A 72,089-nucleotide genomic window follows, 5' to 3' on the forward strand; every position below is an offset into this window, starting at 1 on the left:
ACAGATCATGAAGTAACTATAAACCTTAAAATGTACTCCTCAAGGGGACTGCATGAATCTCTTTGCATATTGGTAATATGGAGACCCCTGATTACTGTGCACTCTCAAGAGCATTTGCTAGAGCCTTCTGGCCAACGCAGCAGCACAGCAAAAGCCTGGCTCAAGGGTAGTTATAACCCATCAGGTTCTTGTAAAAGCCTGGCAAGCACATCTTCCCCTTCAACTTCATAGTCAGCATTATCACTGAATTTGAAATTAAAAAGCTATGTCTCCCAGAAAGTCAGTAAAGATCTTCAATTTTCTTACTCTTGTGCTTCAGCCTGTCTTACTTTAGGCCACCTGTTAAAACTTATGTCATTACCTGTCTTCATCTCATGCATGGATAATAAAAGTCTCTTGCTCAGCAAGAGACTGCACCTGCAGAAGATAAGAGGCCAGTAAGCAGGAGGCTTTGTTTTTCAATTCTGATTTACCACCTATAGTGTAAATATGTTGGAAGAAATATGCATATAGTGTGTTTAGGAAGAATCTAAATACACAATTATACAATGTCAATGGAGAAATCCTTTTGGAAACAGATGCTCTGAAACTTAGTGCTTTTAAAATAGCCACTACCACCAATCTAAACTCGTAATTTTCTAGATGCTGTGGGGTAGGTTTTGTTTTGGTAAGAACTAAAGAAAGAGATGATCATAACTCTCTTAAGTGTTCTTTTATCAAGTTCCCCATACAAAATAGGTGGACATGACCCATCACAGATTTTTCAAATGTAAGCTTCAGATAGCTGTTCCCCATGACTCTCTTTCATGCATCTCTCATTTGCATAGGTAGAACAATTTGAAGAGATTTTTTTTTTCCAAATGCCAGTACCAGCAAGGGAGAAACCATTATTATCCATTTTTCCACTATGATACACGATCATCAACTTACTGAAGAAGTTGAATTTTTAATATTTTCTGACTTTTTCAGTGAAAACTAATTTCCTGGAACAAGGAAAAGGCATTTCCCCAACTTTTTTTCTCTTACCAAGGTCTGACAATAAAGCACAAATGTGTTCAGGCTGCTAAAAGAAGTCTCAGTAAATCTTCTAAACAGGAAACATTAGCAAAACAAACCCAGAAATTTTCACTAGCAGCCCTAAGTGCTAAGATGATCACATATGGCAGCTGTTGATTGCTGTAATATCATGTTCATGTAGATGGCTGATCTGTAGTGCATAAATTTTTTTCCATTTTGGGGATAAAAAAGAAAATAAAAACTTTAGTGACCTCCAGAGGAGCTCTGTTTATTTTCACACAAGGTTAGTTTTTCTATCTAAATTTCTAAGAGGTTGAAAAATAGATTTCACTGCAGGAGATGGCTGCACCCTTAATCACACACTCTAAATACTTGGTTCGCAATGAGTCAAACTTTCTCACAAGTCAGTTCTTTTTTCCTGGCTATTTTTGCTGCTGTTTTCTGCACTCTCACTGATCTGACAATATCTTCACGGTATGGTGATACCCAGGGCTCTATATGTTATTCCAAACAACACAAGCAAATGTTAACTCTTAACAGGATGATTCTTATACTTCAGCTGTAAGTTAGTTTTGCATTTAACTTACCTTTCAAATTCATTTATACAATTATGCACCATTATTCATGCTTTATTTCCTCTGTCTTTCTAGGTTGTTTCCTAGTGCTTATACCATTGCTATATATTTGTCTTTGATTTCTGCTGAGCTTTGCTTGCCTTAAAAAGAATAATTAATAGGACCCTACATTTACTATTGCTATTAAATCTTAAAAGGTCTTGAATTGGAATCACTCTAATTTTTTGACCTATGTCAAGTAGATCTTTAAATTCTGATATTCCAACAAATCTTTTTTTTTAAAATAGATTTTAAGAAGTACTTACAGAAATTAATGACCTGAGGTATATACTCTTGTCCCCTTTCTTCCATATAATCTCTGTCAAGAAAACTGTCACTATGGAACCGGTATGATTTTTGTTCAGCAAATATTGAGTCTGAGAAGAAATGTTTCACCGTTTGTTGCTGGATTAGTGTTGATACCCTTTCTTGGGAGAGGAGTTTTGGCATAAACCACTTTTATACTAGCCACTCTAGTAAATTTCTTCTGGGAGTGGTTTCACAGGATTCAAGCAAAGATTGCAGAGGTGACCAGCTTTCTCTAAAGACCAGTGAGCTGCCATGTTAGTAACACCCCTGTTTTCAGGAGGAAGGTTGCAAAGATGTGTGAGGCAGAGATTAAGTCAAGGTAATATGTCTGTGTAAATGACTGCCCTGACACATCTTCCTGCCATTTCAAAATTTGTAGTATTTCTGTACACATTTGTCGCTGCTGTCAACACATCTTGCTTTGTTTGCCATTCCTGACAAAGCAAACACCATTTTTATTCACTGAGATCTATGTCTATTCTCTCTTTGGCATCTCCATCTATTTGAAGCAAAAAGACCTAAGGAGGGAGCCAATGGATTGAACTCAGTCAGGCATTTTCTTTTGGGTGACCACAGCAGGTTTGACTGAGTAAGTGCAAAAGCAATGAGAAAATGTTCCTCTGCTCACAGTCCCATTTATCCTAGAGCTACATGAAGGTTTATACAGCCTTTTCTGAGCTGAGTCTTGCCCAGCAAAGATGATTTTAGTTACAAGTACCACTCTATGTTATCATTATTCCAAGTTGTGCAACATTCTTGTATCTTTTAAGTTTGTCATAGCACTTCACTTGGAATTCTATGTGAAGAGATTTCTGGTGGAATTTTCCATTGGTCATGCATATGCCCACTGTAGTAATTTCCAACATCATGTGCATAAAGCCTTTGCATGGATTTTATTTTGCAAATAATGTCGTACCATGATGGCTTCACACTTGCTCCTTAAGTTCACAAATGGCGTGCCCTTTTCTTGCTTTCCCATCTGTGCAAATTTTGATCAGTAAGGACAATATCACAGTAAAAATATCTTTGAAACACTGGAAGAGTTGTTGTTGGTTGTTTTTGTTGTTTTGTTTTTGGTTTTGTTTTTGTTTGTTTGTTTTTGTTTGGTTTTGGGTTTTTTGTTGTTGTTGGGTTTTTTTGTTTGTTTTGTTTGTTTGTTTGTTTGGGTTTTGTTTTGTTTTCGTTGGGCAGCAAGGATATCTAATGGAGGCACATGTTTATGTATTATTGTATATAAACCAAATTACACTAAGAAAATACCCAAGCTTCATGCCTTTAATTCCTCTGTTGAAAAAAAAATATGGATTCACAGAGTTCCTTTATTTCTAAAATAAAGACATTCTGATGTTATATATTTAAGAAGCTTTAATTAGGGCTTGTTGGAAGAGCTAAACCTTCCCAAACTATTTTTTTTCAAAATTTATCTTGTAACATTGATATTTTTTAGTAAAGACAGACACTTAAAAGTAATAATTTCTTAGATGGTGTACTACTGGCATTCAGTGAGTACTAATACCAGTTAATCTTAAAGATCAGATTCTGTCTTAAGATATTATTATTCAAGTGTTTTCAGGACTTCCATTCCTAGTGCTGAGTGTTAGTAATTTCTAACAAAAACTTTTGCTTTATTTATTAGACTTCTTAATGCCAAACTTGTGAAGCAGCAGCAAAGCAATAGTTGATGTTAAACCAAAGAACAGTAAATCTGTTGGCATGGATCAGGAACCACTGCTTGTTTTATGATATATCCTCGTGATATCTTTCTTTCGCACAGTCAAAATAATTTTATCGTCTGGATTCTTCTATTGTCTTTTCTAGAATTTATAATGCTTAATGGAACTCATGTCTTAGCCTCCTAGCAGTGACTCACCTGTGGAATACGGAGTGCTCTTAAACACATATGAGTATCTGGGGAGGTTGTAATACCCAGCTATAGCTGAGTAGCCAAAACCACCTCATGATACTCTGCCAGCTAAGTTAAGGACCTGTTTAAATCTTATTCTTTCCTATTTTTATGGGTTTCTCTAGCCATTTTTTTTTAATTTCCTTATCTCTGTGGATAGTTATTTCTGGATTCTTTTGTCTAACTGACCCTTGCTGGTGTTATATTTTTCCTGGAGTGACTTTCTTCTGTAATCCTTTCATGTACAGGTTTTACCACTGCAAATGTTTCTTGCTTCCAGCACTTGTAATCCTGTATATTTTTGAACTGGACTTAAACAGCTTAGTTATTTTTTAATTACTGGGTGGAATACACCGAGAAAAGAACACAGATGCAGAAGAGCCATCTTTTTTTGCCAAAACATGTCATTGTGTGGTCTAACCAACCACAGATTTACAATTAATAGTAAAATACACAGCAATTTCTCTTGACCATCCCTAGCAGGATAGCAGTAGGGAGTTATTTAAATTAAATCAGAATAATTATTTTTAAATAGGCTTCATTAGATATATAAATATAAATCACACCGCCACAGATTTTTTTAAAGTGGATGTCCCAGGGGCTTCAGAAAGACTGGATGATGAAAAAGGAAAAAGGAAAAGGGCTTGGAATGAGTCCCAAGAGAGCACTTTTGAGTCATTTCAGTTTTACATTATCACATTATATTAAACATATTGAAAAAACCATAAAGACCCATGAACTGGTGATAACAGTGAGGTAACATGATCTCGCATTATTTCTCAATTTTTTAGTAGTTGACATTGACTTTGCAACTTTCAATGATTTTACAACATTTTATGTTGTAAAATTTTATACAATAAGGCATACTGACTATAAGTTATAGAATCTTAGATAATAGATATTTATCTACAGATTAGATTGTGCTAATTACAGAAGACAGAAGAATTACTTACTTCCATTAAGAATTCAAATGAAGTCAATATTTAATAAAATGTTGTTTTTCATGAGACACTTGTTTTTTGAAGGAATTGTAGTTTTTGCTACTGTCATCCTTATTTTTTTATTTACTTATATTCTTATAAAATTTTCTATAGTATGTTTTGGAAGAATGTGATAGCACAGCATGTACAGAGTTTGCTCTCATAAGTTAGAGGACTGAAACCTAATGTACAGATTTTGGCTGGCTTGAATGAAAATATAAAGATTGTGGTTATAAGGAGAGATAAATAAAAAAATATAAAGAAACTTTAATATAGTAAGAGGTTAAATTATATTACTCACAAAAGCAAAAAATAAAACTCTTCCACTAAGTTCCACATTTTTGTATCTTATATCTCAGAGACTTAGATTGTATTAACCAAAAATCATCATTCTGTCCTTACAAAAAGATCATCTAAACAAGATGAACATGAACTTGATAGCAATAAAATATCATTTTTTCAGAATTAAAAATTAAATAAATGACATAAACATATCTGCCTTACAATGATCTTTTTCAAGGTCCAAGAAATAATATTTTTGTATTTTTTGTATGCAAGGCTGATTTTTTATATTAGGAATTTAGAAAGAATAGCTCAGAGTAGTTTCTTGGGATGTAATATTTAAGAACTTCATTATTGTACTATAAATTTATACTAAGAACATATAATGGTATCATAGGCAGGAACGAACAGGAAATATACATGAAGCTTCCATGAAGCTTCCAGATCAGAAGATGTGGTGTCTCCACATAGCTACAGCTGTAAAAATAAATCAAGCCAGTCTGCATGAAACTTCATCAATCTGCCCAGAAAACAGACCAAAAAAGTTGTGATATACATGCAATATACATCATGATTTATAAAAGAGGAGAAACAGGATTTCCTTCTTTTATTCCGAAATTGACATTCTGGTAACAGAATAGTTCATCAGCATGTTTTCCTGAAGTATTGCTGAAGCAAAAATGTAAAAACTTCAAAAAAATATAACCACTTAAAAAAATTCTTACTGAGCAACATGGAGCAAGAAAAGTTAATGATACAGGCACTGAGCTAGAAAGTAAGGAAAAATGGAAAATATTTTAGTCTCTAAATTAAATCTAACTCCAAAAATTGTCCACATTTCAAACTGCTCCTGTATCCCTCCTAAATCCGAGAGCCTGGGCTATCTTTCCAAAGATCTCATGCCATGGAAGTAGAATAAAATTACAGAGATCAGTACACAAAAAGCATCTGGCACTTAACAGTCAGGATTTTTTTAAGTAATCTGTTATTCTTTCTATATTAATTTATTTTTCAAAGACGTTCCATAAAAATATTGACATAGCATTTAATATTCTGCATTTTGTTTATATTCATTTCAAGGATATCTAAAAGAAATAAGTATTTAAACTTATGTTAATATGAACTTGGTAAAGCAATTCTGACACAGTACCTCCATTGCTTTTTCATTATAAGAAACAAGCAGAAAATATGTTTTATTCAACTGAAACAATTTTCTCTCACATGCCAACTAGTGATGTTATGTTACTCTCATATAATAAAACTTTTTGCGCTTTGTCTCTGGAGCTTATTTCATCACTCCACTATTAAGGAGACTCAATTACAGCATTTCCTGGTTATAATTATTTGCTTTTGCAACAATAATTTTTTTAAATATAATTTTGCTCTGAATTTTATCTTATCCTTTTTAATGTGTTTGGCAACAAGAAATATTTGGTCATGATACCTTTCTGTATAGAGATATAAGCAGCAACATTTAGCATGATATAGATATAATTGGAAATGTTTGGAAAGAAAAAAGATCAACCAAGTACTTCAGTGATACAACGTATGGGTCTGTGGAAGCAAAGAAATATCCATTCTATTGAAAGCAGCAGTATTAATCTCTATTGTCTGTGATGTGTTTTACAATGGTATTTGTGAAATTTGTGAATGCAGAGTATATTATGCAGCCCTCTCATTTCCTACTTAGATGAGAACAAAGATGATCACAAATTGTACATAGCCTGATTCTATCTCTTCGAAGATGTAATATTGGTGAACACAAGTGCCAGTGTTCACAAACATCCCTGACATGAGCAAGCCTGGACTACTGATGAACTTCTCAATTTTGGAGCCATGTACTTCTGCAGAGGTAGCAAAAAGACAGCCAAAAAATTTCTGAATTTCAGGAATAAGCAAAAGAATCTTCAGAAAAATCATTCTAAATACTCATATGGCCTAGCTTCCTCACAGTATGACTTTGTACTCAAAACAACACACATCGGGAAGAGAAAGATAGAGGAAAAAAATAAACTTGTTATGTTGTTGTTGGAGTTGCTCATTATTCCAATAATTTCCCCTCTATTTTCCATCTTCGCTTATCTTCCCACAAGATTTCTACCCACCTGTGAGTGTAATAAGGATCTCACCAAGCCTTGATGCCTTGAACACCAGAGACAGAATTGTTCTTACAGGGGTGCTTTGATCTTGGGACACACAGGCGTTTTTCCTCTCTTTGTTAAGGTGATTGTACTGCTCTCAGCATCATTTAGTTTTCTCAAAGAAGAACTGAGAGGTAAAGAACAAGCAGAAAGCCAACCTCTGCATGGAAACAGTTAATCAGTTATCAACATCACTGTATGGGATTTAGACCTATTTTTATTTGGAGCATTTTTACTACTGGAGACTACTGAGGAAATAATTTAGGGTGAATCTTCTCATAAAAATATGAAAAAAAATCAGACGCAAAAAGACATGCTCACTGTGTGCAAAGGTGAGAAAGCAAAGAGTAACAATCAGACCAAGGAGAAAATGTTTTTGCTTTGGTTATTTATCTTTTTTCCCTTAAACAGGAAATTTAAAAATAATCTGCCATATAATTCAGCTGTTATGTAAACTATCCATGTGTAAACTATGATTTTCCAGCTCTTGAATAGGGTAGGCTTAGATAGACAAACTGCAGAAATGTTCTCACAGTAGTTCCACCTCAAAATCTGTTCTAGACAGTGTCCCTTAAAATTTCTATTCTTGCCAGAATAGCAGCTCAAATAATGGGTTGAGATCAAAGTCTCCTGTGCTTTCCTAAAATATAAACAAACAAAACTCTCCTGATCTGATTTCTGATCTTAAAAGCCCATGAGTATCTCTACTCCCCATTCATTAGCAGCTGGTTTATACTCAGAATCAATTGTCAATTAGGAAATGTCCTCTTCACTTTAAGATGTACAGGCCCTTAAAAAATTTTCAAAAATCCCTTACTACATTAGAGGTAATCTAGACTTTTTGGCAAAAGAATATGACAAAAATATACCCAAAAGATAGCAAATGTATCCTAAAAAATCAGTTTTCTTAAAAATGCTGCTTACCTCAAGGCTGCCCCAACTTTTTCCTTCATCAGTCTCACAGTTCCTTATTAATTTATTCAACATTATTCCCAAGAAGCTACTAACATCTACTAGGAACTCCTAAGATTGTTTTCTGAAGAATGAAGAAGGTAACTTGGGCATCCTTTAGTTTGAACAAGGTTTGTCCAACAGTATTCTTCATTCTGAAGGCCCATGTTCATCTTCCATTTAAATGTCCTAAGCTGATCTAAAGGTCTATTTTGAGCTTTATGTTAATACACTCAACAATCAGAATTGTAAGTTTCCCAGGAAGCAGGAAAGGGAGCTTGCATCTAGCAACACTTCTTGTAACTATATATTTTTCAAATGAAATACATAGTTATGTGCAAAAATTCAGGCTTAATAAGATTTGCATATGCACATAGTTACATTTTAAAAGGAAATGGGACAAGTATTTTTGTCTTTCAGTTTTCCCTACTTTTATATTCTTTTATTTGCCTTTTAATTGATCTCTGGATCCCTGAAACCCTAAGAAGGAGCTGAAACCAAAGAATGTCCAACCTATTTTCCTCATGTATGATATACATTTATACATATTGTGTATGCCATGTGTGTTATATTCATTTCTATCTACCCATTTGTATACACTCATATACCTATACCTATACCTGTATATATGATGTATATACGTCCAATCCTAAACCTCACAGCTGTCTTTCACATGGCCACATCTTGGGGGCATGGAAGGGGCTGAAAACCTCATTCATTGTGCAGCTGCTCTGCATCTATACTAACTGGAGAATGTAAACCAAAATTGTTCTTGAACACATAGAGTAAAACTGCTCTGCCCTTTCAGGAATAAGGTTATTGTATAAAAATATGAGATTTATGGGGATTTCGTTTGTGTAGTTTCATTCCACAAGTGAATGTGTGGAGGGAAGGTATTAAGCAGCAAGTTTAAGCTGGATGGTTTGGGTGGGGTGAAGGGTAAGTAAAGGGGGTAATTTCTGTCTGCCCATGTAGCAGGGTACAGCAAGCCTCTATTAGTATCTCATTAGCCATGACTAATCAGCACCCAGAAATGAGTGTTGGCTTTTGCTCGTTTTGTTGTGGGTTTGTTTTTTGGTTTTTTTTCTATTTCCATTGGCTGAAATCTCATAGATGAGTGTAACTGTATGATCTTTACCACAGACAAAAGTCTGTCAGCCCCCAGTGTTTTAATCAAAACAGTAGGGACCTTTAGCAATGAGTCCCATTTAGCTACATTTTCTACCCTAACTGCTGAGTATCTCCTGGGGGAAAGAGCAGCTTTGCTGCCTCCCAGAACTGCCTATCACAGAGGAAGTGCTCAAGCATAACAATCCTTGTGATTTAGAGATGTAAAGAGTAAAGTTGCATCTGATAATTTCTCTGGGCTTTTCTTTTTCCTTTGACAAAGAGACTTTTTGTGCTCTTCTAAACTCTTCAATATTTATTTTCTTTTGAGACAGTGGACAGCAGGGATACTGAAAGTGTCAGAGCTCTTCAGTCTAGGAAAAGGAAACCAAGGCAAGATGTGATAGGTGTTCAACTATGTTGAAGTATAAAGATGAAAAGAATAAACTGTTCTTCTTGTGCCTCATAGATAAGACACACAGCAACGAAAATACTTTATGGCCAGGCAGGTTTAGGTTAGGCACCACGAGAACACTCAGTACTACTAAGGCACGGGAACATATCTTTGGAGGGTTCTTATTACTGGTGTGCAAACACCTGCAAGGAATAACACAGATATAATTTCCTCTGCTTTCATATAGAGGTGTGAACACTCAGAGCCTCCCCAGTCCTGTTTTCATAAATCTATGGCAATGAATGCTGTGTAGTCATAGGAAAAATGCCCTCAAATTCATACACAGCATATTACATTCTATAGTTGATGCTTTATGTTCTATATTTTGGATTTATGTTTTATATTCTGTTCTATAGTTTTGATTTTATTGTGAAAAAAATTATCTATTCCCTATACTAACTTAAAATGTACACTTGTTTGGGTAAGTCACTCAGTACCTTAGCATAATAGTCTTATATTTAGCTCCCTGCTTACATACAAGAGTAATTTAAATTCTGACCTATTGGGCTTATCCAAGTAGGAATACTTTAACAAACCTGGTAAACAAATTTGAAGTTCATAGTTTTGGTGCAGTAGTCCTTGCTGCTTTAATTAAGTCATTCTGCAGTAATTTGTGATATGTTTTATTCTTTGCCATGGCCAAGGATGGTTTTTTTTTTAATGTTTTCCTTGAAGAGTGGTCAGTAGCACATACTTAAAGATCAGAGGGTATCAGGCAAATAGATTCAATTTGCCTGGCATACCTTCCAACCTAGAAAAATTGTTAAGTGTTAATTTTTTAGGGCAGGGTTCTCTGTGTAGACTGTTAGTCGAGATGGCCCTGTCCCTTAGCAGTGTGCTGAATCTTTCAGAAACCATTTATAGCATTCTCACACCTCATCTTAGCCATCTGAATCCTACTTTATTCTATTTTGTTTCTCATGTTATAGGAATTATGGTACTTCTGCCTGCTCTTTACCGTCTCTAGTTTTCTTATGGCTATTTTGAAACTGGATGACTGGAGCTGTGTAAAGTACTCAAGACACGGTTTCAGAATGCATTTGCTTGGTGTTGTGTTTATGTCTTTGGTTTCACTTTCTTTCCTAAAATTTAGATTTGTCTTTTTTTAACTGCCACTGAATGCTTAGACTGAAGTTCTAGAGATTGATATGTATGTCCCTTTCCAGAGTGGCAATACCTGTTTTAGAGCCTAGAAGAATTAAGGTATAAATTAAATGAAATTTTTATTTATTCGCATTACTTTACATTTATTGACACTGATACTTTACATTAATATTGTAAGAGTCTTTTGTATTTCTTCAACCACTGCTCTGAGTAATTATGTAGCATGTGAAGAGTGAGTACAGAAATCCAAATGTCGCAGTCCTTGTCTAGTGGACTGGGCACTACATTAATTCAAGCACCTGTTTGTGAGCCTTGATTCATATTACAGTCATCTAAGAACCAGCTCCACCCTATGAGCAGGAGAAAAATGATTTAGACCTACCTCTTTATCCATTCCCATGTTCAATGGCATGGCTTGAACAGAGACTTTAATATAGGTACATAACAAGGGTTCATTTTTTAGAGATAAACATTTAACGGATTTATTCTTGTTGCTTAAGTATTATTACCCTTGCAACGGAGCAATAAGATGATCACCTATTATGAAGCTATTAACTCTTAAATAACTGTATTAATTTCATTAAAATAATGGAAGACTGCATGGCATATTCATTCCATGTGTCTTTGCAATTACTTTGACTACAGTACAAACTGTTATTCTCAGATTTATACCAGACTATTACTGTTCTATTTATATTATGGGTATGTAAGTATTTTAATTACAGAGCAGAAATAACAAAAAGATCATAGTTGAAGTGGCAGAGATAAGGTTTCACTTTATTTGCATTTTACCATTTCCTGACATCTGACCTTGTCTTGGCTACTTTGATATTCCTTCAGCAAAAGTAGTTGTGTTTGTTTCTGTGACCATGGATTTATGAATACATATAACATATTTTAAGTGGTATTTTTATAGATGAGCAGACACAAATTTCACCATTGGTTTTCTGTGTAACTCTTTTTAGAGTCCAAGAGAACATAGACATTAACACATAACTATCAGTAAAGCAGAAAATGGAAAAAGTCTGTATATGTTGATGTGAAAATACTTACTCCTGGGTAATACAGGGGAATTTGCATCACACTTAATGGGGGATTGGGGGAGTAGTTTAAACAGGTTGTAGGAAAGTGAACTAGTAAAAAGTGGAGTGTGATACATCTGTTCTGAAGGTGGCAGTTAAGACAGCAATTTCAAAGGAAAAGAAAAAAAAAAAGAGGAAAAAATAGTTTCACCAGCGGTTCCAAAATTTCCAGCATCCAGAGACGAGGTCTGTTTGCCATGTTAGGACAGTGCATACACATTGTTTAGCATGAAAGAACCTTAAAGTAGTCACAACCTAACTGGCACCCAGTAGTGCCCTGGGGCATTCTAAAAACAAAAGACAAGGGGCAAATAACTTCATGAAGATTCAGCTTTATTCACACTTTTACACTAAATCTTTCTCAGGAAGTGTCGAGGCATATCCCTTAAGCAATCGAGCTATTAACTAATAGCACCTTGGATTAAAGAAACATTATTGGGTCCCCCTCTGTTTTGCTCGTTTGCTTCTAAGTTGCACAAGTGAGTATGTTAAGTCTAGTTTCTGTCTGAGGGAGTTAGGGGATACAGGTTGTTTGGGAAGCATCAATATGCACTAGTACCAAGTTTATCAGATGAGATTGGAAGACAAGGAAGGCATGGGCTTTTATTTTCTAGTATTTTCATTTTCATTTTGTGCAGTTATCAAACAACCAAAGTACAGACTTCTCAATTTCACAACTTTGAATCTTTCAAAGGTGTATTTTTTCTCTTTTCCCTGGAAAGCAAACTGAATTCCGCAAACATCTGTCAAATGTTCATGTTGAATTGTTCACTATTATACTCAAGAATGTTTGTGTCGTGAATGCAAGCTTAAGATACTGCTCAGCCTTTTTGAGGGCTTTAGTTTTTTAGTATTTGATTAGTCTGTAAACATAGTAAAAGGCATTTTAACAATCTTTCTGACAATATTTTCTTTGAAATTTGTTTCTCAGTTTGGATAAATATCATTTGACCTTGAGCATTATATTGATTCCTTAATCGAGTATATACAGGAGATATTAAAAAAACTAGTGTTCATCCACACAATATCTGCAGCCAAAATAATCTTACTTTATAATTGTGTTAAGATTTAAACCTATGAGTACAGATTTTTTTATCATTGTGTAAATACACATGACTAACTTTTCCATATACTAATTTGGATTTGAAAAATACTCTCTTGTTCCAAGATTATTCTGAAAGCTAAATCCCATGTATTTACATAGTACCCATTACACAACTCTTTTTTAGCTCTTGCAAAGTGCTTATTCTGAGTCTCTTCACCTTTAAAGCACTTTACATATTTTTCTTAGCTGACAACAATTTTAATGTCTAGATAATATTTTGAGAGGTAGAAAAGGTAAAAATACAAAATTATACTTCTTGTCTTTATTTGTTAAGTCTTAGGTGAGTGAAGAAACATTTTGAATTGGTGAAAGTTTTGCTCCTGCTACCACTTTTTGCAGCTATTAGCCTTATTGAACCTACACAAGAGGAAACTCAAATTACTGAATCATTCAGACAGAGCTTACACAGATGGACAATTCTAGCATGTTGTAAGAGTCTGTCTTCAGGAAATTGCTTTGTCCCATGTGTTGTGGAGTCTCAAAGCCACAGCAGAGTGGCTGGGTGTGGAACAGATAATGATTATCATAGAATAGGAAAGAAAATTATGAAGAGTTACATGGCATTCGAAAACGAGTTTTCTCTAATCTTTCTTAACCTTTGCTCTTTCTGTAAGTAGTGTCCTCAGAGGAGTATTCCTCAATTTGGGAGCAAAAAAAGGATACTGCAGTGTAATGGTTCTCATTTTTCAGTAAAATCTGGATTATTACGATTCATTTGGAGTTTGATCCCGTTATATTTTATCTCAACATTATATGACATCATTAAAGACATCTTATATTGTTTTTGCCCATGGTTAGAAATTATGTCTGCTTAATCAATTCCATTATGCATTCAACCATCCATGACACATCAAAGGCTAATAAGATTTTTTTTAAAACTTTGCTTGCTTAAAATGATTTCCCTCCAGATCAAGATGCAGAGCACAAAATATTAATCAGTTTAAATAAATATCAAGACTACCCAAATAATATGAATAATTGGCACAGTGCAGTGCCTACTGCCCAGTTCCCAACAGCTGGTCACACTGGCACATGGCACCATCTCAACAGTCTTTGAGATAATGACTTTGGCATCTGCCGATGAGCGTTTGCTACTGCCCACAGAATTTACAACTCACAAGTGGGAAACAGAGGCTCCAACAGAACTTTTTTATGCAAGGTCTTTGAAATTTATTAATGTAATGCAAACACAAGCCTTCCAACCCATTAAATTGTTGATGTTATGCGAATCCACTCTGGAATTGCAGATCCTCATTAACATTATTTGCATGTTAATCTGCATCTTTTTAATTAGTGATATTATTTATGCACATAATTTTCGCCTACTGGTGCCAAGGCTGAAGCGCATTAATTAATCTACTGAGATGCCAAACTGTTTATTTTCTCCCGTACTTTTATTTGTTTACATGGTGTTTTGGATTCAGGGAAAATAAAAAAGAGCCTCAAGAATAAAAGCAGAAAGACAAGATTAACTAAAAGCTCTTTTTGTTTTCATAATTTAAATTGTAATATTAGCCAAATGTTGTGTTTCTTCCCTCAGAGATCGGTTATTCAGTTACATTACCTTGATGTATTATTAAAATTTATAATGGACTCTGGAGGCTTCTTTTAGTTCTCTCCTTCATTTACAGAATATACTCAATGTTATTTTAATCTTCCTACAACGCTTCCATGCATAGGCAATGATCAGTTCTCCCTTGCGAATCTCCAGTGCTGCTCCACTTTGCACAACTGATAAACATTTAAATAAGCCTTTTCAAAAAAGAATAGCATACTAAAATTATTAACCCATTAATGGAGTTAGGAATTGCATGACAATTCATCTTTCCTCTAACTAGGTCAATTGTAACATTTATCTGATCAACAGCAGTGAACTAGTCTTGTCTCTAAAATTCTGCATGCCTTACATAGACAAGCTTAGAAAGCATTGACTTCAGCATCACCTTTACATTTTTTATATACTTATCTATTATATTTGCTGGCATTTCTTCCTTCCTTCCTCACTTCTTTCTCTTTTCTTTCTTTCTTTCTTTCTTTCTTTCTTTCTTTCTTTCTTTCTTTCTTTCTTTCTTTCTTTCTTTCTTTCTTTCTTTCTTTCTTTCTTTCTTTCCTTCCTTCCTTCCTTCCTTCCTTCCTTCCTTCCTTCCTTCCTTCCTTCCTTCCTTCCTTCCTTCCTTCCTTCCTTCCCTCCCTCCCTCCCTCCTTCCTTCCTTCCTTCCTTCCTTCCTTCCTTCCTTCCTTCCTTCCTTCCTTCCTTCCTTCCTTCCTTCCTTCCTTCCTTCCTTCCTTCCTTCCTTCCTTCCTTCCTTCCTTCCTTCTTTTCTCTCTTTCCTCTCTTCTCTCTCCTCTTTCCTCTTTCCTCTTTCCCTTCCTCTCTTTTCATCTTTTTCTCTCTTTCTCTCACAAATGGGCAAAGATGTACTTCCAAACCGATTTTCTCTACTGAAAAGCAGCATTACAATATTATGTTTTTCACTCTCCCCTCTCAGGGGAAGCAGTGAGTTCCAGTTGCACGTAGGAAGGTAGAAGTATTCCCTCCTCACCTGTACAAAGCTCTTGTTTGTAACCCCTGAAGAGCAGTGTGGCACTCAGATTTTAAAACTGTGCTGTGTACATGCACAGGAAAACTTTTACTGGGTCATGGCTTAAACCTTGCCCAGGATGGACTTCAGACCAGTATGATACAAGAAGAAAATGCCAGATTTTAAGGCATGGAAGGTTTATTCATGCAACAGGTTGAAAGTGAAATATAGTTGCTGTTAGAATCTCCATGTAGGCTTCAAATGTGGAAATAAATCCTTAAAGATGTGGATTAGTGAAGGACAAAAGAAGCACTCGGATATGGAAAAGGTTTCATTGCATGAATGCTGCATGTAGCTTCATATATTTATACAATGTTTCTGTGACTGAAACATATCTTCTGCATTTTTTTTTTTTTTATTTTTTTTTTTTTTTTTTTGGTGATGGTTCATGCACATTCCTCTTCTAGGAAGGCAGACCTGGATGGCACCATTTGACTGGCTTAATATGGTTTGTTAGCTGAACTCCCATCATAATTCAAACAATCTTCAACCTTTTCCCCATGCCATGGTTGTGTAGAAGAGTAAGTTAGTTCAATACACAACTGGGTACACTGACTCTACTTGCTTGCAAATGTCACAGAGCAGTTTTTAAATTATTTTACAATTTCAGTAGGGTACAAAACACCTAGGGTAGAATCAGAACATCCAATATTTATTAAGACTCTATTTTCTCAACGTGTCCACTAATAATTTAGACTCATGCCCAATAACTTTTGATAACACACAATACTGAGTTCCTTAGACTAAGCTGGGGAGAAAACTTCTATCTAACTGCAGAAATCAATAAATTAGGCCAGCAAATTATTTCTGCACTTTTGTATTTAATCTGTGGTGTATTTCGAAACTACAATTTAAATGTGTGCTTGTATTAAGTACTGCGTGGTTCTCTATATTTGCCTCAGCAGAAAAAAAGGATATGGTTTTATATTTTATTCTTGAGAAAGGCAAGATGACCTTGAAATTAAAGTCCCTCATAATTCTGAAAAAATGGGGCAGAATTAAGACTGTATAGGCAACTTTTTCTTTTCCCAGTATCAGTTAAATATTTATGTTTTCTCAACTTTTTTTCCTTAATGAAATCTCTATATATATTAACATATCTTTGTATGGATATGCATATGCATTGCATAGAGTAAAAGCCAACATGCTGAAAGAGGGGGTAAGGAAGCAGAAAACTTGAAGAGGGAATATTGTTTATGATGCCTTCTTAAGCAAGATGTCATGAACTGGCAAGTGAATTGTGCAACAGATCCATCTAACATAACAAGAAAACATTTACTTTTGTTTATTGCTTTTGGCATAAGTTACAGAAGCCTGTTTTATTAATAGTTTAGATTTGCTGTAATACTTTAATGTCATACAGTTTGTGTTTTGCTGCATGTTTTTAATTTTCAAATTCATATTTTAAAAAAATCAACTGTAAAAGTCAAAATAATTTACAAACACTCTTTAAGGAAACTAAATAGTAACCCTGTGAAATTAAAAAAGAGTATTATCATTAATTAAGTAAAGAAATTATACAACAGAGTTATTTAAACTCAGTCCTTACAAATCTAAATTCACCCCAGGTCACACAAGAAGCCTGTGTAGAGCCGAAAACAGAATTCACATCTCTAGAAATGTACTTTTGTTCCTTAATGAAGTTTTTGTCTATTTGACATTAGGTATGGTCAAAAGTGATCAAATTCATTGGATATTTAACATTATTCAAATGAGGAAAATGAACTGGATTGCTAGCCTTTTTCAAATAAAAGGAACATAATATGAAACTTGTCATTATTCATTATTGGTTAAAGAAATATAAATACTTCATAGAGATTATTATTCATCATGTATTCATTTAAGGCCAAATTTTCAGCCCATGGGATCACTCATGCAGATTTGCCTATTTGTCTGAACACCAGTATTGTCACAGAGAAGTGGGGTGATTTTGTATGAAAACTGGTGGCTGGATATACAGTAATCTGACCCACACACATTCAGGAAAATTGTTTTGCATTTACTACAGCAGTATGTTAGTGAAATATATGTATACTCAGACAGCTTACTAGAAATAAAATACAGCATGGAGGAAAAAGTCTAGGAGGTTCCTGGAGTGCCCAGAAGAAAACTTCCGCACACAGCTGGTGAGAGAGTCAACCAGGGAAAGAGCCCAGCTAGACCTATTGTTTGTGAGCAGAAAAGGATTTGTGGGTGACAAAATAGTTGGAGCCTGCCTTGGGAACAGTGATCATTAAGTGATAGAGGTTTTGATTCTTGCAGAAGGAAGGAGGGCTGCAAGCAAAACTGCCATCTTGGGCTTCCAGAGTGTAGACTTTGGTCTATTTGGACACTGGTCCAGAGAGTCCCTTGGGAAGCAGTCCTGAAAAGCAAGAGTCTTGGAAGATTGTGCATTCCTCAGAAAGGAACTCTTAAAGTTGCAGGAGTAGGCTGTCACTGTGTGCTGAAAGATGAGCCATGGGGAAAGAAGAACAGCCTGGCTGAACAGAGAGCTTTGACTAGAACTCAGGGAAAAAAAGGTTTATCACATTTGGAAGAAGGGGCAGCCAGCTCAGAAGGATTACTGGAATGTTCTGACATTATGCAGGGAGAAAATTGGAAAGGCCAAATCTCACCTAGAATTTATCCTGCACACTGCTGTAGAAGATATAAAAAATATTTCAATAAATAAATCAGCACCAAAAAAAAAAAAAAAAAGAGCTAAGGAGAGTTTCTCTCCTTTATTGAATGTGTCAAGCCAGAGAAGCCTGGGTTAGATTGTATATTAAAAAAAATTTCTTCACCAAAGATGTTGTCAAACATTGGAACAGGCTATTGAGGCAAAGGGCTGAGTCACCATCCTTGGAGGTATTTAAAAGTCCTGTACAGCTGGCATTAAAGGACATGGTTTAGTGGTGGACCTGGCTGTGCTGGGTTAATGGTTGGACTTGATGACCCAAAAGGTCTTTTCCAACCTAAATGATCTATGAAAATTTCTGAAGTTTACCTCCAGATTTTCTTGGTAATACAATGGAAATTAAGATTTAAGAATGAATATTAATAAAATATTTATTGAAATCACCTCTTAGTGCAGAAGGATAAGTGTTAATGCTGAATAATCTTCTTGTCATCTCATCTGTAAGTGCATTCTACGAATAGTAAGTGTTGCCTGTGTAATGAGGAACCCAAAATTTTAACAATATTATTATTTTAACAATAATTGTGCTTTTCAAAATATCAGATAGTCCATGTTTTTAATTGCAATATTTTTGTTAGAACTCTTCATCTAATAAACCACTGTATTCATTATTTGTCATCAGCTAAGTGAGAATTTTTTATTTCATGTATGGAGTTAAGCTTTTACTTTCTCTTGTAGACAAGAGTCACAGATATTTTTATTATTTTATTTTTATTTTATTTTATTTTTTCAAGTGGTTGAACCTCCAAATCATCATCAGATATTCACAGTTACAACTGCGTAAGGTAATTTTCTTTACATTTCTACCAATATGTAGAATATTCTCTGTCCAGACTTTGCTGGTATAGTGTGAGAGCACAACATGCTAAATCTGATTTCTTTTCCTTGCCATAAGACAGGAGAACAAAAGAATCTTGATTTTAATTCAGTTGAGAAAACATAAGCTTATGATATTATATTATAAAATACATTCTTTAAAAGAGATAAAAACCGAACTCTTTTTGAAGAAAATACATCCAAAACCCAATAAAAAATAAAAATGAACTGGAATATACCTTGAACTGACTTTTTTTTCTCACAATAACTCTTTTGGTTTTCCTGGAAAATACACTAGAGTTTTATGTGTTTTGTTAGTTTTAAATTAAATTGTTAAAAAAATAAGTGCATTCAAACATACTATGGAGCTTTAATAATACTAGAAGACTTCAGGAGAAAAGGGTTAAACCTACTCTTTCTTACTTGCATACATATCAAACCAGTGATAAAGATCCTGGTAGGTTTCATTCAAGTAGCCTTTCCCTGAAAAATTTGTGCAAATTAACTTTAAATTTAAAGTTTATACCTTATTTTTCTGCTAATATCCCCCATCCTGAAGTCTGTCCCTCCTGGCAATCTTCTTTCTCCACCGGCTATCCCATCTCCTCTTAGGAAATTCATCCATCCCGTTCATCCCTCAGCAGTACAAGATGCAGGATAAAGCAGCAATGATGTATGGCTGTCATTCCTTTTCTTTTTGAACACATTCTTCTCATTAGGGCACATAAAGAAGTCAGGCCCAAGAACCTTAAAGGAAGAGGGTAAAGTATGCTTTCTCATCTTTCTCAACCTTACCATTTTTAATCTGTTAAACTTGTTTATTCTCATCCAATGTGCAATGTTAAGAGCATTAAGGGAAGCAATTCATGCATGATTATTTTGTGACAAATGTGAAAGACATCACTTTCTATTACTTAAAATTGCAAAGATGTTTATTAGAGATTTTGAGTGTATTCTTTACCAAGCTCTCCTATTTCACTGAGTCATTCTTGTTAAATTTCTTCCAATTATGTAAGTCAAGGAAAAGATGGCTATGCAGTGACATTTGCACTCTGTGTGTTGGTTTACAACCTCTTTAATTATAACTAGTCTCTAAAGCACTTTCACATACCCTTAAATACAGCTGATCCTTTTATATAATTTCATTTGGCTGTTAGAATTTGGAGAATATCCAGTAAAGCACTTCAGCAAATTCAATAAAGTACATAGTATAATTAATATAAAATCCAATAATGATGGTAAACTGGTCTTCCTAGAGAACAGCCAGTAAGACATCATAATTTGGCTATTGGCATAAATATTTTAAGTGAATTGTTTAACAACAGTGGCTTAGAATTCACCCTGACTTAAAATATGAAGTTTAAATACTGTGTTGTGTATGCAAATAGTATCAAGGATAATATACCTTAAATGTATGAGTAAGCATATTGCAAATTTATATTATTGCTTGGCCTTTGCTACATCTGCAGAGGATGAATTAACATGTAGTTTCACTTCAAGGTTTAGCTTTACATTTACTTCAATAGCAAAAATGCCAGAGAGATGCACTGAGCTGCATTGTTATTCAAATATTTGTTTCAGTATTTATATTCATATGTGACTGTGCATAGAGGAAAAAGAAATGGTATCTTTCATCAACAGCCATTAAGTAAAATCAAGCGGTTAAGGCAATTTCACTTTCTGACATATATACCCACTTAAAATATCTATTCTATATGTCAAACCAGATATTGTAAAAGTGGATTTTAATGGGAATAATGTATCTGACTTTATTTTAAGTGTACCTATCATTCTATATTTGACAGGCATCATCACAAGGCTTTCTAACAGGCAATAATTTTGGCATTCTTCTCTGTAATGACCTGTCCACCCAGAAGTATCTCTAAACTAGAAGAATGAATCTCAGTCTGAAGAGAAAAATAAACTCCTCAAAATCAGCTTCTTTTCAAGATGCTTCCAATGTTATTATTCCATTAATAATGCATTTTTAGTTGTCAAAACTGATCAACATCATAGTTTTTTCCTAGATACTGTTTATTATAAATCCCTTCGTAACAATACATTATTTTGAGGTGAATAAGAAACAAAACCATTCACTGTCAAAGGGAATTAAGAGTCAGGAATCTATAGTCTTTCAGATGGGGAAATAAAAAATTAGCATACAGAGATCTGTTTTAAAATATCAGTAAGTATTTCCTGGCATAAAAAATGAACAATGTGTAGCCAGGCAGAGAGATTAAAGTTTCCTGAAGCATTTCCTAATTGTTCGTGTTGGCTAATTAGAAAGTAATATTTGAGCAATAACAACTTTTCTCTACAGTCTCAGTCAGGGTTTTTATCAGACAAGATTATTATATTGAGAACCCTCTCAGGAAATCAGAATTGTTTAAATCAAACTTTGCTATTATGACATCATTTTAATCTTATGCTCAGACCTTTTAAAATCTTATTGTTTACCAGTTACAGTAAGAATTCAACTTCCACATGATGTTTATGTATGTTGAACAAGGGGAGACATTCCTTCAGAGAGATCCCCATTGCTAGAACAGATGGGCATTGTCTCAGTACTGTTAAACAGGGTGATGTGGAACATTTTGTTTCATGCAGAAAGCAAACCCAGTAAAATTAGCTCTTTTCAGTGCTTTTGACGCTTTGGTGGAGAAAATCTCCTCTCATCTGGGGAGATGAGTATAAGACATCTGAATCAGTTTTGACTTGGGGAATTCGGTATGTAAAAACTGACATTTTCTTTTTTTTCAGCTTCCCACCCAGTGCCCCAGGTAGGTCCCTAGAAAAACCTGTTAAATGCTAGTAAGAAAAAATTATGATGTTACACCCTCTTTTGTCTCACATAAAAAAAAAAAAAAAAAAAATCAATATTTTCATACTAATTTATATTTATAATTTCAACTTATAGAGAAATTACGGTTAACTACTGCTCCTCAGTAATGACAGTATTTACCATTTAAATCATAGATTTGAAGATACTTTCAGGAAGTTGATCAAATGTAATTACTAAAGATGGGACTCTGAGATACAAGGAAACTCTGTTACACATAATGCAACAGGGACAAGTCATCACCAATAAACTAAGCTCAGACATTATAATGAGCCAGTCTTGATCTCCTATAATATATCCTAAAGAGCTGAGGTCCTTTGAGAGAAAATAGCACAGAAGTCATAAACCACAGTTCTTACTGATATATTACGAACTGCCAAGGATGCTTGGTTGCTAATTATCTTCACAGTTCCAAAAACAAAATTCAGAAAATCTCAGAGATTTTCCTTGGGCTCTGAAAAGTGGAGGTGATAATTTACTATCCATAATTTTGCCAAAAAAATTTCAAGCATTATGTTCTCATGTGTGGCCATACTAATGAATGACTTACAGTTTTTTTGCATGCCTCAAACCAAATTTGTACTAACTGGAAAAAATACAGAACAAACAGAACAAATAATAAAAGAACAACAACAAAACCCTGAAACAAACAAACACCACAAAAAAACCCCCAAAAAACCCCACAAAACAAAACAAAACAAAAAAAACCCCAAACCAAACCAAAACAAAACAACACAAAAAAACCCCAAAAAACCACACACCTAACCAACCAACCAACCAAAAAAAACAAACAAAGCAAAAAAAAAAAACAAAACCAAAAACACCTTACATTGCAATCTTTCTTGGAAAGAATACAAATATTTCAAATGGTAATTTCTTGCCACTTAGATCAGGTTAATGAAACCTTTTCTAAGTATCAATAAAGAAGATATAAATAAGATATTTTTCAAAAAGGTACTGCACAGTACCACTAACTCACCACACAAGATTTGTTCAGCCAATCCTTTAAGTAACTCAAAAAAAAACCACCTTTGATATAATCAGGTTATTTGATAGAGTCCTTCATACAACTGCTTTGTCCTCCTTGTTCCATGCTTATTGTCAGAAAAAGGAAGAAAGACCTGACCTGTTGCACATCTACCAAATGGGAATGTTTTTACTTAGTTCAGGTGGGCAAATTTATCCCTATATCTCACAAACTTGCTTCCTTTTGTAGCCAGATACAGAAGAGACAACAACTAAGTGAATATTCCATCTCTGTCAGCAAGTTCATTTCTGAGCTGATCCTAAACCTTCATTCAAATGTTGTGATGTCTTAATTCAAACCACCACCAATACACTCCAATTCATTTCAATTTCTCACCAAACTGGAGTGCTGCCACTAGAGTCCAAAAAAGTAGAAAGGAACTCCTGCATGAAAAAGAACACTGCAAAATCCATAAAGAAAAATATTTCAGTATAAAGTTAGCTATAATCCCAGATTCATGTCAGGATGATTAAAATGTTCACTTCTCCACTGAATTACTTTTACTTGGGCATCTTTTACCACAGACAGAGTCTCTGCAAGCAGGATTGAATGTAGCTTATGAGCATACTTTCCTTTTTCTTTCTTCCATCAGTAATGCTGCTTCTGTCTGATTTAACTTTTCTTGTCCTGCATAGAGCTAGCTAATGTACTCTCTCACAATCCAACAACATCCATATGGCATAAAGCAGGGTAAAAGTCCTGTGTTGGTGCTTCTTTAGTCTGGAGTCTGGGACAATCCCTGACCTGCAGGCTACAAGGTTCCTTTGGGGAGGTATTGAACAAGAAGTAGCAGCAGCTGAAGCCAAGTGTGATGGGTGCATTTTGTGGCATCCCTTCCACAAACCACGAGCTATATGTCTGTACATTTTGACATGGCTCTCTTGATCAAAATAACACAGTTGCAAAGAATTAAAAGTAATGCTTATTATTTAGCTAATAAAAATAGAGTATATAGTAGGTTTATAAGTGTTTGTAACAGGTTAAGATATGTTAGTTAAAAATAATTCAAGCAGCTTTGAAATGTTCTCTTATGGATGGCAGGAAATACTAGGTTATTTTTCACCAAAAAAAAAAAAAAAAAAAAAAAAAAAAAAAAAAAAAAAAAAAGAATTGACAAAACCTCTTTTTCAACTAAAAAAAAATTCCATTCTGCATCCTGAGAAAAGGCAACCATTTTCATCTTAAAATTGTTCATTTATTAAAATTTTTGCATATCTTTGGACTAAATTTGATATTACAAGAGAGAAAATTTCAGTTTTTAATCCTATCAAAGTTGTCAAAGAAATATCTGAGAAAGTGCTTATGTTACTAACAATGTATTGCCAAACACACAAACCTCTGCTTTCCTTCTTGCTATCTCCTTTAAGATATTCAGACCAACTTTGTCAGCATAAGACTCTTGCACCATGCATCCTAACCAGAATATTTAACAGTCATCTGTGCTACTTAAAGTTTAACAATCGTTTTTCCCATATACTTTGCTCAACTCAGAAAAGAGGGTTCAAGTTTGAAAGGGTGCTTTGATTTGTACAAGAACACAGCAGCCTGTTGCACGCCATTCCGATCTGAGGGCTGTCACTTCTTCCAGCCATCAAGAGACTTCTGAAGAACCAGAAACCTGTCAAGTACTACTCTCTGTCAAAAAGCAAAAAGAAAATACGTATTTTGATCTGGAAATTCATCTCAGACCAGGTACATCGGCTTGCTGATGACAATTGCCTCTCCACAAGTCTATAATGTTTTTCTTGTATGGTTACATGAACCTTGTATCTGTATCAATCAAAGTGTACTCAAGTATATGACAAGATGCTGAACTTAAGAACAAGCCTGAAGTCCCAGCTGGTTTTCAAGTTAAATAGAATGTGAAGGAGGTAAGAGTTTCTGGCCAGAAAATAATTGTCTTATGGTATACTGTAAGAAGCTGTATTACCACAGGAGGCAGAAACGAAGCAAAAGAAAAAAAAAAAAAAAAAAAAAAAAAAAAAAAAAAAAAAAAAAAAAAATCCAATCAGAACTTATTTTTCACATATTTTACAACTAAGACATTTAGAATAAAACAACCTCCAAAATAATTTCAGAAATTTTAACCATGACAAGGTAATGACAACCATTTAAAGTACAAGTATAGGGTTACCCCACAGCTAGCACTGGGAGTGAACTCTGACAGGACAAAATTAGGTTGATGCCTTTAAATGCCTTTAAAATATGACAGGCTAAGCAGCTGGCCTAAGAACATTTGACCAAAGAAGGCCTCATCTACTCAGGATAAAGTTTTTGTGACAACTATTACTATCAACAAATAAACTGGACCATTTGAAGAAAGGATTTAGACATCACAATGCAAGAGCAACTAACCAGTCACAGATTTGTCTGTGTTGCAGCTATAGTCAATTACACATGACCTTTGAGAAAATTCATTCTTGTAGAGGACTCTGCAGAGTTGTCATCTTCTTCAGCTGGTAAAAGAGCAACTTTCCAGTAAACATTAGCAGCATTTATCTTAACCCAACAACTTGCAAACGTCTTACTAATCAATTAGAATAACTAAGATATGGCTGAATTTTTCTCTAATTGTTAGCTACAACACAGATGATTGTCTAGGATTTATTGAATGTATCAATGTATTTATTCTAAAATGTGTCTGTTTCAACATGCAATTTTAATTGCAGAAAATATTTTTGAAAATTGTTCTATTTTTTTTTTCTTGTGGTAGATGCTGTATTTTCAGAGCCTTTTCAAAAGCCCATAATTTTAGGGGTAAAAAATTTTAGTAGTTACTGATCAATGTGTACAAACCGTTTGGAGGACATGCAACACAAATATTATTAGCAGGAGTATTATTAGCATTCCATATGCATATATTTTGTTCAAATGAGAAAAACTTCAGTAGATTTTAAAAAGTGATAAGAAATAATTGTATTATATAGGTATGTGCAGAAAAATATTGTTGCTGAGATATTTAGATTTGACATATGGGAAAAGGGTCTTCATCCAGACTTGCGAAACCAGAAAAATTGTATTTCCTCAGCAGGGACCTTCCCCAGCTAATCCCTGTCCAGTGCAGCTGGTTAAGCAGGTTTCTCCAGTGGTGATTATTTTTTCTTTGTTATTTGTTATTTATTCTTTCTATTCTCACAAGAAGGCAGACAGCAGCGTGGCTTTGTATCTATTGGTTCATGGGACTGATATTTAAGTACTCTAGTGCCTTTTCCGTAGACCTCTAAATTGCTTAAAAAGAACTACCACATAAGTGTTGATAGCGATAAAATTGCACGTGTACCATGTCCTTGCATCAGTCCTGTTGACTTTCTTTACCCAGTGCATTTCTATAGGTGCTGCTGCTGTTTGTTGGCTCTCTTCTTCCTTCTCTTCCCTCTCTTGCAGCAATATCTTTACCTGTTGGCTCAAGCAGTACTCTTGTCCACTCAAAAAAACCCCAAAAAACCTTATGTGGTATAAGTCTGCTTTACAAAAACTATTTCAAAGTTACTTTTCATGTGAAACTGAAATGTATTTCTGAACCAACAAGCTGCTGAATAGTTCTTAAGAGTTTTAGTTCAATTGCCTCTGTTGGTATTCTTATCTGTGCCTACTTCTCTTCTGATGTTAATCTTTTTTGACATTATCATATCTTTATCTGTTATTACAAAATAATTTTTTCTTCCTTTCTTTTTGCCATCTCAGTCATACAGCTTTTACAGCAGCAAGACAAAAGGCACAAAGTAACTCAAGCATATGTCAGCACTGGTGACTAAGGTCAGCAAGAGAAGTCTCATGCCAGAATCATTTAGCATGAGGATATCAAGTACCAACAGAGAAAATTTACTGTTTCAGAGGTGGGTGGGTTTTAGAAAAATTAAAAATTACTTGACTGCTCTATCACCCCAGCTCCACAGAAAGCAATGTTAATTGTGTATAGTACTGAAAAGATCCAGCAAATGCAGAAATAAGACCAAGTTAAGGGCATAATTTATAATTTTACCCTAAATAAATTTACCCTTTAGCTTTAGGGTACCTAAAATCCAGAATGTCAATTGTAAGTGCTGTGGTGGTCTGCTCATATAAATTTGTCTGAGCATGGTGCTAAATAACATCAAAGTCGTGGGTTTGATCCTGGCAAGGGCCATTCATTTACAAGTTGGACTTCATGATCTTTGTGGGTCCCTTCCAACTCAGAATATTCTGTGGTTCTGATAACATCTGATATATTCATACTATGTTCATTAAAGCATTCATTTTACACAACTTGATCTTTGGCTTCTTTATCAGATATATTTCTCTGCTTTCCATCAGTGGCCATATATTATTTTTTCGAATAACATAGATACCCACACCCACACTATTGTTACATCTGAGCTTACCATAACTTCTGACTGTTCAGCTGCCAAAAAGCTCCATATTTATATTATACAAGGCAAGGATCTCTTTAGACAGCCAGCAAGGGCTGCCCATTCCTACCTACGTGTAGGTGAGATACAGGCATCATTAAAACCAGATGTTCAGATGTAAAGTCAAGACAGTAACAGGGTATGGCAACCCTATCAGTTATCATATTACTTCCATTTTTTCTTCCCTGTGCCTTCTCTCTAATTCTGAAGTCAAAACACTCGGTTCTTATTTTCCTTATTTTCTCCCTGCTGACTGTAGACTACAGCACTGCATTGAATAGGCCAGCATGTGGTGCCTGTGGAAGCCACAGAGCCATCAAGTTATTCACTGAAATTTCAATTTTACACTTTGAAAGATTTTACTTACATTTTTCTGATGACAACATGGTATCAGGATTGTCTTTTCTTGCCCAAATTTTCACCATGCCATGTGAGAGGACACCAAAGTGATCCAGTGTAGGTTCAAATGAATACTTGCAAATGGAAACTTGCAGTGCCCTTTTGAAACAGAGATTCCAGAGACAAAGAACACCCTCAGAAATCCTCCAAGATGTAAACAGAGACAAACAGGTCTTGACAGTTCCTCCAAGCAAAAAACTTCACAAACTTACCAATATTTCAAACTATGGGGTAGAATATTACCTAGAATAGAAAATGCCTAATCCTGGTGACCTTCTACAGTCCCAAGCTTTGCTGTACCAATCCATCTGCCTGTAGTCACAGGTAAATTCTTAAAGATAATGTAATTAAATCTTAAAATTAAAAAAAAGTTCTAGATGTTTCTTCCATTTCTGGAGAAGTACACATTGATGAAACAGTATCTTTATAACGGGCAGACCTGGGATTTTCCCAGAAAAACAAAACTATGATCAGGATTCCAGAAATCTCAAATGTGAATGATTGCAGGGCATTTCAAGTAGGGAGAACTGGCACATCACTCTTCAGCCATAGCAGTTCCAAAAATGCAGTGTCTTCATTAGAAATACTATGTCATACAAGGATAAGGTAAAATAGACACATTTGTCTGCTGCTCAGTAAAGGTTGCAGGCAGATTAATTCATCTGCTCTCCTCTAAAGCCTTTTCTCTCTCACTATCTGACTCCAGCAATTGAAGTGACATACTGCTAATGCAAAAAGCTCACCTTAAATGCTCCCTGCCCTTTCCCTACTTGGTACCACAATCATACTGTGCCTGGGGAAATAATCTGAAGAGAGATCTCCCATAACCACTGGTCTCAAGATCAGCTAGAGATTCCAGTCAGCATGGTAAAACAGATAAAAGCTGCCAACTATGGCCATGCAAGGCATAAAAGTCTGAGGCATCCAGCAGAGCCAGCTGAGTTGTGGGGAGTTTAAATGAACGAAAAATTTGTTCTTTGTCATGTCAGAAAGACTGAAGAAATCCCACAGATAACCCTTTGTTCCACCCAGTAAAGGCTCTGATAAGGCAATGCAACAGCATGCTTAGAAAAACTGGCCAGTAGATGATACTGAGGAGTTTCCCCAGTGAGTGGAGCTTGCACAGTTTCTGTCATGAGTAGAAGAATACACCAAAAGAGGCTGTAGACAAGAATATACCAAAAGAGGCTGTAGACAAGTAGGGTTCCTTTAGGAAAGAAGGATCTGGAATAATAAAAAAGGTATCACAAGCTCCTTCAGGTTTGTTTCCCATTTGGGTTCTGAAAGTGATGGCCAGGTTCCCCATCAAGGCCTCCTTTACTGGGGGCTGCTGAGGGAGCTCATGCTGTTATGGCCTCGGTCAGACACAGCAGGGGTGGCAGAATGCACTGTATTTTCATCACAACCTGCCAAAGACCTCAGTTCTTGTATTCCTTTCTGGGATGAATAAAAAGAAGAGAAGAAAAAAATCTTTGGGATGCAAAGTTGAAGATGAGCAATAATGATTATAGTCCTATTTGAAAATGGAGCTTGTGATGCTTAACACAAATTATCATCTTTTGAGGTAATTATTGCTCTTTTCTTTGCCAATATCTGTGCTAGGAATAATTCTGTTATTATGTATGTCTGTTGTTTTCAAATCTGTGACAATGCTTCAAGTCTATAATAACACATAGATTTACATTTAAAATATTTTTTATGCAGTCTTCTTAGTTTTGAGCCTCACTTCAGGGCCAAACCCCCAAAGATTGAATGAATTCATTGCAGTGAAGTAGTAAGAGACAAGATACCAAACGTGGACTGCTCCAGCCCAAGTCTAGCCTCTGGTGATAAAGCCTTTGAAAAGCAAACACACTAAGGAAATTTCCAAACATTAAAGAAATGTTCAAAGAGAATCAATAGTTAGTGTAATTGGGCAGACATCTGGTTTTTGATATCAGGATCTCACTTTCCTTCAGGTATCCTGCCTTTTGGAGCAAATGTAGTACAAACAAAGAGTTTGAGTGGTTGCATTATCGACCCGACTGTCTGAGGATGTCCATCCTGTGCCTTTCCAAAGGTATGATTTTAATTTCAGATTTGTGCATCTCAAAGTGATTTACTGCTGAGGGAAACCACCCATTTGGGTCATAAGATTCATTCCAGAGTCTGATGCCAACATTTTGTGGATGAGCTGCAGATTCCACAGACAACCCTGATACCTCAAGAGAGAAAAGAAAAGAAAATTTCTCATACACACTCAGGTGGTCCCAGATTTGCAAGATGTTCAGCTACATGTTGGTGCTAGACACAGAGTGCCAGAAGCACAGCCTGGTAATCATTATGCTCTGTGAGAGCTACCTCCTCCAGATCATCTGGATGAGCTACCTCGGGGAAGCTCACACTGTCCTGGGTTTCACATAGCCCAAAGTGTGAAAGGTTGATTAGCAAGGCCCACCTCTGCCTACACATTTATCTGACCAAAACCACTTCTAAAGTCCCCTCACTCTTTCCTCCATCCATAGCTGAAGATGGCAAAATGATGAAAAGCTGCCAAGCAGACAACCCAGATGTCAGCTACAGAAAAAGGCTTTAAGATTTATCCTGTGCCTGATCTCAACCTGCTGTGATTGGTGTATATTCCAGTGCCTGAGGAAAAGGTGTGCTACAAGAGTGCTGAGAGTATGAGCAACACATATTAAGAACATACATTAAGCTTCATATTAGATACAGCTTCAGTAATTTGGTTTTCTGTATTTTTTAAATTCACTTTTTTTTGCCTCCTTAAAGCCTCAAATAATTTCATTCTATAATATTCCAATGTCATCAATGAGTGTTTTCAGAAATAACAGCTAAAACCCATGACCTACAGATTCTCATTAGAAACAGAGATACTTGATGATCCCATTTATTATTACATCTTTTAATCCACTTGATGTGTGCCATGTTGATTTTGTATCCCTCTTAACCACTTATTCTGGTTTTGGCTGGAATAAAGATAATTTTCTTCACAGTAACTAACAGGGGACTAGGTTTTGGATTTGTGCTGGAAGCAGTGTTGATAAAAAGGACACGTAGTTACTCTGAGCAGCGCTTACAAAGAGTAAAGGTCTCTCCTCCTTCTCATACCACACCACCAGTGAGGAGGCTGGGGATCATAACAAGTTGGGAGGGCACATGGCTGGGACAGGTGACTCCAGCTGTTCAAAGGAATATCCCATAGCATTCAGCTCAGCACATAAAGCTGGGGAAAGAAGAAGGAAGGAAGTTTGATGACCTTTGTCTCCCCAAGTCACCATGATTCATGATGGAGCCCTGCTTTCCTGGACATGAATGACCAACTGCCTGCCCATGGGAAGGGGTAAATGAATCCTTGTTTCGTTTGCACGTGTGGCTTGCACTTTATCTTCTAAATTATCTTTATTTCAGCCCATGAGTTTACTCACCTTTCCAATTCTTCTCTTTTCACACTGTGGGGGGTGTGAGAGAGCAGCTGTGTGGTGCTGATTTGCTGGCTGGCGTAAAACCATGACACCAATGCCTTCTGTAGCATGAAATCAAACGTTCTGTAGAAGTCTAAGTATATTGTATCAACATTATTACCTTATCAACCCAACTTGTAATCTCAGAAAAATATCAAATTAGTTTGACAAGATCTATTTTCCATAAAACCACATTGATTGGCATTAATTATATTTCCCTCCTTTCATTATTAATCGAGTCTCATACCAGTCATCCCATTGTTTTCCTCAGGACTGATGTCAGGTTAACATCACTGTATTTACCCCATTTTTCTTGTTTACCCTTTCCTGCCTTTGTTCATTTTCTTATAGACTCCTAGGAGTTCCCTATTGTTCAAATAATTATTAAAAGATTCCTTTTGCATTAGATCTGAAAGATATCTTCTTCACAGTTAAATATTTTTTCTCCTTGTATCCTTTCAATTCCTTTACTAGTGTTCTGGTTTTCCTTGCTTCTGTATTCGTTGCAATTAAATTCTCCTTTCTTTCAACAGTTATACATGTTTTTATTATTTTTCTAGCTGCTTTCATCCTTACTTTACTGCTGTTTCCATAACCCCTGGTTCCTTCTTTCCTCGATTCTAACACTGGCATTTTAGAGTCTAGCAAAATGTTATCAGAAGGTTTCGTATGATTATTTATTTTTTGTTATTTAGCCCTTTTAAAAGATGTTCTTCCTAATTCTTTTCAGCTTTAACAACTTAATCATTTGGCTAAGATGTCAATTCAATAAAATAATAATTTAATAGGAAAGCCTAAGGTTTTGGACCCTGATATCCTCAGCAGATTAAGAACCCAAAATTAGGGCTGCATTTTTCCACTAGTGTGTCTGTGAACAAACTAAAAAGGGTTTGGCAAAGATAGAAGCCCATATTAAGCTAGCTGAAGCTAAATGATAATCAGTCAGTGAGTGGAAATCTGATTGAAGCTCTAGCATTTCCAGACCTTGGCCATACAAATTATGTTCTCAAGCATTACCTTTCCTTTATAGCCTTCCACCTAAAGACTGGTATTAACATTTGGTCTTCCCAAGAATTAAATAACTTTTCCTCTATTTTTTTTAAAGATGACCAGTATTTGAAATTTTTACATGACTTCTTATCAGCAAAATATCTAGCTCAGAGAAAAGGCAAAAATCAGCCTAGACGATTTTAAGCTTAAGTATTTCAGTCAACTCCCAAATCTCAGAATTACATATAGTTTTTAATTACATTGTCTTACATCAAACAGTTATCAGAATAAAACTAACACATAAAATAAATGCAGTTCCAGGAGCAGAGACCAAAATGCGGAGTTATGGCTGTCTGTGCTCTTATCATACTGTTGGAATGATGTCTTGTCTTACTTGCAGGTTTCTGATTCCATAAATCTAGCATTGATTTCTATTTTTTCTACAAGAAGGGTGAATTGTTTGGACACTTATAATCAATGTCTGAGGCGTTTTTTCAGAGTGCAAGAGTGAGCCCTTTCTAAATCATATAAAACACAGTAAAAGTCTCATACTTCCTGACTTACAGCTGGTAGGGGTTCAGTGGCATATAAAAGAAAGACAGCTTTTGAAACAGCTTTTTTCTTTTGTGAATACCCTAATGTTGTTAGTTTATTTTTATTTTCCAGATTTTCCTCTATAATTTCAATTATGCTTGAGGTGATTAAGGTGTTGTCTGCTTAATTTCGAGAAGTAAGTTCCTTCGGGTAAATATAACTCTATTACAGAATACAGAAGTGGGGGCTCAGGGAAGCTTTTGCTTTAGAATGAAAAGCTGTTTGTGAATAGAGGCACTTATTGAGCTGGCAGTCAGCTACCTCATGCAAGATTTTTGGGCTATAATTTTTGGATTTTGACACTCAAAGCCTTCCCATATTCCAGACTTCTTGTCTTTGTTTTGAGAGCTGTCATGAGGTATAAGAAAAGCTGGTAAGAGTGATGATTTCTTTACAAAGTCCCTGTGGTTATCATCTGGCTCTTGCAACATCTCGCCCATAACTAGGATTTGGGAAGTTATCTAGCTGAAGCTCACTACCTACAAGTTTTGTTGTTTGCTATGAGGAAGCATTTTGAGGAAGGATTATAACTAATATTTGCTTTTCATGAAAGACAGTTTATGGCTTCACTGTAAAAGGCAGGAAATCTGAGAGTCATGTTTCTGATATCAAATTAACAGCAGAGGCTGTGAATCATTTTATTTCAAATGCGTGAGATCACAACATTGTCAATCTTGTTTTTGGGGGTAACTTTTCTCAGTCATTCATGTAAACATGGCAATTTCACTCAAAAATACCTCAGATACAGCCAGGTACTTCTTTGAAATGTCTGTTAAATCAGGTTATGGTAGGGTATTTAATCAGCTATATATCACATGTGGAATATATTACATCTGAACCTCTAAAATATACTTTACATTTCAGATGAAATTTGACAGTTTTGTTTTGATTTATAAAATCCTATTTAACCTGTGACTTATACTCTTCATAAAATCCTATGTAATTTGTGACTGACTCAGTAAATGAACTCAGACTGGGTGCTTAACCAGATGGTGCCTAAGGACCCTTACTTGGGGGCTCAAGCTGGAAGAATTTTAGGGCCTTTAGCTTCTGCTGGATATGCAGTAGTACATAGAATAAAAATTCAAACCTTCTAGATATATTAAAAGCCTGTGTATTTACTGAGGCTTCCTCAGAGGTAAAGTATGTGAAGTGTTGTGAGAGCAGAATAAAACTGCTTTGTTTACATGATGCCACTATATTTTTAGTTTGTTTGTATGTGCGTATTTATTTCATTTAATTGCATCCATACTTCATGATAGATACACTTTGTAAAGTGAATATGCTCTTTTACCAAATTTGCATTGTTAAAAACATTTTTAAAAGATGACACATAAACTTACCCAAATGAACTAGTGTCTACATAGACTGAGACCAGGCTATTTAAGTCCAACCTGAGAGATGACCTGCACATTTTAGCTTTCTTCATTTAAAGTCTTCTTTAATAGTATTTGCTCTATTTCTACCCACAGAAGAGTTTTCAACCACTGAATTTTTACAAGCATACATCCAGGACTTTTGATACACAAATGTCTTATCCAGCTCAATCAGCATCTATGCAAAGAGCCCTTGTGCCCACAGAAAGCCTTTGACAACTTGGATAGCCTTTCAAGAATCATTTGTGAAATTCTAATGTCTGTATGGATGTCATTTTCAAATTACATTTCTAAGAATTCAATTCTCCTGCAGAAATTAAAAAGTCACGCCTTCTTACAATTCTTAATTCCAAAGTAAAAGACCTCCACTTTCCAAAACTTTCCAAAATGTAAATAAATAAATAAATATTCATGACAGAGAAAATACATTCAGTAACAGTTCAAGAAAACTATTGCATGTGTGATTTGATTTCTTTTTCACAAGAAGCAATTGCCGCCAATTGTACATTTATATTTATGAGATTTTATAATAACTGGAAACATGGTTTTAACTTGGTAGAAAGTGATGTACTATATTTTCAGTTCTTTGGAGGGGGAAAGGGCTCTTTTATAAAGTTCGACATCATAAAAAACTTTATTTAAGATCAAGTTTGAAATTATGTATTTTCTGCTTTTTAAGTTAAAGTTACCAAATACATGCTATTTTGTTTTAATTTTACAGAAGGAATTTTCTCTGCATACATATGTATGTGTATATACATATATATACATCTCCTCTGCTAGCATAACAAAGTAAAAAGGTGGGGGGGACTTCACAGCAGAGCAATGTGTAACAGCTGCCTTCCTTTCTCTCAGAAAAGATATAAGGGATTGTTTTTCCTTTTACAGTGATCCCTTAAGTCATGGCAACCTTCTCCAGTTGCCATTAATTCGACACCCTGACAACTTAAAGACAACGGCAGCACATCAGATCTAAAAGGAATTGTGTCTAATTTTCTCTGCTAATGCATTGTATCTGCAGAACTGATACTAAAGGTAATTCTGCACATCATGTCTTGAAACCAGATACCAGGAGGGAATGATGAACAAATTGAAACCTCTTGTGGGAAAGAATTTGACCAAATCCTAGCATTCCGTAGACCATTCACATGAAATTGATAAGACTATTGTAAATCACTCCAGTGACTTGGAAGAGATGAAAGATATAGACCTGCAATAGTAAATAAGCAATAGGAAAGGAGACATTAATATGGGAAAAAGCTAAGTTAATGTTTGTGTTGTTCAGAGAAGATCACAAAAAACAAAATTGTATTTTAAAATAAATATTGGCTAATGGTTTTCACAGCTGTTTCTTGCTCTTTAGCTTTGTTTTAACCACTGCAATTTCTGCAAGCATTAATTACAAAGAAGGCTAAAAGTCATCTATGTTCAGCAATGTCTTTTTTTTTCCAATTAGGTCTCTCTCTACCTTCCCATATGAGAAAGGAATTGGCTTTTTCTTTTTAAATACAGAACGTGGAAAAGTATTTATAACCTCAGTCTAGTCTCAGAAGTGAAATACAGAAGTGACATCCTGAAATAAATACCACTGTGATGGCTTTTTCTGCTCTGCCTACTTTTAATCTCTTCATAGCTTCTCAGCATAATTAAGAACAGTAGCTGTTAATTTCCTCACAGGCTGGATCCAGAAGCCGAGAGTGCAGAATGCTTTGAGGCACACCCTGCACCAGGAGCAAGGTAGTCTACGAATCATTTGATCATTAAGCTAGAGGAAAGTGGGGAAGGTGGGGAAGGGGGTAAAATGATGGCATTGCTGTTCATCCTACACCCTACACCATTATGTTACAAGCCTTCAGAGAGATTTTGCTGGGTCTCCGTTCAGAATTCAACACTGATACAAAGAAGGACTTTATATCATCAATAGTCTCAGTTTATGTGTTTGGAGTGGCTTGGTTTGTTTTCATTCTGGGTGGTGAAGAGAGGAAAAAAAAAAAGATATAAGGAATGTAATATTCACATTCTGTATATTTAAAATACTTTCAGTGCTCTCAATAAAAGATTTCCCTGAAATTTACATTAAGTATTATAAAACTTTAACCTAAAACATGTAGCTTCTTAAAATGCAAACTAATTTAGAGATTTGCTGTGCTGAAAATAAACTGGTAGTATGCAAGATTCTAGTATATTTCAATTGGCGGACACAGAGAAGTGTTTATTAAACAGCCAGAAAATAAACAAGTGGCAAATATAGCCAGGTACCTCTAACAATCACTTTCCTTCTCTGAAAACAATGAACTAAGTTTTCATTTAGTAAAAAGTGTTGTTGTTTTTTTTTTTTGGTGGTTTTTTTTTTGGTTTTTTTTTTTTTTTTTTTTTTTTTTTTTTTTTTTGTTTTTTTTTTTTTTTTTAAATAAGAATCACACATTTTTGTATTGTATTACAATTATATTTAACAACACATATTGTTATGTATTTTGTATTTTTTGTATAGTATTTATTTACTATATACAAGTGAAGCCACATTCTGTTATTTAGCACCATATTAAACACTCTAAGTTGCACATTACTTAAAAAACCCACAAAATTACTTGTAGGCTTATGGTAACTTTTACCTGGGTCATGCTTACAGCAATACATATTTTCTCTTCAGCGGTTCTCTTTTTCTGTAGGGAAAAAAAAAGAGTAATTTCTAATTGAAACTAATATATCTCTCAACTAATTTCTGGAATTCAGAAATACATATTTACATTGCAAAAGGTAAAGGTCAGTTTGCTTAGGTGATTCCATGGGTTTCTTAGATATCAGTTCTTCCTTTGTCGCATGTTTTCATAGTCAATCACATTACACAGTGGTTTTCAGTAATATTTCTCAAAATTCCTCATGTGATTTCCCATGAAAAGGGAGGATCTAATTGGTTTTTTTAATCCTTAGCTGATCAAGAAACACATTGTAGATACTGTTTTAGGTAGAAACTGAGAAGTTCTTTCCACTGCCCTGTTATAACAAGGCAAGTTTGGCTGTAACTTGAAGCAGGAGAAAAATAACAAGGTAAAGTCCCAATACTGTATAGATGTTACATGAAAACAATACTCTCCTTTCTTTAAACGGCAGCCAGTGCATAGCCTTTGATGAAGCTCTGGAATAATGGAGTGCCATGGGCTATTTTCTTCTGGTTTCTATAGCTCAATACAGGGCTTGTCTCTTCTGTTTGTTTTCAGCTAATTGCCTCAAGATCTAATAAGTTAGTGATGATGTATGCTGAGCACCAGTGACCCCTTGCCAAAAGAAATATTATGTCGCACCAAAGTTTAAGGAGTTAGGTTTTTATCAGCCAAATATCTTTTCCCTAAAAGGCTCTAATTTCCACTGTGTAGGTTGTAAATGGCGTCCATGATTGCATTGGTTTTTTAAATGGCTAAGACAGAGATAATACTTGAAGGGAAAAGCCACTGTGGAGGCCAAATGCTAGCCTACATGTGTGCTCTTACTTATTGCTGCAAGGCTTGGGTATTTGTTATTGAATATTTTTATTCAGCATACCTCAAGGGAAAAAAAAGATAAAAACACTCAAGAAGTGATCAATTTAAAAGAACGTTCAACTTAAATTAGGTGTTTACTCACGTTTTCTCTTTGCACATAAATTTAATGACCTTATCTAGAATGTTACTTATTTTCCTCTTCTTAGAGCAAAGATATCCAGGGAAAGCAAAGATATTAGCAGCTACTACTAATTATATTGAAATTTAACATATAGAGATAATTAATAGAATGTTATTTAGGTACCTTTTGATATAGATAGCTGTATTGGATAACTTTACCCAGATTTCAAGTTAAAATTAATTTTCCTTTTTGGAAAATCAAGACATTGTTCTTGTGAAGTTGAGGTATATCAGGAGCAAAAACTTCTGTTATTCTTCAACTTTTATTTTAATGGAAGCAACGCCCTGCTGGCAAGTAACTCCTTTCCTTTGTCAACAGGAGACACTGAGAACAGGTTGTGCCTTGACCTCAGGGTGAAGCTAAGGAATATTTGCTGGGTTGATCTAACAGCTATCTCCCCAGTTTTTCTCCTCTGCTTGCTTATACACTCTGCTGCCCCATTCTTTGCACTGTGATGATTGAGCTCCCTGATTTCACTGCCTGGCAGAGAACTAACTCCCCAAGGAAAGGAAAAAGACAGGTATTTTCTATCATGTTAGAGGGCTGAACCTGCAACTCACTAGGAGGAAAGACCTTGAAGATGGAAGGAGGAATAGGCATATTTTTTAAGTTTCAAAATGCTGTGGAGCTGCACCCATACAAATCTTCATTGCTTTCATTCTACCACGTGCACTCCCCATGCACCGTGTCTGGAACATTTCGTGCGCTGGCATTGGCCCTGGTTTGGTCCAGTGGTGCCCTGTCTTAGAGAACTGATCTCAGTAAAATCTCAGGAAAAAGATTTCTCATTAATGTTTGTTCCACACAACTCAAGGAGCAGATGCGATCCCAGTTCTTTACTGGAAATGATCTTCCATTTTTCAGTGCTCAGGTGAATGCATAGGCACAGACAAAATGCAAAGCATGACCACATGAGCAGGTCACACTCCCTGATCCAATCACTGTTTCATATGAATGGAGAAACTTGCACTGCATCAGAACCTGGAAGCCAAATCTGAAATTGTTTTGCCTCAGAATTGTGACTTCACTATTTCTGATTACTGAAAAAATCTGCTACCCCGCACCGCATGGTCTGCAACATAAAGAACCAAAACCATGGTTTCCACACATAAACCATAGGCTTTGGTGCAGAGGATCCACAAGAGAAGGAAGAAATGAAGCATAGGTGCCCTACATCCTGTATGTATTCTCTGATTACAGAGCTGTTGGATAACAGGCACTGATTGCGGTTTGTTGCATTTGTGCCCCTTTGCAGTGGGACAAATCATTACATGTTCCAGAAAAAATGTCTACCACTCTGGGTGCAGTAGGTGGAGGAAATAGCCTGAAAGCTCTCCAATATTACCTGAGTGCCTAAACTGCAAGGGAATCCCCTGAGAAGAGGCAGTTCTTGCAGGGCCCAGGGACAGGCAGTTCGATGTGAAGGCAGCTGAACTCATAAGAAAAAACAAACCTATGGATTCTGGATGGCTCTGGGGTCAGATGGCAAATGAGAAGGAATGTTGAGACTCGATATGTTGGATTTAGGCAGGAAGCTTTTTAAGTCTTATGCCTTTTAGGGCATAGGCAGATGCTGCAGTATCAGGAGAGAGGTCCAAGAAAAATAATAAACCAAAACATTTAAATTCTAGGTGAGCTGCTAGCAAAACAAAAACAAAAAAAGGCAATATTTTATTTAAATTTGTGACTATATCAGAGAGTATCAAGAGTTCTTATCTAATTTTAAATGGGAAGTAGGGAAACTTCTGGGATTTATGAATTAATATCAGGAAATTGGTTGAAACTAATGAAAAGTAATGAATAATGTATAATGAAACAACGGAGTGGCCATGACATGATAGTAACAAAGGCGAATTTACGCACATCACAATTCTCGGCTTTACAACGAAATAACAGAAACATATTAGCTTACACTTTCAAAGTGCCTATCGCCATGAGGTGAGAGATCAGGTTCTGCTTTTGGTTCTAAAATAGCTAAAAGTCAGAATCTAGGTATGATGGCATTTTTTTGCAGAGAGTAATACATTAATAGCTGGGTATCTCACACTTCCTTAACCAACAATATTTAACATCAGTGGGAAAAGCAAGCACAATAATTTGAGGGACTTTCATTTGTCACAGGATTTTTAATCTCTGTATATATTGTGACCACTCCTACTTTATATATATATGTATTTATCTACAATCACAATTTTCAGTAGAAAGGGTTAAGAAATGACATGCCAACATTTGCAAATGCCAGTGCTCTTTATATTGGTCAAAATTAAAGAAGACTTTGAAGAGCTTCACAGGGACTTATTGAAGCAAGTTGAGTAGGCATTTTGATGGTAGTTAAGAGCCAGTGTCTTCCTAATGAAAAGAAATATACTCTGGAGAGAATAATGTAAAGTCAATGAGATTGATGCATGTGCTTAACTTAAGTGCATATTTGACTGCCTTGCTGAATAAGGATGGCATTACATTCTTAAAGTTAATTCACGGCTGTACTCATTGAATCTTGAAATCTTAATGACTCTTAACTATTAAAATTATTCCCTATTTAGACTGGCACTGTATTTTTTTCCATTTTTAAGGATATCATGTCATGAAAAAATTAATCTAATTCACAATTTATTCTGTAATCACAAAAATGTTCTTTAAAAACAAATTATTATTTTAAAAAAATAGATTTTAGAATTTTATCAGCTATTAGCTGCACTGGAATGGCTAGAGGAATCTACCCAAAACAGCAGAAATAATTCCAGGGTAAAAAATAAAATACACCAAAATGTCAAATTTTCTAAAGAGCACAGTATATACATTTATTTTTTCTGACATATGATTCCCTCTTGTTTTGGATTAAATGCCCAATACAGCATTTCTTTCTTACATTATTTTATGGTAGTGCTAAATATGCATTGTTCCATACTTGAGAACAAGTTGGTAATATAATATGCTAGAATGAAAGAAATAAAAAAATGTGTTGGATGCGTGAGTCTTGATTATTTGAAACATTGTTTTGTGTAATGTGATTTAACCCCTTTTCTGATTGAGATCATGTTTGCTATTCCCTTTGTTTAAAATATGTCTACGAATTCTATTTCTACTGCAAAAATAAATGATGAATTATTTATATATACCAATTATTTATTATCATTTATGCAAAGCTTGTCATATTATGCATGCATAAGGGGATTAAATCACTGTTAACCCATAATGCCTTTAGGGGCATTATATGATAGGCAAAAGGTTGCTTATGTTTACTATTGTGGATAAACATATACATTAGGAACATACATACAGTTTATACAAATTGCCAAGTTGAATATCAGTTCTGTTAGGAAAATGAAGTGTTTATTGAGCAATTTGGTTTCTAAATAATGATCAACTAATCTATTTAATGTACTATACTTTCCCTAGTTTGAAAAGATGAGCTTTTTTCAACTAATGATACTCAAGCTGAATTTAGTTCAAACCTCTTTAATGGAAGTAGTGTAAAATGAACTCAAAATTTTTCTTTTCTTTCATTGTTCTTCCTGAGGCAGTTCCTTCATCAGCCAATGATGCATCATTATACTTTACCATTAAAATAAGTCAGCACAATTTACAAAATGTTAAAAGAATATGTTTTCCTGTGATTCCCAATAATCATTATGAAATATAAGGCAAATCATTAAACAGATGGAAAGATTGGATGATGTTGCTTTAAGTAAGTACAAAATGGAAGCATATTTTTGCAGGGTATGGGCCAAAATTTTGTTTAGTAGTACAGCAATAAAAACTCCTTATGTTTTGACACCACACTGTAAGAACAATAAAATATGTTTTTTACATTTGCATAGAAATACATTTTTTTCAACTTTAATAAGTAAATAGATGCAAGTCTCTGATGAAGGTATTCTTGTTCTCATCTTTTCTTCTCCCTCTTTAGCAAGCAACATTGGTTCCTTGACCTATCCCAGTCCAACTCCCAGAGCAACTTAATTTGTTCCTGTTCACTCCAGAGCCTTCAAGTCCTGAGGATCTGTTGTTTCTGTTGTTTTTGCTGCTGTGGCTTTTTAAAGCCTCTCCTAAGTAGCCAGCACAAACACACAGCAGCATATCTTGGAATTGAGAAAATAACGAGTTCTGTGGCAACAGAGGTGGTTAACTGGTCTTGACCAAGTCATGTGAGAGAAAATGTGTAACTGTTATCGCATGTAGATTAGGAAAAGGTCAGGTCAGATAAGCAACATCTTTTCCTAATTTAGACAGACAGTGATGAAATCAAAGGTTGCCATTGTCTTCAGCAGAGTTTCTAACTGAACACTGCAGGCTTGAGTCACAAAAAATCTTTGTATATCCTTAGCTTCAAACTGGGAAGAAGTCCTCCAGAAAGTAAATTCTTAAGGTTTAGCACATGCCAACCTGCTATTGCTAACCTGTTCTGAAGCCTCAGCTAAGCCCTGGAAGTGACTTCTATGCTACAAGCACTCCCAGGGATCCAGGGGCTTCAGCCCTGGATCTGAACCAAGCACTATATGAAACTCAGCCCTACAAACAACCTCTCTTTCACATGGCAGATTAGTGCTATTAAATCCTAACTTACACTAAATGCAAGTGCAGCCTTGTTTTTAGCCAGCTGCACTGAAGGAACACACTTCAAGTAAGACTTTCCCCTTGTTTTTGTTGATTTGATATCAGAACAATGGGCTGGTTTATACTGACTTATTCTGATTTAAACCAATACAAGTGAGATCAAAATCAAGTCCACTGACTGTAAAAAGCTAAAGAATGCATTAAAAGAAAATGTAGTTTGAGGGCAAGTAAAATCTCTAGCTTGTTTTTTTAATTAATATTTTCTTTTTGTGACATAGCCCCAGGCATCCAACTATATATTCTTCTAATCCCACTTGACCTCGACACAAATGTTTATGCCAAGGGTGTTCTCATGTTCCCAAGACTGGGGTTTAGGATAATGGATTCTACCAAAGGGCATTCTGCATTTTTCTTCTTTCATTTTCAACCACCTTTCCATCCATGTTTTAATCCTGATTCTCCTCTCTCCCACAGATATGGTCATGCATAATATTCCTACAGATGCTAGACTAAGGGCCATGCCTTCTACAGTCAGTACTAATAAATGCCTTTTACCTCCTAGCTACTGAGCTGAAGTAAAAGGGGTTCTGTTTCTCTGTATACATCTGGGCTCTGTGTATATGTTCCTGCTATTTTATTTCTGTTGAATTTCTGGTCATTTATTACTTAATTCAGAAAGACTAAGAAAGACAATTCATTTGCTGACTGAAAGAACAGATTTTGAAAGAAGGAACCTTCTCAGGTTTTTTTGTTTTTTTTTTTTTTTTTTTTTTTTTTTTTTCAGCTTCCAGTATGAATTCTGTAAAAGATAGATCAGAAATAACACTGATATCCAAAGTGAACAGATTAGAATTTTATTCTATGTTAATGGAGTCAGAAATGAGTGTACAAGATTTTTGTGTCCAATTCTGATTAATTCTTTGTCTGTAAGAAATGCAGATTCACACCGAAGTTACATTTATAAAATTAGTCAAATAGCATGCAAAAATATTATCACTCATATTTATTAACCAAAATAAGCTTTCTTTGAAAATTTGACTTATGAAAATTAGTGACAGAAAATGAGTATCAAACTTATGCACCTGCAAGCACTTTGAAATATTTTTATTGTTATACAATAAAAAAGTGATGCCATATTTTAGTAATATTGCTACTAATTGCTTAACTTTAGTTTTAGATCTAAAAGTTTTTCTAGTGCACTATTTTTTTACTGTTTAAGGAAGTCAAATAAGACCACGGTAAAGTGCATTGCTCCAAAGTAAAATGCTTTAAGGCAAATTATCCTATTAACTTTTTCTGCCAAAGTTTACATTTAAATTTTTTTTTGTTAACACTTGTGACAAAATGGCATTCACAAAATGACATTCACAAAATAACCTAACTCAGATTGTTTTAAGAAAAAAAATCAATGGTAAAAGGGAAAGATAAAAAGCCAATAAATGTAAAAACTATGTTTTGTTAAGTACCTAGAGAAAGAATTCACTATTTTATCACCTTTCTGACACTATCATCTTTCTATCACTTTTCTTTTAATCACGTTTCTTTAATACAATTTGTATGAGATATTTACCATCAGTATAACTAAAGTTTTTCTATTTATTTGCTTTAAAAAGAAATATCAACTAATCAACACTATAGATTGATCCGGAATATAGATTATGGTTTGTTGTGATAGTTAACCTTCATGACAGCAAGATATTTTGAGAACTGTAGGAGGGTTAATTTAGGAGGGATACTTCTAACCCTTTCACTGATCCTTCTAACTGTAGGCAGGTTAATTCTGCTTTGCAGGAAAATATTAGTGGCAAATTCAACAAATAACTGCAAAAACAACAAATAACTACAATAACTACAAATAACAGATAATAAAGTCAACACCTGAAAAGAAGGTAAGGAATCAACAAACAAAAGTCAAAATACAATTCACTGAGTCAGCAATTGCTTCTGTATTTTAAGTCATCCTTACTTGAGATTTCTGGTAATACAGTCTACAGAGAAAGCTGCTGAACTTCACATTATTTGAACTTGGGGCTATTACTGTTCCTAAAGTGCTTTTCCAGAATGGATTGCTACTAGGCAGTTATAGGAAGTAGTTCCTGGACGTTTTCTCCTGAACAAGGTAAAACATCTAAATATTGTAACTTAATTCATCATTACCCTGGAATTCTTAAGAATAAACACTTTAAAGCTTTCACAGCGGATTATGGGAGAGAAATAACTTTAAAACTGTTGCAAAATACAAACAGGTTGTAGTATGTAAAACACAATTCCCCGTGTAGTCATATACACATACACTGATATTCATTCCCTGAATCCTAAAGCAATTTAAAAGGATAATTAGTGTGTAGTGCCTGAATTGGTTCCTTAGAGGGTTAGTGTCCACCCTGTTTGTCACTGTTTCTTGCCTAATCCTGTCTAATGAGGGTTTATGTTAACATGGCTAAGCACTTGCAGATATGCACTACCAAGCTAGCTAAGCTTAGAGAAGACATGCTGTTCAAATGTCACTGCCTTTGGCTATCATGCTATAAGATACTGATTATTGCTTATTATGTTTTTTATTCAAAAAGCTGCCATTTGTACTTGTTTGTAGGCCCTTGTTGTTCTTGCACAGGTTACAAGTAATGTCTGTGTTTTTCCTAGAGTTACACTTTTTAATTTCCTTATTCCTTCTTTTGTTAAGAACTGTCTCAGTGGGATGAAACACTTTTGATATATTGCTTTAAAGCATTTAGAGCAACTTAAGTGGAATTACACTGAAAATCACACTAAAGTTTAAACAATGGCAACTATATGTATATTATAAATTTGTTGGGGACCTGAGTTGTGTTTGGGGTCCTTATTTTTTTTGGGTTGCTTTTTTTAATGAGGTCACTGTCACCTCATGAGAGTGTTTCAGTATAAAATATTAGTTCTGGTTTTTTTAGGTCTGGGCTAGAGGTTTTCATTTCAAAGGAAAAATTACTTCTTTTTTACTCTTTTTTCCTGTTTTAGAGACTACCAGACCCTGTAGAGCATTAAACATCACAGACAGACCTTTTCTCTCTGGCTAGTTGTGATTATCCTTTGCAGGTAGGAAGGCATCCCTACTAGAGTCTGAAACGAGAGGTCAGTCTTCAGATCTGAGATTTGCTTCGAGTCCTTTTTTTTTCATTTCAGAAAGGTGAAGATCCACTCCTGTCATAATTGCCTACATTAGCTGTTTCTACACTGCTGCTAGAAAGCAGTCTCAGGAGTGCACCTGCGCAGCTGACTCGCATGTACTCTCCCATGCACACTGCTGCCTGCCAGGTTGCCTAGGGCCAGCCTGCAGGCAGCCCACAGCAGCCTGTTTGGGCATGTCTGCAGCAGCACTCGGCTACCAGGCACACCGAGGACGGAAGGTCCTGACCACTGATTCCCCTCCAAACAGAGCACAGATATGTCAGGGAGGTCCCTGTCACCAGCTCAACACCGGGCAGGTGTCCTGGTGTGGCTGCTGGGTAACCCTTGCCTTCCAAAGGGAGAATCCTCCTGCGTGCTGGATTGCCCAGCCCAGGAACGAGAGCAGCTCGTGCAGAGGGCATCCACCTGGAATGCCATCACTGAGGGCAAAGCAAATGAGGGCAATGAGGCAACAGCATAGGAACCCACAGACCTTTTCCCTGCTGGGACCAGGGCTGGCTTCGACTTTCTCAGTTCCTCCTGTTCCTTGCCTTAAAATCCTGAGCAGTTCCGTTTACTGTCAGTGAAGGAAATAGCATTGTGATTCACCAAATTCACAGCACATGGGTTTGTACATATGTGCTTAAGTCAAGCCCATAATCTCAAAATAAATTAGCCTGAGTGTTTACATTGTCAGCTGGCTAAGTGTTTGGGTGGAGCACTGCTTTATACTGTAACATATATAAAATATAGCTGTACCTGAGAGTTTAATAGAGAGTCTCGTGAAACACTACAGTTTGTTGTTCCTCCTCAGAGTAGTGTTGTTGTGGCTGAGGCAGTCATATGTGTCAACATTTTGCTTGGTTCCATCATGTGTGTCACTTTAAAACTGGCATGGTATCAGTATCCAACTAAATTTCAGCCAAGGTAAACTGCAAATCTTCCTGTCCCTTCCCAAAAAATGAAACTGAAAACTGAAATATGAAAAAGAGTTCACTGATGATTTTTTTCTATTCTAAAACATACTAGTGAAATAAGACTTAACTAAATATCAGTATAATTTATCAGATAATGACAATTTCAATTTCTCTATCACAATATTTTTCCTTGCCTACATTACATTCATTAAATGTGATGTTGTTTTGAGAACCTGCTTTAAAAGAATTCTAGACAAAACTCCTTATCTCATTTTTGTGGGTTGGTTTCTGGTTTTGTTCTTTTTTTTTTTTTCCCAGAAAAAAAATATTCTTGGACAACTAGTCTAAACAGAAACTTATGTTAGAATGATCCTACAGGATAAGTAATAACTATTTAATACTAAAGCTGACATCCCTATAATTATTACTTGGTAATAAAGTGGTAAAGTAGTTCACCTTTGTAACTATTAACAAGACAATAACAATGAGCCTGGTGTCAGGAGAACTTTCTTGTGGTCTCTGACAGAGCGGTGACCATGGCAGCATCTTGTTTCTGACAGAGGCTTGGGGATGCTCAGGAAAAGAAATGAGCCAATTCTGAGACAACTTCTATCTATGGTATCACTCATCCTCTGGAAACCAGTGATTTGCTGAGGTAGACCTGTGTATGCAACATGTTGCCAGTCCTTCAGTCTGCTCATTTGGTATAAATACGTCCTTTCTGATTCTGTTAATACATTTGGCTTCCTAAGGATCAGTATTGCGGCAAAAAAAAAAAAAAAAAAAAAAAAAAAAAGATTTGCAGTCAGAATAATAGTACAAAATCACTGCCAGAAAATTTCTGGTTCTCACACCAAAATATTTTAGTGCAAGGTATAGTATTTTATGGTATAGTATTTTATACTATAGAATGCTAACATTGTACGTGAAAAGTAGAGTTGCTTGCCTACCAGATGGTTGTGTGTGGGAGAAGGATTCAACACATTGAAACACTTCTTGTACACTCAGCTTCTACCTCTTCAAACTGGAAGATTATTTTTATAGAGTGAGACCATTCTTCTTTTGGCTGCTGTCTGGAAAAGATCCTTCAGCAACGATTTCTACAGTTGTTTCCCAAATCATGCGTCTCAATGTAAGGAAAGAAATAACTGGCTACATGTAAGGATGGAAATTTATTGAGAAAATTTCCCAAGAATACGCCTCTGAATCCTTTACGTGTTATCAACTGAACATTTGTTTTTTTCAGAAGATAGCTACCATGTCTCTAGTTCCTAGAGTGTTACACCTACTAGATGGAATATAGCTTCCTCAGCTGCCAGAGTTCATCCCTGCTAGACAAAAGTAAGAGTCCCATCGAGCTTGGTTGGGCTAGCAGCCATACAGGCTATTTTCTGCTGTATCAGTCCTTCAGTGACTTGTAATTACTGAAAGCTGAATTCATTCCATTTTTAATTTATTTAAATCACTTAATTTCATTATATCATAGACAAATTACAGGAACTGTTACTGTTTTGGCCACACAAAACTGTCTGTGGCCAAGATGTACAATGCTTCTCCAATTTGTCTCCAAGGGAATTTAATTAATTGTGAAGTGGGCAATATGGCAAACACTGGAATTTGTATTAATCATTAGCTCAGTAAAAAGTTCAAACCTTGCTCCACTCATCCTGACCAGAAAGGACCAGAAGGGTGTTGCAGAACAAAGGTACTAGCTCTTTGGCAATTTCTCCTTCTGCATTAGTGAAATTCACAGTTCTGATTTCTACTACATAAGGTCATTTATCAGTAAAATGTGCACAAGGATTGATTCACTGGTCCAGTTAGCCTTCCAACCACCCCAAACGTAAAAGCAGTTGATTTTTGTTGTCCCACAGTGTCCCCAGCAAATCAATTTATTCCTTCGTCTTGCCACACAAAGAAGTCCCATAGGACTTCAGAGGATAAGGAGCAGAAAAAAAGAGAAAGGGCAAAAGAGGGACATACCATAATCACAAGAGGTAACCTTGGACTAGAGATTATTTTAAAGTCATGATTTTTGAGTGAAAATCTATCTTTACAATGAACATTTCACACAATAATTGACAAATTCAACAGCAATTTCACAGAGTTCTAGTCATCAGTCATTTGAAATGTACAACTACAGTATTCTACTGCTAATGAGTTTTAAGTGCATAATAAGTCAATTTGATTGACAGGCCTTGACCAATAGGAAAGTCAATTTTTACAGTTGAAATAAATTGTATACATTCATTAATTTCAACTGAAGAAAAATAATTATGTTTTAACACCATGAAAGTCATAAAACAAATATGCTATCACTTTTAGGCATATGCTCTTAAAATAAGATTTTAAATGGTTCTCTTTAGTAAGTGTACATATGAATTTAGACCTGTCAAGACAAACAGATTTATGCAAGCAACTAAAAAGTCAGGCATCTACCTAACCAGGTTTGCATGTGCTGCTTACATACATTGTGTTCTCAGATGAGTTTTTTGACTTGTCTAAGAGTACCACTGAAGACTCAAGGCTGGACTGAGGTCTCTTTAAAACTTAATCCTGAGTGTGATATATTTAATAAAGCTGAATGTCCTGGGGAAGATGAAGTACGGCAACTATATCATGCATTCCAGCTATTTCCATGGTAGGATTCTCAGTAGCACACAGTAAGGACTGAAAACCAAATTGTTTTAGCAATGGATTTGATCCTATCTCTGACATTTTAAGCAAATAATATTGCTACTTGAAGTGTTCTCTTGAATGCAAGATAGAGAATAGTTATCCAGAGCAAACCAGAGAAAGCTAGAGGGGAAGAAAATCCAGTAGTTTTATAAACTTTATTGTGATTAAATCATTTCTCAAAGCCTAAGTCTGGATTTCTTCTTTTCTAGTTTTCATTTTAAAAAGCCCCAGGAAACTAATTTTCAAGATATGTTAAATACATAATGAATAAAAGAAAGCAGACAGGTTAAATTAGGATGTCTTACCAAGAAAGTTGATGACATCTTAAATATCTATAAGTACACAGAAATTTAATTCTGACACCACTCTTGCTATAGTTATCTTTTTGGAGGTAATTGGAAGTTTTACAATAAAACACATTTTGATGGGACACTAAGGCAGTATTCACTTTAGTGCCAACACTGTTTCCAATTTTCCTTTAAAGAATACACAAACATCTTACTTTGGTTCAAGTTCACTGGAGCTGAATTGAAATGTAGTTTAACACCAGTATTTTATTTTGAATCTGTCTCCTTGAAGACTGTATACTGGATCCAGTAAAAAGATTTCAGTCAGGAAGATTCACAAAACTCTAACCTCATATAAAGGACATAGACACCCAAATAATACAAAGATAAATTTCAGTGTAACTCAGAAATAAATTTCACTCCAAAAAAAAAAAAAAAAGGTGTGAATACTTAGGAGTTACTATCTGGGCGCTGTTTGCAGGTTCTAAGTTCTCATGGTAAGATTCTCTTCAACAATTTGCCATTTGTGATGAGCCATTCTTTTCCATACTGAATGATTTTATGGGGTTCACCACAGAGCTTTTGCAGATTAAAAATCATGTGAAGAGGGTGGAACTAAGAGGGCACAAAAGTATTGCAAAGCAGGAGTAAACATTCTGTACTTTGTTATTAAGTCAAAACATCATGTTTTAAAATACAGTCAAGAAGGGTCCTGAATCATTGGTACAGAAGATCAGGATATTTTCTTCACATTACTTTTAAGAGAAATCCATATTCAGGGGAAACAAATGTTTCAGCATCTTGTGTTTGTGACCACAGATTCTGTGTTCAGAATGAGGTTTTCCAAAGCAGAACATAGAGTCATATTCCTGCCTCTAATCAGAAGGATGTTTGGCAGTCCAATAAGCATGTTCAAAATCATCATTATCAAACTAATGGGTGCTGTGACCATAAAAAGCATGCAGAAATTCAGGACAGAAATATATATGTTTATGTATGCATGGTTCCTAAATAAAACAAACAAACTAATGTAAAGTATTTATAATTTCCAAGTATATTAACTGGAAATAGTTATGCCAGCTTTTAAGTAGGAAAACCTAATAAAATATACACTCAGGATGTATTGTAGATACTCAGTATGCATTTAAAAATGTATATGTTAGATATTAAGTTGCATACTTCAGCACACACAATGAAGTATACAAATTTTAGGTTTTATTGAGAATATATGGGTCTCTACTGCTATTATATTGTGTACTATATATGTTGCACTGAAAGACCTCTTTGTCAGAGATAACATAAGTGTAATCTTTCTGCATGTCACCAACATTGTCTTTAAGTCATTCTCCAGAGGAAAATTGATTGGGCAAGAGGTGAATTCACTTTCAGTTCCCATTTGATGCTGGGGCACTTAGCTAACTGTTACCAATTAAATTATATTTTCTGTGAGAAAAATTATTTTACAGGAACTCCTTCCAGCTACTGAGTTGTTACTTACTAATTTCATGTTAAATCCTGAAAACTCATCAGACAGCAGAATTCTGTTAATTTTAATCTGAAAGCCTAAATAATTTTTTCACAGAATAAATAATATAAAATAAAACAGGTTATCTTTTATTTCTTACTGTGATAATCCCACCTCCTGACTATATAAAATAAATCTAGAAATCTTAAAAGAAATCATAATCTAAGCCGCTTAATCTCAGCTGATCATGTTGAAATCAGTGTGGGATGGATTCACATGCCTTGAAATAAGTGTTACAGTGAAATATTTACAGATCAGAATCTGTTTAAGTAGGCCAGATTTAAGAACAGAACTAATCCTTGGCTGCAAACACCTGTACAAGGAGAATAGATCTGATATTAGGATGTTTTTTGGTTAAAGGTTGCCTTCATAAGAACACAATGTAAGAAAAGCAGCAAGCAAAAAAACCGAACCAGCCGACCAACCAAACCCCCCAAACAAACAAACAAACAAACAACAAACAAAAACCCAAATGAAACCAAAACCAAAAAAGGAAATAGGCAAATTCATAAAAATGTGAACAACTGCAACAAGAACCACTTGCCAGGATGTGAAGATTTTTCTCCACCTCCTAAAGAGAAGGGGATATAATCCCCCAGCAAGTCATAAGTGTCCTGGCAGAGCCTGGGCAGATGTAGCATAGATCCAAACCACAGCATTAGAAATCCATATTCACCTTCCAGCTATCAGTGATGTTAACTGGCTGCCTCCGCGCCTGACTGGAAAGTTCCCTGGGAGAAGCACCCAGAAATTGCCCCATCTGAGAAGGAGGCGTGTGTGTGCAGCCGTGCTGACAGGCACCCAGAGAGCAGCTGCAGTTCTGTGCCATCACACAAGCGTGCAGGGGCTTTGCTGGGTCCCACGCCATGGGAGCATATGCCCTCCTCCTAAAGAAGGGTAATGCCTCTACCATCACCTCCCTTTCTGTATATTCCTCAGAGGCTGAAGTATTTGAGACTCAGTCAATATCCTCCATCTGAAAAGATAAAGAGGCACAGCTCTCCTCTCTCAGGAGACTGCATTAACCACAAGCCACACAGCTGGGAAAGGAGGGGGCTGCTCCTGTTGAAACCCTGTGTCAGCAGAGGAAAGAATGCAATATATCCAAGGAAGATGTAAGAGGGAGTGCAAGAGGGAACATGACGCTGTGGCCTAGTGCCTACAGCACTCATCTGGGAGTGGGCAGACCTAGATTCCACTCCTTGCTTCAAGAACAGCTTCTGTATTTTTATATTAAAGAGTTATTGGTTTTGGATACCCTGAGGCTGAGCTGATGAGGTTATTGGACCCAAATCTCACACATTCCAGGTAAGTACCAATAAGCAAAACAACAAAGTGTTATACAAATGATAACTGCCATCTCAGATAGACTTTAAAAAAATAAAAAATAAAAAAGTGGTGTGTGACTCTTTGAAGGAGCAGACTTTGGCAGTGACTGTTGTGAAGGAGCCCATCTCCAGAGCCTGTGGCTGCCTCCTCAGGCCCTGAGTCTAGGAGGTTCAGCCAGCTCTCCTCCACAGAGCCGTACATACCACCTCCCTCCCTCCCACTGACAGGGTAATTGCATCCCAGATTCTTACTGGAAAATCTCCTCAGCATATGCTGCCCCCAGAATTGTGCCTTGGGGACTATCTGGAAGAGTATCAGCTGACCTGGTCAAACTCATGCCAGGGCAAGCTCAAAGGTAAATACTGCAGATGATGATGTGCCAGTGCTCAACCCCATGCCCTGGTCTGATTTAGTTTGTCAGAGGAACTTTACTGACAAAACAGTACCTAGGAGTAGCAGTGGAGCCAGAAAACCTAATCTGAGTTCCCTTTCATCATTCAGGTGTGAGATTCGTGCCTTTACTAGTTTTACCAGATGCACTGGCAAGTCAGTGGTTAACCATACTGAGTTAGTTTTATTTTCAGTGGTTTCATGCTCAATAAAATTTTCTTTTGCACAAGAATGCTCTCTTTTTTGGTTATTCCCATTCAAAATCATAAACCCAGCTATTTTTATAAAAGTAATGAAAACACTCCAAGTGTATACACAGTAACCCACAATTCTCAGGTGGCAAAACTCATTCAAGTTTCCATCTCGCACAAATGGCTTTAGCAAGTGCCTCCTGATAATGGAGTCCTTGTGAGCTCTTACTGAACCTTTTTCTTATGATATAGAGTTGTTTTTCTAAGAGCTCTGTTGTTATTCAGAAAAGAAAAGATGGAATCAAATGTTCAAGCTTACTTTAAAAATATGAGCAAATATTATGATAAAAAAAGAAGGGATATGAAAGTTAAAATTATTCACAGCATTAAGGGGGCAATTTTCCTGTTAGCACTGAACATGTATTGGGAGTTCCATGTCAGCAGCCCACTGAGGAAAACTTAGCCAGCAATTATTTTATTTCCGTCTGGAAAGAGGAGGATTATGAGGCAGCATTTAACTGGTAAAATACCTGTGAAAATTAAGGCTGGAACAGCTGACGTGAAATTAATAACTCTCAGCAATACCTGAGAAAGCCAGCACATAGAGTATACAGTACTTATGAACAAATTTCATCTGGAAGCAGAATCTTGTCATTGACATTTAGAATGGCCCAAAATATCTTTCAGTCTATTTCTTTGATGTTTTAGTATTTGGTCTCAAGTTAATTAACTAACTACCATGTAAAAGGCTAGCTAGGAGTCTCCTAGAGAATGCTGAATAGATGTACTGGAACAAGAAAAAGGAAAAAAAAGTAGACACACCAAATCAAAAAGATTTTTGACATAACAGAAAGCACCAAAAGTGGTTTCCAAAGAAAAAGAGAAAAAATTCCCCTTTTTATTTTTATACATTGTTACACAAAGTATAGTGACATAGTGACATACTTACATACTAGTTTTAGCTTGTAAGACTCCATTCTACTTCTTTCTGATTACAAATTATTTTCTCCCATTTTTGACCTTTCTTCACATAATTCTAAAGCAATTTACTTCTCTGAGCAGGTATTCAGTTTTAACTGTGTAATGTCTACAGATGATTCTGAGCAAAAGCATTGCCCTGAAGAATTCCAGGAATTTAAAGGAACTCTTCATGAATTATTTCTTTTTAAAAAAGGCAATGGAAATGATAACTGTTAAAATTAGATTAACTTATTATTTTTTTCATTATCTGTATTACTGCTATATTACTATAAGAAGTATTCAACAATTTTTACCAAAGATTTTCAACCCTTAATTTGCAAAGCACGATTGTTATAAAATTAAGGTTGCTGTATTTATTCCAGGTATTTAAAAATGAGCTCTCTTTCTTTTCTCCTAGGATTATTTTTGTATTTTAAGATCCTATTCACTATTGTCTGGTCATTATAATAAATATGTAAATATGTTCCATGTAATAAAATCTATAATGGGTTGAAGCAAGTGTTTCTCCCTAAGTCGTTTGGAGTCTGATTCCAGACAGTAATACACCCTGAGGGATGAAAAAGGTGTGAGAAATAAAACAGAAGAAGTAATGTTTTTCTCACTCAGTCTTCTGATGGTTTTTTTTGATTTTTTTTTTTGGGGGGGGGGTATTTCTTTTGGTTGTTTGCTTGATTGGTTGGTTGGTTTTCTTTGTTTGGTTGTTTTTTTCCCCCTGGATTTATCTTTTTTGAACTTATTAATGCATTTGGCATTCCTGGCATCCCATAGCAATGAGCTGCCTGAGAGGAGAATAGCTGGCATGATCCTTGTCAGCAACTATTTATTATCAGCCTCAATATTCAAAAGAAAGGTGCAGGAAGATGCTATGGGCTGAGTCAGCACATGGAGATCAAAGAATGAGGAAGGACTAACTAGAAACAGGTTATGACTCTCCTAGTAGCACTTTCACTCAGTGAAAGGGCTCAGAGGGGTAGATGGGACTCAATCTGCTTCCCCAGCTGCAGTCTGGACAGTCTTCCTGACAGCCCAGCAGGGTTTTTTTCTACTCAGCCAGGAACATTTCCTAGGGAGACCCATCACACTTGATTCCCTCCAGCATTTGGGGGATCATTCAATCCTTACTTGAGCTGGATAACCAGCACTATTCTTTGTCTCTGCTTCCTTCTGGTGAGTCTGTTTTCCAGTCTCATACATTTCCTACAGCTCTACTGTTGCCCTCCATAACAGTCCAGCAGTAAATACCCTTTGCTTCATGCATGTCTTGCTCCCTGCTTGCCAGCAGTCAAGGCAATTCCTCTCTCCCCATTAAGAGATACTAGAAAGCAGCATAGCTCATGGACATCCTGCCTACTCTTGAAGCTAATGACACCAGAACGTTAAAGGGAGGAATGAAAGGAAGCCCTGATCTTACTGACAGGAACACATAGCATAGGAAAGGGAGTTTCTGCCTGTCTGATTGCTTTACACATGCTCATGATTCCTTCACAGTAACACAGGAAGCTAAATGAGGGAAGTAAATCAGTCCCATGAGTAATAATATCTCGGGTTTGGGTTTCTTTCACCCGAGATTCCAAGGCTGGTGGTTCTGGTGGGTGTTTTTCTGCCCTCTGCTCTCTTTGTCCTCTGAAGGTTTTAGATCTGAGTCTGTGCTCGGCATGAGAATGATGTGGAGTCTCAAGGTCCTAGTTTTCCTGGTTTCTTGTGTTGTTTATTAACTCTTTTCTTACAATTCTCTGTGTCCAGCCAAGATGTTCACAGCAGCTCAGACATGATGTGACTCCCCCCGTGATGGGAGGTTGCTCTGCCTTTATACAGATAACTACCTGGTTGTTATTTACAATTCTGTGCCACTGCCTAATAACTGTACTAGAAGGATCATCTCTACTTTGACCCAATCCACTGAAACTATCTTGTGCTCACGGCACTACAGAAGATGGATGCCAAGGGAGAAGAATAGAACTCAGGGTTTCACCCTAATTCCACTATCTTGTCCCCTTGCATCTACATTCTAAAAATCCCAAAACTACAAAATCTTCCATACGGTGATAAACTACACTACTCTCTCTTACACATTTGTGACTTGCAATCCTTCTCTGTGTTAGAAGTTTTTCTCATGGACCAAAAGCAAAGCCTGTGTCTTCCTGGGCTCTGTGCCAGGCAAACCCCCCTGCACAGACCCCAGACTCTCTTCTTCGTGTCCCAGCCCTCTCTACCGAGGTCTGTGACTTTCCAGGATGCCCAGTGGGATGCCGTGGACTCCGACAATAATAGACATCATTATGCCAGAGATTTATCTGGAAATTTTTCCATCGATGCTAGGCAAAATTTCACCATTATAGGCCATGTCCAAACTGATGAGATAGCATAGTCTGGGGCTGTTAGTAAAAGTGTAGGGGGAAAGGAATGATCATGATATGAAGCAGCTTGTAAAATCTGATAGACTGACTATGCTGTGATGCTTCACACCCATATGAGACTGAAAAATAGATAAGAAAGACTATCTTTCAATGCAGAATCCCCAGAACATCTGAAAAAATTATTCCACAGCTAGTGAAAAATGTCAGAATTGATTTTGCACACTCATCATAGTTAAACTGTTAAACACATCTCAAATCTTAAGTGAAAATGAGTTCAAGGCGAATTCATAAATGATAGATTCTCTGTGGCAATTGAGAGTCTGGGAGAGACCTGTGATTCAGAAAGTGATTTCCCATCTGATCACAGGGTCATATAGAGGATAGCAAGAGAAAGGTCTCTTTCGAAATGTCCAGTTTCTTTCCACCACTCCACCATTTGCAGAAAGAAAACTACAATATCTGTACCTGTGGTGCTGCCAGTCTCATGTTCTTACACTCTTAAAAGCCCGTTCACCTATTGCCAGCAAAAAGCCTTCTCACCTGGGTAAAAGGAAGCCCGTGTTCTGACATCCAGAAGAATATTCTTATTCTCATTTGGGTATTTAAATCTAAGACATATCAGGAGATAATTCACTGGGAATTTCCAGCCTGGATTCAAACATCAAGGGCTTGTTATAAATCAGGAGGTCATTGTTATTTTAGTGCCAATAACAACTATCCAGCAAATTTCTGAGCTCTAATGGCTTGAAGAAAAATTTGATTTTTTCAGTTAACAGTTGAAGAATTATGTCCACAGAGATTCAGAGCAATAACAAAGGAGTCAGAAACAAAAAAGCCTTTAGCTCTTATTTACATTTTAAATAGGAGGTTTACACATACAATTAGACCTTTCATGTGAACACCTGAGCAATCTATGTTGTCTCTGCCTTGGAGCAGGAGGTTGGACTTAATGGCCTCCAGAGGTCTCTTCCAACTTAATTTCTCAATTCTGTGATTATGTTTTCACAAAGTCCTCACAAATCTGTACTCCAAACATCCTGTGACCTTCTCCTTTCACTAGCACCAGATTCTGCAAAGCATTATTTCTTCACCAATCACTCACTTCAGTTCTTTGTGTTCATCAGACAATTCCATTCCTAGAGCTGCACAGACGTTCTAAATCAAATCTTCACAACTGCCATATTCTGTTGTCCATATTTGTCCACCTGCAAGGAGGCAATTAATTCCATAACCAATATAGCTATGCAAAATCCATGACCAAAAGGAGAAATAACATCCAGGAGCAATGAGTTTCAAACTGAGTAAAAGTTTCCTAGAAGTGTTTTTCAAAGAGGTTAGAGAAACCTGCATTTTTGGACATCTCTGTCTCACCATGTTACTTGGAGAATTACCCCATTTGTGGTTAATCTGAAGGAAGTTGGTAAGAAAATCAGGGTTATATATGACCACCACATCATTCTAGAGAGAGAACATGAACCTCACTTATCCTGAAATATTCTATTTGCCATGACAGCTGGAGGGTCGCTCCACCAGTGCGTGAGAACAGGAAATCAGAGGAAGAAACAAGAAGAAAAGAAAATTTGAAGTAGTAAAAATGTACTCTCATGGTGCAGAAATCTCTTATCTTGAAAAAATTCAATGAAGGCTTATAGTTGTAAAAAACTTACTGAAGAAGAGTAACAAAATGCAGTTCTGTAACCACAAGAATGTTGCGATCATGGTGCCTATACAAAGCTATTCTCTCTCAACATCCTTTAGTTCAACAAGCGGAGGTTCACTCACTCATACGCATCCTCTTGTGCTGGCAGATGGTTTAATTTTATAAACTACATACTCACAAAACATTTCATAAATAACTTTCTTGTCTTGTCTTGTATCTGAGTGAGTGAGAAGACCAAATGGTAAGAGAGGGCTTTGCCTGCTATGCTTAAGTTCTCAGGAGAGGGAAGTGATTAGCTTAGACAACCATTTGAGTGCAGGTTCTAATCCCTGCCAAGACCAGTAGTTCATGTTGCTTCATAAAAGGACATTCCATAGCGACCCAAAGACTTGTGATGATGAAGAGTTTGTCTGGCCTCCATGTCAGGCCATTGATTTTTCTCATGCCTTTCACCACCAGATTAAATAGCTCACTTGTACCCCTTCCTTGTTTCTCTTCATGAAAGATACATTGTAATCAAGCCACTTCTCAACCTTCTCTTTCATTGGCAAGAAAATTATTTTTCAAGTCTTTTCTGAATCATCTCCAATTTCAACACTCTTCTAAAAATTGTCACTTTTGCATGATGTGCAGGATATTAATAGGAGGTTTAAGCAGAGTCAGGTGCAAACAATTTCTTGTGCTACTTGCTCTTCACCTGTTCACACGGATTATAACATTAACCCTTTTTTTCCCAGCAATACACTGGAGTCCACATTGAGTGACATCAGTCCTTGCTGTAGGTCAGGACTGTACTTATTTTTCTAAGGAAGATCAATAGGAGCAAAGCACTGAATGGCGATGTATTGGAACCCCTTCTGATGAGGGTAACTCTGCTTTTTCTTTCGCAATAATTGTATTTTTTTTCTAAATTATTAAAAAAAAATGCATTTATGTAATAAAAAGTGCTGAAAAGCTGCTAATTTAGTCTTGTGAATTTAGAGCTTTGTGCTGCCCTCTCTATAGTATAGTCAAAAAAAGGATACAGTTGAAGGGTAGATTTAAGGGGTACGTTTCAAGTGCCACAAGCATGCGGGAATTCATATTGTGTGTGGTGCTGCTTGGTGGCCTCGAAGCCTTGAGTGAGGGTGAGGTTTGCACTGGGATGTGCTTTACAAAATACTACCTGCTTATAGGAAATCTCTTGTACTGTAGATAGATGTGCTTTTAAGGATTTTTTTTTTTTTTTTTTTTTTTTTTTTTTTTTTTTTTTTTTAATGTGAAACATGAAATTAAGAGTCAGATTTAGACATAAAGAGGGAACTAAAGAATAAACTGCTGCTTATGTAATATTTTACTTCCTAGACAAAAGTAGTGGATTTATTACTGATTTTGAAGAATTCTTGGCTATTTTTATCAATTAGTTACTCCTTCCTCATGTAAGTTAATTACCTGTAAGCACATTGTCGTGCCCATTGGAAGCTTCAAGTGCAACCCATGGGCAACAAATAATAGCAATGACAACAAGCTGTGCTGCTCAGCTATTCTCTAACTGGAACAAGTGACTAAAAGACTATAAACATAAAAGACCTTTTGTGATACTTCTAGGGATTTTGATTATATTTTGGAGTCAGTAATTAGAGCAGGTTTCCCATTTACTTTCATTTGGACTGATCACACCACACATGATTTCAGAAAAAGAGTTAAGTAAAGTGCATGTAAAAGAAGTTGCCACAGTTCTGGCCCCTTTTACTGATTGCACAAGTAAAACAAAATGTTACAAAGAAGCTGCTTTGATTTTATTAACAGTAAACATGGACGCTTAAACCAGAACAATGTTATAAAATTTGTGTCAAGCAGATGACCTGCTGCTGCTTATTGCTTGTCTCAATGTAACAGAAAAAAAAGAAACGAAGAAAAAAAGAGAAAAAAGTAGAAAGATGGAGTGGGTTGGATCGGATTTTTTACTTTGTCTTTTTTTCCCCACTTGGCTAATCCAGTTGCTATATGTAACAGCATGCAATGGATCAGGATGTGATTAACAAGACTCATAGCGTGTTCACATCAGGAAATATACAAAGCTAACAAGCTTTCTAAAAGGAACTGTATATTTCTATTTTTATTGTTTGTGATTAAGTAGTATTAGGCATAGGAGATTGACTATTATTATTACAGTTTACAAATCCAAAGCCCACTCTTTTTCTATTTTTTTTCCCCCTGATAATGAGTAGCACTCTTATGCCTAATACTTTATATTTGTACAGTGCAACAATCTCTCACAACGGTGTCTTTGTGCTATCATCTTTATTAAAAAGATACAGGATCTGAAGAACAATTCTTAAAGAATGTAGTTTTAATCTTGAATGTCTGCAAGATGTCTATATGTTTCAGTCACTCTTTCATTCTTAAATATGTGATCTGCCTTTTTTCAAAGCTCCTGACTTGTCCATATTGATAAAGAAGTCAGTGGGACATGAGAATACCCAGAACTTTGGAAATTATGGCATTCATACAGGTAAGTGATAGATTTGGATATGTAACATTCAGAACTTGTTTTTATTTTTTTCCTTTTTTTTTTTTTTTTCTCCAAATATCTTGCCTCAGGGGGACATAAATCAATGATTTAGGGGCCATGAATCACACTCTTCATGCCCCTTGCTTTGAGTATCAACTTCACAAATACTTGACTGTTTATCTTGACACTCATTTCCAAGGGCCATGGCATCTTTCTTTTTTTTTTTTTTTTTTTTTTTTTTTTTTTTTTTTTTTTTTTTTTTTTTTTTTTTTTTTTTTTCCATACTGGATTCATTTGAATTGCTATCATGGGTTTGGGGAGGTCGAGGTCAATGGACAGTGTTTTTCTGCAGCTGGGGAATTTCTCTTTCCACTTTAAAGGCAAAACAGTCTTTAAATAACAAACTGGCATTAAGCTGATGCTTACAGAACTCCTGTTGTCATGTTGTCCAACAAATGTAGATGTAAATTACAAGGAATAGGTTTGATATTGCTTTCATTAATGAAAAATTATGGCATCAAATCAAAAGTTACAGGAATCAATCTAAACAATTATTTAACCCCCAATCAAATTAAGTTCAACAAAGAATAATTAATTTTATAATTGTATCATTGTGGATGTGGCTTCAACCTGGCTGGAAAAAGAAGATCCCCAGCCAAGTGCATGTAAAGGTTTTCAAACTCTGCAACTCCAGGCAGTCATAGAACCCTTTTTCCCAGGGGAGTGGCTGGAGGCTGGGACAGGGTCTGCTTCAGTGTTCCCTCTGCTGCCCTGCTCCTGGCTGAGGCAGTGGGATGAGCTCTGTCCTGATGGACCTGGGAAAGCTCCCAGCAGTCCTGGCTCACAGGGAGACCACTGGGCATCCTTACTGGTATTTCTAAAGGAAAAATGGGTATTTAGCAAACAGCATTGCTGTTTGCTGTACTAAGGGATGAATGGGTTAAAATGCTCACAGAATTCTTCTTATTTAAGAACAGCAGGGAAGCAAGGATAGGAAACATTACTTCTTGAAATGGTTTGTCTTTCCACAGGCTGAGAACAGAATAGGTAAATGGTCAACCTTTTGTACTCTTCCAACACTGAGAGACCTCTAAGCAGATCTCTAGGCTGTCCATGTAGCATTGCAGAGGGTGGTTCTCTAAGGAAGTTAAGAGAGCATTATATGGAAGGTATATTCCTAACATGTCTGAATAACCTTTTCATAAATGTATCATGTACACATGTGCAGTTACAAGTGCAAAAGCACAAAATATTTCAAAAATTATGTTGGTTTATTGCCTTGTGCAGATTGGATAAGTATCTTGGCTCACTAATTCTCTGAAGAACAGCATTTTTTACCCTCTGTGTAATAACAAAAAAAACTCTTGATTTTTTAAAAGAGTTTTTATTCTCAATTTGCCTCTGCTTTTGGATAAAATCAAAGAAATCTCTAAAGGTGTTTAAAAAAATAAATACTTTGCAATTAATATTTGGTTTAAATATCGAAATTTTGTAATAAGTTTACACATGAGCGAGAGGAAAGGTCAGGATGCTGGCTAAAATGTGTGTGTATTGTGTGTACACATTGTGTGCACACTATTTTTGCCAATTACATGGAAGCATACACACAAGTATATATGTACATGTGTTTATATACATATTATAGATATAGATACATATTTCATATTAATATTTTTAAAGACTCATATAATTTGGATTTCTTTTCTTCATTGCTATTTGCTGTGCTGGTGAACCTGCACAAGTGCTATGCATTCTGCAGTGGATAACACAGAACACAACTCTGCTCTTACACATCAACTCTGCTCTTACACATCAATGCTGTTCTTTCTCTTTTTTCTTTTTTTTTTTTTTTTTTTTCATTCCTCTTTTTTAATTCCACAAAGAATGCTGCCTTCAGTCAAAAGCTTTAATCCTCGTGTCCTATAGCGTTTATGGCAAGAAGTGAGGTCTATTTAGAGAGGCATTTCAATTCCCCCTCAGGCCAAAAGAAAAACATGTTATTTCTAATGCCAGCACTGTGGCCTCATATGCTAGGAAACTAGTGACATTTTGACATACTCAGGGACAGTTCTGAATTACGTGGTGCTGCTGTTCATAACATAAACCGGAGCTTAAGCACTTAGAGACCCTTCTCTATATCTGTAACCTTGTTTCTTAGCCAGACAAGTGACTGTCTGCAGGGAATGCAGCAACACTGATGTAGTATTTGAGCTAGGCTGCACAGTGTATTTTCTGGGTTATCCCATTGCTATGCACCAGCACTGGCCAACTTTATCACCTGAGCAATTCAAATGCAGCTGCCGTGCTGGCAATACATCACGTACTGGCTCAAGGACTCAACCACCAACTGTAAGGCATTCCAGCCAAAAGTGGTCACTAAGTGTTGCACTGTCATAGTCACCTTGCAAGCCAAAAAAATGCCTGGCCTGGCCTTGCCTCAAGCTCAGAGGGAAAGACTGTATGAAGAAACACTGCCATGTTCTGGCTGTGAGATTCTCATTTCTAATATCTTCTAAAGTTTTTATCTTACAGCAAATATGAAGATTTTTGTGTGCTAGCTTGGGCGATAAAAATGTTGAAGAACTTGCAGGTTCATCATTTTCTGTAAATAGCATTAAAAAAGCATCTTAGTACGACTACAGTAATGCATTCACAGATTGCACTCCCCTTTTCCACTGGCAATATCTATGGGTACCAATGTGATGCCTCCTCTTTACACATGCCTCGGTTGTAGAGTGCTCTTTTAATTTTTTCTTTATATTTTGACCTTGAGGTAATTTGGTGAATGAAAGCATACCTTCCTTTCTTTTCATAGCTTTTACTGTTTGAAAATCTATGTACAGCACTGGATGCCTAAACCTGTTAGGACAGTTTGTTTAGAAAATATAAATACCTCTCAGTAAATTTCAAGTACATTGAATTTATACAAATATTGTATCTGGACACCTGAAGTGCTCATTGCATCTCCTGGAGTACTTCACTGGGCTTTCATTTCCTAGGCAACCCAAAATCTCTGCATCACCTCTATTGTATTCTAAAGCAAGAATGGACTACACAGCATTAGACTGCAGCATCTTGAAATTTCCTCACCTTAATATTTTTATTTTTAGTGAAAAAAAAAATTAAATAGCAGCAAATCACATACATTTTATCCTAAGCACACAGCAGATCCAACAGACATCACAGTTCATTGGACACCTTTAAGGACCAGGGGGCAAGTGTCTGAGCAGTCGCCAGGCAGACATACTTCTTTGATATTGTAAATGAAATCTCATCTTTGAAAGGAATAAATTTCTTCAAAATATATTATGGTAAATACTAGTTTCTCTACTAACATGATGCTCTAGCCAAGGCAGCCAAGACCAGTTCCTCTCTGCAAACACACTGCAAATAAATGCAGGCAGAGAGAACTGAAGTTAGGAAGTAAGTTTTTCTCTATGGACAAGGCTCTTGGATCATTTTTATGACCTGATGATTTACTCCTGACTGGAGTAAACTTCACTCTGTGGCAGGAATAAAAATGCTGGTTAGTTTTGTTTGAGGTGGGTTTTTTTTTTTGTTTCTTTGCCCACTTTTCTCTAATTTTGATGAAAAGTAATAAAACTGTGTAGTAATAGAGGATGATAATCTGTATTCTGCAGGAAAGGCGTGTGCACAAAAAAAATAGCAAGGCAGGCAAAGCTAAAATGACCATCTGATTATATAGGTTTAAATGGTGTACTTCTGTAGATATATATGATTTATACAGGTATTTATGAGGTTTTTTTCGTCTCCTAGATATACTAATTTCAATAATATTTTCAGATATTTAAAAAGCAATTCTGAAATATAACTATCTCATATGATGTTTTGATGAGATTAAATTAGTGTTTCAAATGTGCCAAAGTATCTCCAAACATTTGCTGTTGTTATAGTCAAAATACATTATTGATTAAAAGAAATTCCTTGATATTACTGCCCTCTTCTTGACTTGGTGTCTCAGTAGAAAATGTTATTTGATGTTTGATATGTGATGATATTTTTGTTGTTTTTACACACAGAGTTTTGTTATCAAAAGGCCTGGACATAATCATTTGATAGCTTGCTTGGGTTTTTTTTTTCCTACATGCATGGGAGAAGAATCATACCCCAAGTTTTCTTCCCTGTCCATTAAAAAAGGAGTATTTTTAAATGTAGGGGGTTCAATCACTTTAATTTTTAATATAGAAGTACCATAATTCATCTCTGTATTTTATAAAAATGCCTGTCTTAAGTATTGTAATATTTGTCCTTTTTGGGTAATTTTAAACATGTTCTTCAAACTTCACATTTTGGGGTTGTCAGCTTTAGCATATGCAGTGCTTTATAAGAAGGGAAAATAAAACCAATTTCATGCTTAAACAAAATTTTGAAAATTTTTAGAGATGTGCAAAGACGTAGAGTGGCAAAAGCTGAGAATTTCACTGAGGTGGTTTCCAGAAACTGAATGAATTTTTCTTTTAAAAATGTATCTGTATTCTGAAAGAGGCACGTGAACTGGCTGGTAAATGTCATAATTGTAAAATCTCCTCATACAACAACCAATTACAAGTTCTTTAATTACTCGTTTGTGCTCCAGAAAGGGTGGATTTATGTTTCCTTAAAACCATAATTATCTTGTCTGCATTCCTGACATTAAGTATATTGTGTAATACGAGCTCACACTGTGGGAATATGAACATGCAACTTTCTGGCTTAGGACTTATATAGTAAATGAAGTATGTTTTCCTCATTAAAATAACAAGAACTTTAATCACATGCATTACTATCTAGGCTACTTAGACTAGAAAATGAATTTTGCTAGCTTGGATTTGTATTGCAAAGAAGACACATAGGTGACCCTACAGTTCAGAAAGATTTTGTTGGATAGACTTGACTACTTTATGCCTGTTTGCTAAACAGTCAGAGATTTATTTTTTTCCTTCTAGGGCATGATTATGAGGTTTATTCAGTGGTGATTCAAAACAAATCATAAGGGGTTTCTTGATTTCATATGGAAGAAATAATGAAGTGACCATTCACATAAATTTACAATTAAAGGAAATGATTCCTCACATATTATCAAGATAAATACCTCACTTTCATGGTTATTTTCTCATCAGAATCAGAGTTTTTATTAGTGTATGCTGTCATTACTAGACATGGCATTTTCAGAGGTTTTTGCAGGAGAAATCATGAACAGCTACCATGAAGTATTACATTCTAAAAAGGGATGATGTACATATTTCAGATTAGTATGAAAATTCTACCTTTAATAAAGGTAACATTAGTATTTAGAAAACTGATTTATTAAGAGGGGGAAATGAGGGTAGTTTTTTTCTTTTGTCTTTTTATTTACTGTAAAACTCTATTTCAGGATAATGATGACATTCTTGACAGTACTTGAATGTGTTTATATCTTAAATCCTGATCTTTTCCTTACTTTTGTAGCCAGCCAAGGAATTGAAGCATAAATTCATTAAAGAACATAAAATTCAGAATTATTACCATTTCAGAGGACTCAAAACAAACCCATCTTCTCTCTTCCTTAAATTCTTACTTTAAAAAAATCATTTAAATAAAAGTCAAAAGAAATGATGCTTTAAAATGCAAAGAGAGAAACTCTTCACTGGTATTGTTTTTTTCATCACGTTTCAATTCTGAACAAAGGCCCTCGAGAAGGAGAGAGTAGGGAGTGCAGGGTTATGGATGTCTGTGGCCTGTGAACTAAGGGAGAGGCTGGAGGGACTAGAAGAAGCATTGGTGTCAAGACAGAAAGGGAAACTTTCAGGGAAAGACTGAGAAATATACAATGAGGCTTTGTTTCTTTCAAGTCAAGGAAGTAATTTAACAGCTTTCAACAGTTATGTATCTTGCATAAAACAATAGCTCAGCACATCCAGCATTCTCATACTCCTGAACCTCAGCCTTATTGGCAGGGGAAAAGCTGTCTCAGCTGCACGATCTCTTCTTCTGGAAGAGGTTGCAAAATGGTTGCACAGTTGTAAAACATGGAATCAGCAAAGGTGTTGCTTATGACTGGAGACAAGTTACTAAAAGTTACTAAATAATAATATTTTCTTTGGTATATATTGGGGTTTGCAGTGAGAATGACACAGCTTAAATGTCATCATAATTGGGAAACTTAGCAAACTAGCTTGGTAGTTGAACAAAGAAGCAAAGTTGAGCAAAGAGCTGAAGGAGATGAGTGCATGCAGTCTTAGCTGACTGCTAAGAACTATAATGAAAGAAGCTCAATACAGTATCTACCAGATTTCAGTGAGGACGCCGTAGGATAGAAGAGAATTTGCAACTCTGAGCCATGCAGGGACAGGCAGGTTATCAGATAGAGACCAATTGTTCAGGTAATTGTGGTAGCATTTGGCTATATCTCATGAATGTTCTGTTAAATACAGGCTTGTCTTGGTGGACGAGCTGCAGGCTGGTCTTTTTCAAAGCTCTTATGAATGACTGTGCTCCTTGTTCTCTTGGCAGATTAATTAATTACAGTAACTGATGATTATGGTTTTCTCTGCCTTCAGTACCCTATTCCAGCCAAAGGTTATCCCATGCTCTCATAATTCCTGCGCAAACCTAGGACAAAAGTAGCTATGAAAAAAATGAGCAGGATTTTAGATTCCTACCTAGTGAAGAAATTAGCAAGTTCCTATTGGAACCACTGTTGGTATAATTGCAACAGTTTAGACAATAGTTAAGATCGTTTGGGTATAAGAAAAAAGTCAAGAGGAATATGCACTGTGATAGTAGTAACACAGAAACTTATGTCAATGCTAATAAAGGGATCTGACCACCATCAGTCTGGTCTGTCACTCCTTAAGCTGCAAGACTTGCCATTAGCTTGCCTGCCTGGAATTACTACACCATGTAGCAGAAGAATATTCTATGATTCAGAGATTTATTTTTTTAAATAAATTATCATGGAAACATACTTAATACTACATTTTCATTCAAAGTTGTAATGACTTCTAGTGAAAAAAAAAATGTATTTTTAAAAACTTGGAAATGCAGCATGTAGAATATTTAGTGGTGTAAATCATGCCAATAGAGTGTGCATGAGTTTCACTTTCACCAAGTAGCCATAAGTTTTCCATTGGTGACCACTCAGTTGACTGAAGTGATGTTTATGAAAAAGCCTCAAAATTGGTCACATACAAGCCACTTCCTCTACAGCCCTTTGGTGTTCATGGTGTGTTTTTCATCTGAAAAGCAAAAATCTTTGGAAAAGGTAGGTGCCAGGTACAGCAGCGCTCAAATTCAAAACATGAGTGCAAAGGCAGAATCAATTCAGCTATTTAAGTAAGAACATGACATACAGTTAATATGACTTCAGAGGAAAAATGTAAATAGGATTAAGAGATGAAAAGCAATAAGGAATGGAAATTGGAGGCCTGTGCTGGATACAGTAGAACTCAATAAGGAAAGATGTTTCCATGTGAACAGTAGGAAATGGTTAATCTGCTGCAAACTTATGACACTTCCAAAAGTCTATACTTTGCAGTCCTATCTCATCATGTAATATATCCTCTGAGATGTATCATACCAACACAAGTATTTCAGTGTGCCAAAAATGAGCTTGGTGTGGACTAATTCCCTCACCTACATCCCCATGAAGCTTTAGAAAGAAGCACTTATGGAACTGGTATGTGAACTGCCCTGATGAAGTATTTAAGATAATTTTACAAAGCAGTTGGAAGCATGCTATGTCCTGAGGGCATCAGATCTTATGTGGCAGTGCTCACATAATTATACTAAGATGGATTGCCATATCACTCCCTGGGCCTCTGCCTGGAATAAATCCCACATCCAGCTAGAGAAAGAAAAATGTGACTTGCAGGACTGGCATGAATCTTATTACATCCCAGAACTCTAAAGAGAGACCCAAACCTTTTCAATCACTGATTTCTTTTAAGTGTCACTCAATTCTAGCCTCATCAGAAAATACTAGTGATACCTACATTAAAAAAAAAAAAAAAAATGTAGCTGAGATATTACTTTGAGTTGAGCTGTCCCCTGAAACTACTTGTCACACATCTCTGGTACTCCATAAATTTACTAGTTAGACTTAAATTTATGACATCACATCTATAATTCTGTGACTTTTTCTCAATGTGAGGTACTGCTGCATTTTCTGAGGCTGAGGTTGCTGTATTTACATCCTACTCTCCAAATATATTTTGACAAATTATCACCAGAGCTTTGGTGGCAATGGCAAAAATGCATTGCATAGTTACTGAGCGAGTATGGATTTAAAGCCAGATAGAGGTATGAGATCCTTGCAGAAAAAGGCTTTCAGAGACAGAAAGCCTTTGCAGTTTACAGATGAAAACCTGTACTGATTTAAACTGTAATTCTGTACAGCCACAGAATTCAAATTAAAAATCACCATCTCTCAAAATGTATTGAGATGGAATGTACAGGACAACACTCAGGTTGTAACTTGAGTTTTACTCTTCAGCACATAGGAATTGTCAGAATATGGGTCCTGGCTAGTGTTCCAAGAAAAGAGGCCAAAGACTAAACGGGACTGAGAACAGATTCTTTCTTCCTTGTAAATAGACAGGGTGCAGGCTCCTTAAGCAGTTTAAGATTGCTGATGATAATCAGCATTGTCATGCTCAAAGAATGAAAGAATCACTTAATTCTCCAGGTTTGCCAAATACCTTTGACAGCTCCACTGGAGTTCGATGTATTGTGAAGAACAACTGCACCAAATGTAGGCACATTACTGGATGGATCTGTTCATTCAGATGGGAAGAAAAGTCTATGAGAAAGAAGACTAAGATATTAATAAATCTGTATTTCCTCCCATACTTTATATTGTAAAAATTTAAATTTTACATAATTTAAAACTTCCTTTTTCTAAAACTCTTTGCCTCCTCTTATGACAGAAGTTATTTAGATAATGTCTAGTGGATTTGCCTTCAGTTCTACTTCTCTAACAGTAACAAAATAGACTATTTGTGTTGTGCAAATTTTTTCCTGTTCCTTTATTCTAATTTAAAGTGACTAAAGCCTTCTTCTAAAAGACTGAAGCCTAAAGGTCATCTTGAAAACAGTAATGCTATCTCTATGGAATATATTTAAGATAAAAAGATCATATTAAGTGTATTTCTATAGTGAAATAAAACTGTAAAGAAGAAAGAAAGAAAGAATAATATTGATTTCTAAAAATAAACTTTACAAAAATATTATCTCTATCCTCATCTTACTTTCTCTCCTCAGCACAAAATATTTCCCACTTACAACCAGTATTCTAACACCATCTTTCAAACATAACTTTTACATCTAAATGTCCATCAAAATTGACTAGGAAAGGACATATTTCTCGGTTGTAGTACATCAATTTGTTCCTGTTTTGATACTGATGAAAGCACTATCAGTCTTGTGTGTACATGTTTGTTTGTTCCAGTAACGTTCTCCCAAGGAGACTGGATCTGGCTCCTGCCTGTGTGGTACAGGTCCTATGGTGTGATGCTGTCTGATGAGGAAGACTTGGAGAGTCTGGCAAAGTCATCGTTCCACTAGGCAGAGCTGTTATACTTTTGCTGAACAGGGCAGCTCTAGGGAAGAATATTAATTCATGCCCTTTTTTAGGCAGTACTAATTGGTCTGTGAGGAGTGCAACACTGACCTGTCTCTACTGCCTGCCGATCTTCAGGTCAGTCAGAGCATTGCATTGCATTGCATTGCACTGAATCACGCTGCACAGCTTCCCTGCTTCAGAAAGGACTTGCTTCAAATAGTGGCACAAGACTTGAGGACTTGTGCCTGACTTGGCAAATATCAGATGTAAAATCAAATTAGCTGATGACCTGCTGTCAGGGCACCTTCCTCTCGTATGTTGTGGATACTACCACTGACAGAACCAGGCGGATGTACTGCTCTTGCAAGTTTCCCATGAAGAAAAATTACTTGTACAATTTTATACATGTTGTACAACTGTAGTAGCCACAGAGCAAACATTGTGATTCAATTACAATTAAACTTGTTCTAACACTTATCCGTGCAGAAAGTGTCAAGATGTCTCAATAGATCTGAATCGATACGTTCGTTTTTTTGGTTGATCAAATATAGTTCAAAATGCAATTCGACCCAGGCCAGAATCTGGCCTATGTGTACATGACAACCAAAGGCTCACCAGCAGTGAATGGTTTTACTTTCCCCAATTTTTTTGCTTGACAGTTTCCTCAGATATCTTTCATCCACCTTTCTACTTAACCACTGGGTTTCATATTTCTCAGAATAAAAACCAAACAGATCCACACTTTTTTACACGTATTCCAAACTACAGACTATTAGCCTCAGGGAGATCTTATGCTTTTCCTTCCTTGAACCAGTTTAAACATGGTGAAAGCATTCCTGTTGTGGCCTTTTTCTGTCATACTGATATGCTCCTGAACGTTTCTGACTATTTTGCCATGGGAGATTGCAGTGTTCACTTTGAAAAGTAAAGAATTCAGGAGACAAACATAGACAAAAAATCAACTACGAAGTCACTAAGTTCCAACAGTAATATGATGAAGCATATCAGAAAAATCTTTTATCAAATTAAAAATAATGACCAAAACTAAGTAAAAACAATAAAAATAAGAACTTACTTGGAAAGTGATTGTTAAGTGACTTTCAGTGTAAAAATGTTGTTTACAAATATTGAATATTTAATCAAGAAATATTCTGCTGATATGAAAGAATTTATTATGAATTAGTACAATATGAATTTTTTATCATTTCAATGTATTGAGCAAACTGAACTGATTTTGTTTTCACATTAGCATTGTATCTGCCTGTGATAGAATATCTGCATCCCAAAGAAGCTATGTCGAACAGTCGGGCTCTGGAAGCTCTTCTCCCTCAGAGGCAAAACTTCTTGGTGGGTCCCTTCTGGCATGTTGGAAATGAGATTCAGTGTGGAAAGAAAGAGTCTGAAGAGCAGAGAGCAGTGGGAACCCTGCAGCTCCACAACCCAGAGCATGCCTTACAGCACCATGAAGTGCAGGAGAGATGGAATGTTTTCTACCCAACAAACTGAAATGAAAACATCTTGACTCTTTGGTGTTTTGACACTTTCTGTTAATAAGAAATAAACAAATTATATAATTCAATATTTCTTTAATAAAATTAGGCATGGTCCCTTGCTCTGTATTTATGGTGTTTTAAGGTGAAGGTTGAAATTCATTAGCAGAAATTCTGAAATTTTGACTCTTGTTTGACTTCATTAGTGATTGAAAAAAGAAAAAAGGAACTTCATTTTTTCATGTCTATGTGAAAAATGGATCTCTTCCTTCATAATATTCCTTCGTTATGTAATTTGTGAAATAAAAACTTCCTCTGGAAAAGTTCAAGACTGATTTAGATTAAATGTCTTCCTTTACAGCTGACTAAAAAAATCCACTAGAGATTGAACATGTTTCTTAAGGACATGAACTTCAGCTGAAGTTATATATGTAAATCTGAAGTAGGATGCCATTCAGTTACAGCACGTGTGGAATATTTTCATAAATGCACTAGGTAAGTGCTAAATGAAAAGCAAGGTCAATCCAAAGATGTAATAATAACAGAAATTAAAAAAAAAAAAAAAAAAAAAAAAAGAAATCTTCTTCATATAGCATATTAGTTCTTGCCATCCACACCCTTGAAAATTATTTTAAGAAATTCTTAAGATATTTATTTTCAAAAACAGCTATTGTTTCTCTTTTATTTTC

This window comes from Zosterops lateralis, assembly GCF_965231275.1.
Source record: "Zosterops lateralis genome assembly, chromosome: 1".
Taxonomy (NCBI): domain Eukaryota; kingdom Metazoa; phylum Chordata; class Aves; order Passeriformes; family Zosteropidae; genus Zosterops; species Zosterops lateralis.